At 45.7% G+C, this 72,089-nt stretch overlaps 1 protein-coding gene and 5 pseudogenes across 1 annotated transcript; 3 read left to right on the forward strand and 3 right to left on the reverse strand.

The window, feature by feature from the left end:
• The first annotated feature begins 17,231 nt into the window (after positions 1–17,231).
• LOC125540425 lies at positions 17,232–23,786 on the forward strand (annotated as a pseudogene).
• Positions 23,623–26,648, reverse strand: LOC125540426 (annotated as a pseudogene).
• A 1,504-nt stretch (positions 26,649–28,152) lies between these two features.
• LOC125534592 lies at positions 28,153–28,692 on the forward strand (annotated as a pseudogene).
• Positions 28,693–31,721: 3,029 nt separating this feature from the next.
• LOC125534593 lies at positions 31,722–33,271 on the reverse strand (annotated as a pseudogene).
• A 3,887-nt stretch (positions 33,272–37,158) lies between these two features.
• Positions 37,159–42,026, forward strand: LOC125540427. The gene is made up of 2 exons (XM_048704044.1): positions 37,159–37,398; positions 38,696–42,026. Exon 2 carries the CDS (start codon positions 38,710–38,712, stop codon positions 41,629–41,631), a length of 2,922 nt encoding a protein of 973 aa, XP_048560001.1. The 5' UTR covers positions 37,159–37,398; positions 38,696–38,709; the 3' UTR covers positions 41,632–42,026.
• Positions 42,027–42,864: 838 nt separating this feature from the next.
• Positions 42,865–44,823, reverse strand: LOC125540430 (annotated as a pseudogene).
• Between the last annotated feature and the right edge of the window lie 27,266 nt (positions 44,824–72,089).

Consider the following 72,089-nt stretch of genomic DNA (forward strand, 5'->3'; position numbering starts at 1 on the left):
CCTCGGTCATATTGTAGCGGTGCTTAGGCGAAGCCCTGCGACGGTTGAACATCAAGATCGTCACCACGCCTTCGTGCTGACGGAACTCCTCCCCGATGCTTTGCTGGATCGGAGCCCGGGGAGCGTCATCGAGCTGAACGTGTGCAGAACTCGGAGGTGCCGTCCGTTCGATGCTTGGATCGGTCGGATCGGGAAGACGTACGACTACTTCCTCTACGTTGTGTCAACGCTTCCGCTTCGGTTTACGAGGGTACGTAGACAACACTCTCCCCTCTCGTTGCTATGCATCACCATGATCTTGCGTGTGCGTAGGATTTTTTTTGAAATTACTACGTTCCCCAACAGTTTAATTAATAATAAAAGGCTCTAATAATTATTAGGGGACTTTTATATTTAGTTTAATATAAAATGGGTTTTAAAAGGCCAAGTGGTTGAACGCTATTTAGTTTAATATAAAATGGGTTTTAAAAGCCACTAGTATTGGGAAAAGATCTACAAGCATTACCATGTACACAAGAAATATGTGGAACCAAACCCAATCCATAGCACCCGCAATAAGGCCTCTCTTCAACATAGATGGTCCATCATCCAAGACAGTGTGAACAAGTTTTGCGACCATTATTTTTCCATGGTTGGCCAGAACCGGAGTGGTGTTGGAATCAAGAGTCATGTAAGTTGACTTGATTCATTTTGTCATCACTTGAATTGCCAGTTTTGATTATTGCATTCCCATGAGTGATTCTTGTTTCCTAGATGGGGTTGACGGTTACTTTGTACGAACAAACCAGGGGGAAGGCATTCACTATGTGCCATTTGTTGGTTGAATCTCTACTCCTAATGAATGAGTTCGTACGTCGTTCGTGTGTGTGTGTGTGTTAGTTGGCGAAGTGTGCAGGGATGTGATCGCGTCAAGCGCTGGACCCGGCCGCGTCCGAGCGCGTGCGTGTGCGTGAGCTGTGGAGTGCGGGACGTGGCGATTGCGTGAGTGGGGTGTGTCGGGAGCGTATCATGGGGCATCAGTGTGCACACGTATAACACCCCCCCCCCCATGTGTTGTAGCCAGTGGGTCGAGTTCGTGCGCGAGGAAGAAACCACCGTTGTTGCAGCGGGCGTTCGTGCGACGGAAAACTTCTTGTGTCCATCGCGTGCTCTCTCCCTTCTCCTTTCTCCATTCGGTTTGAGCCATAGAGAGGTGTCAGAGAGAGCTGCCGGCGTGCTAGGGTTGGAAAACTCCCAACAGTTGGCATTAGAGCCACGGTTGAGGGGGTGATCGCCGGTGATTTGGTGATGGGGAACGTAGAAGAAATTCAAAATTTTCCTACGTGTCACCAAGATCTATCTATGGAGAGACCAGCAACGAGGGGAAGGAGAGTGCATCTACATACCCTTGTAGATCGCTAAGCGGAAGCGTTCAAGTGAACGGGGTTGATGGAGTCGTACTCGTCGTGATCCAAATCACCGATGATCCTAGTGCCGAACGGACAGCACCTCCGCGTTCAACACACGTACAACCCGGTGACGTCTCCCATGCCTTGATCCAGCAAGGAGAGAGGGAGAGGTTGAGGAAGACTCCGTCCAGCAGCAGCACAACAGCGTGGTGGTGATGGAGGAGCGTGGCAATCCTGCAGGGCTTCGCCAAGCACCACGGGAGAGGAGAAGGACTTGGGAGAGGGGGAGGGCTGCACCAAAGGCAAAGGTGTGTCTCAAGAGGCCCTCCTACCCCCACTATATATAGGGAGCCCAAGGGGGGGGGGGCGCCGGCCCTAGGAGATCCAATCTCCTAGGGGGCGGCGGCCAAGGGGGGTTTCCCTCCCCCCCCCCCCCCCAAGGTACCTAGGGGGTGCCTTCCCCTTGTGGTACTCTTCCCTTTTGAAACCCTAGGCGCATGGGCCTCTTGGGGCTGGTGCCCTTGGCCCATGTAGGCCAAGGCGCACCCCCTACAGCCCATGTGGCCCCCGGGGGCAGGTGGCCCTACCCGGTGGACCCCTGGGACCCTTCCGGTGGGCCCGGTACAATACCGATGACCCCGAAACTTGTCCTGATGGCCGAAACAGGATTTCCTATATATAAATCTTTACCTTCGGACCATTCCGGAACTCCTCGTGACATCCGGGATCTCATCCGAGACTCCGAACAACATTCGGTAACCACATACAAACTTCCTTTATAACCCTAGCGTCATCGAACCTTAAGTGTGTAGACCCTACGGGTTCGGGAGACATGCAGACATGACCGAGACGTTCTCCGGTCAATAACCAACAGCGGGATCTGGATACCCATGTTGGCTCCCACATGTTCCACGATGATCTCATCGGATGAACCACGATGTCTAGGACTTAATCAATCCCGTATACAATTCCCTTTGTCTATCGATATGATACTTGCCCAAGATTCGATCGTCGGTATCCCGATACCTTGTTCAATCTCGTTACCGGCAAGTCTCTTTACTCGTTCCGTAACACATCATCCCGTGATCAACTCCTTGGTCACATTGCGCATATGATGATGTCCTACCGAGTGGGCCCAGAGATACCTCTCCGTTTACACGGAGTGACAAATCCCAGTCTCGATTCGTGCCAACCCAACAGATACTTTTGGAGATACCTGTAGTGTACCTTTATAGCCACCCAGTTACGTTGTGACGTTTGGCACACCCAAAGCACTCCTACGGTATCCGGGAGTTGCACAATCTCATGGTCTAAGGAAATGATACTTGACATTAGAAAAGCTTTAGCATACGAACTACACGATCTTTGTGCTAGGCTTAGGATTGGGTCTTGTCCATCACATCATTCTCCTAATGATGTGATCCCATTATCAACGACATCCAATGTCCATGGTCAGGAAACCGTAACCATCTATTGATCAACGAGCTAGTCAACTAGAGGCTTACTAGGGACATGGTGTTGTCTATGTATCCACACATGTATCTGAGTTTCCTATCAATACAATTATAGCATGGATAATAAACGATTATCATGAACAGGGAAATATAAATAATAACCAATTTATTATTGCCTCTAGGGCATATTTCCAACAGTCTCCCACTTGCACTAGAGTCAATAATCTAGTTCACATCGCCATGTGATTAACACTCACAGGTCATATTGCCATGTGACCAACATCCAAAGAGTTTACTAGAGTCAATAATCTAGTTCACATCACTATGTGATTAACACTCAATGAGTTATGGGTTTGATCATGTTGCTTGTGAGAGAGGTTTTAGTCAACGGGTCTGAACCTTTCAGATCCGTGTGCGCTTTACAAATCTCTATGTCATCTCCTAGATGCAGCTACCATGCTCTATTTGGAGCTCTTCCAAATAACTGTTCTACTATACGAATCCATTTTACTACTCAGAATAATCTGGATTAGTGTCAAAGTTTGCATCGGCATAACCCTTTACGACGAACTCTTTTACCACCTCCATAATCGAGAAAATTCCTTAGTCCACTAGTTACTAAGGATAACTTTGACCGCTGTCCTGTGATCCATTCTTGGATCACTCTTGTACCCCTTGACTGACTCATGGCAAGGCACACTTCAGGTGCGGTACACAGCATAGCATACTGTAGAGCCTATGTCTTAAGCATAGGGGACGACCTTCATCCTTTCTCTCTATTCTGCTGTGGTCGAGCTTTAAGTCTTAACTTCATACCTAATAACTCAGGCAAGAACTCCTTCTTTGACTGATCCATCTTGAACACCTTCAAGATCATGTCAAGGTATGTGCTCATTTGAAAGTACTATTAAGCGTTTTGATCTATCCTTATAGATCTTCATGCTCAATGTTCAAGTAGCTAAATCCAGGCTTTACATTGAAAAACACTTTTCAACTAACTCTGCATGCTTTCCAGAAATTCTACGTCATTTCTGATTAACAATATGTCAACAACATATACTCATCAGAAATTCTATAGTGTCCCACTCACTTCTTTGGAAATACAAGTTTCTCATAAACTTTGTATACACCCAAATCTTTGATCATCTCATCAAAGCATACATTCCAACTCCGAGATGCTTACTCCAGTCCTTAGAAGGATTGCTGGAGCTTTGCATACTTATTAGCATATTTCAGGATTGACAAAACCTTCCGGTTGTATCACATACAACCTTTCCTCAAGAAAATCGTTGAGGAAACAATGTTTTGACATCCTATCTGCAAGATTTCATAAATAATGCAGTAATCGCTAATATAATTCCAACAGACTCTCAGCATCGCTACGAGTGAGAAAGTCTCACCGTAGTCAACTCCTTGAACTTGTCGGGAAACACCTTAACGACAAGTCGAGCTTTCTCAATGGTGACACTTACCATCATTGTCTGTCTTCCTTTTAAATCCATCTGTACTTAACAGCCTTACGACCATCAAGTAGTTCTTCCAAAGTCTACACTTTGTTTTCATACATGGATCCTCTCTCGGATTTTATGGCCTCGAGCCATTTATTGGAATCCGGGCCCACCATCGCTTCTCCATAGCTCGTAGGTTCATTGTTGTCTAGCAACATGACTTCCAAGACAGGATTACGTACCACTCTGAAGTAGTACGCATCCTAGTCATCTTACGAGGTTTGGGAGTGACTTGATCCGAAGTCTCATGATCAATATCATAAGCTTCCACTTCAATTGGTGTAGGTGCCACAGGAACAACTCTTTGTGCCCTGCTATACACTAGTTGAAGTAACGGTTCAATAACCTCATCAAGTCTCCACCATCCTCCCACTCAATTCCTTCGAGAGAAACTTCTCCTCGAGAAAGGACCCGATTCTAGAAACAATCCCTATTGCTTTCGGATCTGAGACAGGAGGTATACCCAACTGTTTTTGGGTGTCCTATGAAGATGCATTTATCCGCTTTGGGTTCGAGCTTATCAGCCTGAAACTTTTCCACATAAGCGTCGCAGCCCCAAACCTTTTAAGAAATGACAGCTTAGGTTTCTCTAAACCATAGTTCATATGGTGTCATCTCATCGGAATTACGTGGTGCCCCTTTTAAAGTGAATGTGGTTGTCTCTAATGCCTAACCCATAAACTATCGTGGTAATTCGATAAGAGACATCATGGTATGCATCATATCCAATAGGGTGCAGTTATGATGTTCGGACACACCATCACACTATGGTGTTCCAGGCTGTATCAGTTGTGAAACAATTTCCACAATGTCTTAATTCTGTGCCAAACTTGTAATTAAGATATTCATCTCTATGATCATATCATAGATCTTTTATCCTCTTGTCACGACGATCTTTCAACTTCACCCTGAAATTACTTGAACCTTTCAATAATTCAGACTCGTGATTCATCAAGTAAATATACTCAACATCTACTCAAATCATCTGTGAAGTAAGAACATAACGATATCCACTACACGCCTTAGCACTCATTGGACTGCACACATCAAAATGTATTACTTCCAACAAGTTGCTTTCTAGTTCCATTTTACTGAAACCGAGGCTTTCAGTCATCTTGCCCATGTGGTATGATTTGCATGTCTCAAGTGATTCAAAATCAAGTGAGTCCAAATGGTCCATTTGCATGGAGTTTCTTCATGCATATACACCAATAGACATGGTTCGCATGTCTCAAACTTTTCAAAAACGAGTGAGCCCAAAGATCCATCAACATGGAGCTTCTTCATGCGTTTTATACCGATATGACTTACGTGGCAGTGCCACAAGTAGGTGGTACTATCATTACTATCTTATATCTTTTGGCATGAACATGTGTATCACTATGATCGAGATTCAGTAAACCATTCATTTTAGGCGTAAGACCATTGAAGGTATTATTCAAATAAACAGAGTAACCATTATTCTCCTTAAATGAATAACCGTATTGCGATAGACATAATCCAATCATGTCTATGCTCAACGCAAACACCAAATAACAATTATTTAGGTTTAACACCAATCTCGATGGTAGAGGGAGCGTGCGATGCTTGATCATATCAACATTGGAAACACTCCCAACACATATCGTCAGCTCACCTTTAGCTAGTCTCCGTTTAATCCGTAGCTTTTATTTCGAGTTACTAACACTTAGCAACCGAACCGGTATCTAATACCCTGGTGCTACTAGGAGTACTAGTAAAGTACACATCAACACAATGTATATCCAATATACTTCTATCGACCTTGCCAGCCTTCTTATCTACCAAGTATCTAGGGTAATTCTGCTCCAGTGGCTGTTCCCTTTATTACAGAAGCACTTAGTCTCGGGTTTGGGTTCAACCTTGGGTTTCTTCACCAGAGCAGCAGCTGAATTGCCGTTTCATGAAGTATCCCTTCTTGCCCTTGCCCTTCTTGAAACTAGTGGTTTCACCAACCATCAACAATTGATGCTCCTTCTTGATTTCTACTTTCGCGGTGTCAAACATCGCGAATATCTCAAGGATCATCACATATATCCCTGATATGTTATAGTTCATTATGAAGCTCTAATAGCTTGGTGGCAATGACTTTGAAGAAACATCACTGTCTCATCTGGAAGATCAACTCCCACTCGATTCAAATGATTGATGTACTCAGACAATCTGAGCACAGGCTCAACAATTGAGCTTTTCTCCCTTAGTTTGCAGGCTAAGAAAATCGTCGGAGGTCTTATACCTCTTGACGTGGGCACGAGCCTGAAATTTCCAATTTCAGCCCTCGAAACATCTCATATGTTTCGTGACGTTTCAAAACGTCTTTGGTGCCTCAACTCTAAACCGTTTAACTGAACTATCACGTAGTTATCAAAATGTGTATGTCAGATGTTCGCAACATCCACAGACGACGTTCGAGGTTCAGCACACTGAGCGGTGCATTAAGGACATAAGCCTTCTATGAAGCAATGAGGACAATCCTCAGTTTACGGACCTAGTCCGCATAATTGCTACTATCAACTTTCAACTAAATTTTCTCTAGGAACATATCTAAACAGTAGAACTAAAGCGCGAGCTACGACATAATTTGCAAAATCCTTTTTGACTATGTTCAGGATAAACAAGTTCATCTTATGAACTCCCACTCAGATAGACATCCCTCTAGTCATCTAAGTGATTACATGATCCGAGTCAACTAGGCCGTGTCCGATCATCACGTGAGACGGACTAGTCAACATCGGTGAACATCTTCATGTTGATCGTATCTACCATACGACTCATGCTCGACCTTTCGGTCTTCTGTGTTCCGAGGCCATGTTTGTACACATGCTAGGCTCGTCAAGTCAACCTAAGTGTTTCGCGTGTGTAAATCTGTCTTACACCCGTTGTAAGTGAACGTTAGAATCTATCACACCCGATCATCATGTGGTGCTTCGAAACAACGAACTGTCGCAACGGTGCACAGTTAGGGGGAACACTTTCTTGAAATTTTAATGAGGGATCATCTTATTTACTACCGTCGTTCTAAGCAAATAAGATGTATAAACATGATAAACATCACATGCAATCAAATAGTGACATGATATGGCCAATATCATATTGCTCCTTTTGATCTCCATCTTCAGGGCTCCATGATCATCATCGTCACCGGCATGACACCATGATCTCCATCATCATGATCTCTATCATCGTGTCTTCATAAAGTTGTCTCGTCAACTATTACTTCTACTAATACAACTAACGGTTAGCAATAAAGTAAAGTAATTACATGACGTTTATGTTGACACGCGGGTCATAAATAAATTAAGACAACTCCTATGGCTCCTGCCGGTTGTCATACTCATCGACATGCAAGTCGTGATTCCTATTACAAGAACATGATCAATCTCATACATCACATATATCATTCATCACATCCTTTGGCCATATCACATCACATAGCATACCCTGCAAAAACAAGTTAGACGTCCTCTAATTGTTGTTTGCATGTTTTACGTGGCTGCTATGGGTTTCTAGCAAGAACGTTTCTTACCTACGCAAAAACCACAACGTGATATGCCAATTGCTATTTACCCTTCATAAGGACCCTTTTTATCGAATCCGATCCGACTAAAGTGGGAGAGACAGACACCCGCCAGCCACCTTATGCAACTAGTGCATGTCAGTCGGTGGAACCGGTCTCACGTAAGCGTACGTGTAAGGTTGGTCCGGGCCGCTTCATCCCACAATGCCGCCGAATCAAGATTGGACTAGTAACGGCAAGATAATTGACAATATCGACGCCCACAACTACTTTGTGTTCTACTCGTGCATAGTAACTACGCATAGACCTAGCTCATGATGCCACTGATGGGGAACGTAGCAGAAATTCAAAATTCTCCTACGTGTCACCAAGATCTATCTATGGAGAGACCAGCAACGAGGGGAAGGAGAGTGCATCTACATACCCTTGTAGATCGCTAAGCGGAAGCGTTCAAGTGAACGGGGTTGATGGAGTCGTACTCGTCGTGATCCAAATCACCGATGATCCTAGTGCCGAACGGACAGCACCTCCACGTTCAACACACGTACAGCCCGGTGACGTCTCCCATGCCTTGATCCAGCAAGGAGAGAGGGAGAGGTTGAGGAAGACTCCATCCAGCAGCAGCACAACGGCGTGGTGGTGATGGAGGAGCGTGGCAATCCTGCAGGGCTTCGCCAAGCACCACGGGAGAGGAGAAAGACTTGGGAGAGGGGGAGGGCTGCACCAAAGGCAAAGGTGTGTCTCAAGAGGCCCTCCTACCCCCACTATATATAGGGAGCCCAAGGGGGGGGCGCCGGCCCTAGGAGATCCAATCTCCTAGGGGGGCGGCGGCCAAGGGAGGTTTCCCTCCCCCCCAAGGCACCTAGGGGGTGCCTTCCCCTTGTGGGACTCTTCCCTTTTGAAACCCTAGGCGCATGGGCCTCTTGGGGCTGGTGCCCTTGGCCCATGTAGGCCAAGGCGCACCCCCTACAGCCCATGTGGCCCCCAGGGGCAGGTGGCCCTACCCGGTGGACCCCCGGGACCCTTCCGGTGGTCCCGGTACAATACCGATGACCCCGAAACTTGTCCTGATGGCCGAAACAGGATTTCCTATATATAAATCTTTACCTCCGGACCATTCCGGAACTCCTCGTGACGTCCGGGATCTCATCCGGGACTCCGAACAACATTCGGTAACCACATACAAACTTCCTTTATAACCCTAGTGTCATCGAACCTTAAGTGTGTAGACCCTACGGGTTCGGGAGACATGCAGACATGACCGAGACGTTCTCCGGTCAATAACCAACAGCAGGATCTGGATACCCATGTTGGCTCCCACATGTTCCACGATGATCTCATCGGATGAACCATGATGTCTAGGACTTAATCAATCCCGTATACAATTCCCTTTGTCTATCGATACGATATTTGCCCGAGATTCGATCGTCGGTATCCCGATGCCTTGTTCAATCTCGTTACCGGCAAGTCTTTTTACTCGTTCCGTAACACATCATCCCGTGATCAACTCCTTGGTCACATTGCGCATATGATGATGTCCTACCGAGTGGGCCCAGAGATACCTCTCCGTTTACACGGAGTGACAAATCCCAGTCTCGATTCGTGCCAACCCAACAGATACTTTCGGAGATACCTGTAGTGTAACTTTATAGCCACCCAGTTACGTTGTGACGTTTGGCACACCCAAAGCACTCCTACGGTATCCGGGAGTTGCACAATCTCATGGTCTAAGGAAATGATACTTGACATTAGAAAAGCTTTAGCATACGAACTACACGATCTTTGTGCTAGGCGTAGGATTGGGTCTTGTCCATCACATCATTCTCCTAATGATGTGATCCCGTTATCAACGACATCCAATGTCCATGGTCAGGAAACCGTAACCATCTATTGATCAACGAGCTAGTCAACTAGAGGCTTACTAGGGACATGGTGTTGTCTATGTATCCACACATGTATCTGAGTTTCCTATCAATACAATTATAGCATGGATAATAAACGATTATCATGAACATGGAAATATAAATAATAACCAATTTATTATTGCCTCTAGGGCATATTTCCAACATTTGGCTCATCCCGTACGGAGCTGGTGGTGGAGGCGCGATGTCACTGCTCGTCCCGCAGCTGATGTTGTTGAACTACACCTCCTGAAAGATCAAGGTGGAGGCAATCCTTGGTGCTCAGGGGTTGTGGGGCGTGGTGGCTCAGGCAAACGGTGTGGCGATCAGTGCCAAGAAGAGCAAGACGGGATGTGCGGAGATGAGATGAGGAAGAAAAGATAAAGATTTGCGGTGGGAAACAACGCGACATGATTTATGTGATGAGGGCACAATCCCTCCTCCTTGACGTGTCACATCGCAGTGCCCGTTGTAGACGACGGAGGCACCGGTCTTCCTCCTCTCTGTATCACAACAACTTGCCTGATGTAGATGACGAGGGCGTCGTCCCTCTTCACCACGTCACACCTTCGTGCTCGATGTAGACGACAATGCCGTCAGCGGTCAGTCCTTCTGCAATGACCAGCCGAATTTGGCCGACCACGATGCCAGATCGGCGGGCGTGTGGGCTTGGTGCCGAATAGGTAGTGCGAGAGGTTGTCGACAGAGAAGGAGGTCAGCGATGCCTTGGCGGGAGAGGAGGATGCGGGTGATATCGTCGAGAGAAGGGATGCTATGGGGACAAGAGGGGACGTGCTTGGCCAGTGGCGGGGAGAGCAGGGGCAGACAGATGGCGTTGAGGGGTTGGAGGATGGGGCGACACGTTCGATGGAAGGGAGGTGGCGGGGACAGTAGCGAACGGGTGGCTGTGAGGGAGAGAGTTCTGCACGAAGCCACATATTCTGATGTTGGCAAACTATTTGATAGCAAGCATGGGGTAGACAACACCGTCTCATTGTGCAACTTGGTAAGTAAGGTATCTTGTCCATTATTATCATGGTGATTTATGATTTATAATAGCTAACACTCGTAGAATATTCAAGATACAAGCATTTATTTTTGTTATCACTATATTCAAGATAATACTAATTTAGGAAATTGATGGGGTGTGTTTGGCTATTTTGGTTTTGATTTAATGCTCTCGTGGAATGATAAAAAATTGGTTTGCACGATGAGTATTCTGTATCACACATTTTTAGTCCTTCCACGTGAATTATTCGTAATAACTACATATATTGCTTGTGCAGAATGGTTATGAGTTGAGAAAGAAGTTTTCATTATACTTTCTCAATGATTATGCAAACGAAACTAAAGACAACATTTATGATATAGTGTGAGAATATCTTAAGCGCATCAAGTATATCTTAATTCGTAATAGATTATTTAATTAGATCACCGCTCTCTATGTATACATCGCCAAATTACCTTTTTTATCGACTTACATTGCAAGTGAAGTAGACTTTAATTATTAACCGATTGTTACTTGCTATCTTTTACATATATGTGAAATTTACCATGCATTATGTTTATGTATAACTCCAGCAAAATATTTCAAAAGCCCATAGCAACGCACGGGCATTCTACTAGTTTGAATAGAAAACCAAAGTGACAACAACTCATCGATGACCTCGAGAACAACAATAAGAAGTTGAAGAGAAATGATGGCTCAAGGTCCCAACAATCTATTGGATAGGATGACGAAGATGAAGGGAAGGAGGGACAAGTCACGGTGCCAAATATGAACAACCAAGTGAATGGAAACAAGTGGGAGAAGGGCAGGGTCGCGCGTGACGTCGCAGCGAGCAAAATGTCCGTGATATGACGGGCATTTTTTCACTAAGGAGAAGAAGGACGTGAGGTACAAGCTCTTCTTGGATACACAAAAAGAGAGGATGGATTAGGAGCGGGAGAGGATGAACAACAAGTTGCAACATCGGAAGCAGATGATTGACTTGGAGAAGCAGGAGACGTATGCCAAATGGGAGCTCAAGAAGGGAAAGACTTTTGAATCAATTGATCTCTGGAAAGAGAGGAGCTCGAGAAAGAGAGATTGCAGCTGGCTCGGGACACGGAAGATCCGAGGATCTTGTTGGCTGATGCTTCCATCTTGGGTCCGGAAAATAATAAGTGGCTTGAGCCAAAGAAGGTGATTAACACGTGCAAGTGCCGGAATGATTCATCCTTGTATCTCCTATCTATGAATTGTCGTATTTTCTTTTGGCATGTGAACTGTTGAATTGTGCTTCGTTTTTGCTATGTTGCATTGGCGATGAATCTGTGCTATATGATGGGCGTGGTTGTCCGGGAGGCATTCACTATGTGAGGGGTGTGGTTGTCCGGGAGGACAAGTGAGGAGCCATCCAGCGTTGTCCGGGGACGTGCCCGCGGGCGTTTGGGGGTCAGATTTACCACGTCAGGCTCTAGATGCTCTCATCTGAGACGGCGATCTTTCGAGTTGTCATCGGCATCATTTAACTCCTGTTTGTGTTTCAGAGGTGGCATCGAGAGCAATACGGCATGGATTTCTCCAGGACCAATGTGTAATTTTAATTTCTGTATTGCATCGACATTTTCATTAAAAAATATTTAATTTCATAGTGCAGTTGATTTTTGGGGGCAAGAGAGATGTGTGTCCGATGCACCGAGAGAAAAGGAATAAGTGAAGGTTGATTCAATGTGAATTCAACTTGAATTTATCGTATTGTGGGGCGAGGCCGGTTTGATTTGAATTTGATTGGACCGTGTGAAGCGAATGAATTGTGAACCGACAAACCTAGACTAGATTGACCAGGTTAATTCGGTGAAAGATATGGACGAAGACAAATCATGAACTAGAGAAGATAGAAAAATTGCACACCATAGCTAAAATATACGAAGAACACACTTGTATTTTAAAACTAAGCTAGCTGCCGGTTCGCTCTCGTATAAACTACTCCGTCTAAATTACATTAGCTCGACTCAACTAGATCGACTAATAGCTTCACTTTTCTAGAAAAATAATAGTAATAAATTACACTAGCTCTCTCGTCTTGACTCTGCGTAAAAATGCAGACAAAACCATACCGAACTAAATTGAACTAGATAACTAGTTCATAAACCCGCCGGGCAACCTGATATAAAACTGATCAATGGACTTAGAAGAGCAACATCATGGCCATCAACCCAGCGGCTGTCAGGGCCGCGGCCGGCAGGCCAGAGGCGGCCCCGCTGCTGCTCACGCCGGGCCTTGTCGTTGCTGGTGTTCCCGTGTCCGCCGGCTGGCCCGGCGTCGTCGCGCCGGTCGGAGGCTGGCTCTTCGCGCCGTCGTCAGTAGCCTGAGGAGGCGCCTGCGGCGGAGCGTACGACGGGCTCGATGCCGGTGCGATCCTGGACGATGGCCCTGCGGGGGCGGCCCAAGCCGACGGGGCTGGAGCGGGCCACGCGCCACCTCGATACGCTGACGGCGCCGGTGCGGACTTGGACGACGGACCTGCGGCGCCAGCGGACGGCGACGACGACGACGACGGACTCTTCGCGACGTGGTGAGCCGGGGACGCGGCGGGCGGCTTAGAAGGCGAGGGCATGGCTGGGGCCGGGGCGGGGGCTGCATGGTGGCGACGCCCGGTGAGAAGCGGCACTACGTCGGCCATCGACGCCGCCGGCGCCGCGGCGAGCACGGCGGCCACCAAGAAGAAGACGAAGAGCCTTCTGCACGAAGCCATGGTCGTCGATCGAGATGGTCGCCTACAAAGAAAGACGTACGTACGTGAGGACTGCAGATTGGGTTTTTCGCTGCTGCGCTGCTGTGAGATCGATGGCGGCGCCGGGGCGCCGAATAAATAGCGAGCCGGCATGGAAAGGCGACATCAGTTCCTGATCTGCCGCCGCGCATATATATGGAATGTGCTCGACCGACCGACGTACTGGTTCCTTCTTCCCCGCGTCCTGTGTGGACCGTGAATTCGTGATCGATCGATCGCGCGCGGCCGGCTACCACCATATGCATGGATGGAATCGGAAACAAATCGATGCATAGCTGGCCATGCCAGGCCACGCGCGTTCTACGAAGGTTCCCGGCCGACCGGACTATGGCGGTGCAGTCAATGCGTTCCATGATCCATCGTCTCCTTATGTCTCACTGCTCAAACCCTGGATCTGTGTACGTTGTGGGTTGTTTAGTGCATGGGGTGTTTGATACATGCATTAAATGTTTCTTTTTTGGAGTTCGGATTTTGTCCATGGCAAATCGAACTTTTTTTATGGCAACTTTAGTTGACGCGAGGATATTTAGTTTAGTTGGTAAGCATGGTAATTTTGTCCTCGGTTTGTTTTTCTGCCAGAAAATTGCAATCCTCGCGTCAACTGAAATCGTCATAAAAAACATTCGATTTGTCATGGGCTAAATCCGAATGTTCGAGATTTATCATTTTTTTCTTTTTTTAAAGTAAGAAGAGCTATGCTGCGGACGAACACGCATAAACATAGTATTTGTCACGAAAAATGCTAGAGTATTATCATAGTAAGAAGAGCTATGCCTTTCTTATTTAACAAGCCGACCGATGGTAAAGTAATGTTGGTTGTGACCTCTATTGTTTGACCAAGCACTCAAGAAGGCAAGTCTATGTGCAAGATGCCTCTATTGTCTCAAGGTAGCTTCTAAAGTAAAAGTAGATTGAGCTTGAGAAGTCCAAGAGGTGAAAGTGAAGGCATGCAAATATTCACATGACGATTGTGGTGCCCTTTGACACCTTTGTGTATGAGCATGTAGAGCCTAAGACCACATGTTTCAGTGAGGAAACTGGATCCCAAGAGTTAAACTCATGATTTTGCACATTTAACTTCATGTAAATAACAAAAGTCTAAGATCTTCATTATTTGCACATATAGGGATGCACTATCTAATGAACTGATGGTGGAATATTTTTCATTCATACACCATAGTTACATGTTCTTATGCTATAGTAAAAAATGGCTTCATTTGCACTACTTTTTTTTGTATGAGCAAAACTAATGGTAAAAAATGGACTGATTTACCTAAGAGTCCCTAGGGTTCCACGACCGCAAGCAACAAATATGTTGGAGTTACAATATGTTCCATCACATTGGGGCACCTTGAATTCATTTTAATTACCATCAACATTCTATACATGAGAGCACGTACACATTGATGTTATATATCTATGTCCATATTCTGGTCCACCCAATCGCAATGATAAGTGTATATGATCCACGAGTTCATCGTATTTGAAACAATAACATATAAAAATTATAGTAATATTGCAGTTTACTAATAAATATCAGCAATAAAAAGGTGTTTGCATGCTTTTCTACTTCCTAACAAATATCATATGCAATAATGTAGGTAAAGTCAAGTTGCATATTGGTGCTTTGGGAAATGGTATAAACTAATCTAAGGCATTACCTATTTGTTATAATAAAAATCACAATAAGTCGTGTTATAATAAAAATCACAATAAGTCGCGTTATAATAAAAATCACAATAAGTCGCATTCGAATCTCTGCCATTTTGTTGACACTCTCTTGATACATGAAACCTGATATATTGGTGTTTTCTTCCCTGTACAAACCTGATTTGCTTTAAAATTTACTTGGGCCCTCTTTGGCTGGGCTCAAGCAGCTTGTCTGTGTTGCTTCCATGGTCCTAAAAGCTCAAGCCCAATCAAACACCAAATATTGTTGATGGGCTTGGCAGAAGTTATCTCTCCAATTGCACTGGAATGGAAAAGCACTTCTGGACAGCCCTGAGCCCACCACCGCAGCTTCTCATCCACTCGTCACAAAATTTATCCCTCAAAAAAAAAAACTCGTCACAGAATTTCCCCTCGAGGGCTTGTGCATTATTGTCCCCTAAAGAATGTTGTCTTCTTTCCATTGCCTTGCACCAACGATAGTACTTTTTAGGAAAATACTATCTTGTTTGTTTGGGTTATCCCAATGACACCGGATATCTAGCTCCACACAAGGGAACAAAGTACTATCGACAAAGCCATAAACCAAGTGGAAAAATGGAATTCTTTAACCATGCTCATTTTCACTTGGGAATGCCATTGAGCGCTCCTTTGGTATGTTCAAGATGAAATGGCATCTTCTAAAATATGTCACAAGTTACCCGGTTGTGAACCAAACCCAGATAATAGTTGCATGTATGGCGCGCCATAATTGGATAAGAGAGAGTACTCTCCGTTACAAGTAGTTTACTTGTGTGAGTTTACTTGTGTGATTAGGATGACAACCATGTGTCGGGTAACATTCAATCTGAGCAATCTACATCACTTCATGGCCTTTATGTGGGAAATGAGCATGCCAACATGAATGACATTTGTGAAAAATATTGCAAATGCTTTGATGGGACAAGACGACAAAGAGGAGGATGACGAAGATGATGACTAGTGTGCGCAAAGACTTGGCTTGTATTTTGGTCCTAACTTAATTGTAATATGGGGAACCACTTATAGTTTGTGATCCTTTTATTACTAATCTATCATGAGGTATTAAAGTGGATGTGTGCATGTGTGCATATGTTAATGGATTTTATTAGTGATAATTACGTAGCAATAAAAGAAAATATATTTGGGCTAAATAGGTGCTAAGCATGTTTTTTGAGCTACTATGCAGCATAACTTGATAAAATCGGTGTTTAAATAACATGTTCGGTATCCGTGGGCATTATAGACTTTCACTGCCAGCTATAGCCTCACTAGCCGCGCGCCCTAAAAAAGTTACCAAACATGTTTGTTTGGCTTCTCGGCTTCTACTAGCTCCAGCCTGCTTCTCGGCTTCTATCAACTCCAACCGCTTCTTAGTCAGTCGCAGCCCCAACAAACAGGTCCTTAGGCAATGGAACAAACACCTTTTTAGAGTTCATCGGAATAAATTAACGGTCTGTACATCAAGCCTGAGAGCCTCACAAGGAAGAGATAATTTTCATTGGTGATTGAATCGTCACACATGTATAGGGAAGATTATTAACCATTGCATAAAACTTTTGTCAATATCATTTTTCAGTAAAAAGAATTGAGTTCACTGAATCAGTGCCAAAGGCACACATGTGCTTGAGAGTCAAATGCTATGCGATTCCCACATTGTAACAGCACACTGCCGCCACACGCGCGGAGTCTCACACTCTTGCTCCGTTCCCCTTCCTCACGCGCGGACCACACGTGAGGAAGACACACGCGTTCGTTCCAAAGCCCGGGTCGGGTCGGGTCGGGTCGTGCGGCCGCAGAACAAGAAGACAAGGCGCGGCAGCAAAAATCCCCCGTGCATTCTCTGCCCGAAGCCCCTGGGACGCCCGCAAACTGCCGTTCGCCCCTCCCCTGCCTCGGCCAGGGGCCTCCCCGCAATTTCCTCCACCTGCTCCCTCCCTCCCTCCCTCCCTCGGCTCGGTTGCTGCAGCGACAGGCTTTTCCTCCCTCCTTTTCCGCTGCTCTGCGCCAATGCTCCGCTCTTCATCACCACACGCCGCGCGCACCCACCCACCACCACCATCACCTCCGGGAGGGGGCTGCTCTGCTCGCTCGCCCCTATCCATCCACCTCCCCCTCACCCTCCCCCCCCGCTGCCGCCTTCCTCCCCCCCCCTCCCTCCTCGCGCGCGCACGGCAGCCTCCGCCGCCGTCCGTCCCCGGCCGGAGGCACAGAAAGAAAGGTAGCACCACCGCTTCTCCCTCTCTCTCTCTCCCTCCGATGACCGTTCTTCCCCGGCAGATCAGCCTGCACGCGTTCTTCTTCAGCTCTCTTCTTTCCGCGGCCGATCCTCCTGCCAGCGGCGCAGTGCTACCAGGCAGGCAGGCAGGAATGGGGTTTTCGGCCCCCTCGTTTTGCCCGATCCTTCCTATTTCGGGTGGGGGTTTCGGTCCACAACACAAAAGGGGGAGATTTTGGGCTGCGGCGATTTCCGCTGCTCCACGGCGCTCCGATTCCTAGATTCTGCTGGGGCTTTTAGCACGGACCAAAATCAACACCATCTGACTGTTTGAAACAAACTACTATAAAGTGCACATATATTCTGTATTTGATATATGACGGTGCCACGGAAATGCTGGGATGTGGATTCCATCTCGCCATGGGTTGCTGCCGTTGGTGTTGAAAAACTGCAGATTTCGTGCCTTGGGGTGCATAATTTTGGCACTAGTAAGTAGTAGGATGCAGCTTTCGATCTGCACTGATAGATAGCAGGGGGGTGTCACTCACAGACACAGTGCTGCAGATATATGCAACTCTCTACAACCACTTGAACCCCCAAGGGGAGGGGAGCAGACTAGCTGCCGTGCTGAATTAATTAAGGCTGTTTCATTTATGCGTGTTCCTTCTAGTTTTGTGGATGGCTACCAAAGTGCGCGCGCACAACACATCGTCTGCCTCGATTCGGCTTAACAGTCTAGGAAGAGAAAACATGCATCTTCTGTGGCTTACACTAGCTAGATCTCAAGGTCTCTACTGCCATTTGGGGAAGTGATTTATGTGTGTTCATTTCAGTTTTGTTTGTGACTGCCAAATTGTGCTGCTTCATATGGGCCAACTGATTACTCACTACTGTAGTGCAAGCAGCACATTGTGCGGCTCGATGAGGGTTAAGAGCGTGGGCAGCATGCACATTGTGCGGCTTACGCTTGAGTCTAGAAAACTAGCAAGTACAATGCAGCTCCATAAGGGAAGGGAACTAGTTTCAGCACCAAATCAAACAAGACCAGCATGGGAGGAAGTGGGTGCTCCACACTTTCTGAGGTTTCCGGTAGAGTCGCGGTTGTGGTAAACAGGAGTGCCACTTGTTCTTGTTTTCATGTGTTCCTTTTGGTTTCATGACTATCGAATTCCGCAACTTGGTGTAGGATCATGCGATTTACTTGTCACTGTAGGAAGCAGATTGTGTGACTCGATGCGGATTAATAGTGTATAGGAAACATATCGTGCAGCTTACACTAGATTGCAAGGTTTATACGGGAGCACATTTGATTTATTTTTTTACAACGCGTCGATGCTGTAGTGTGTGCTGATCATTCGATTCTTCTTCTATATGTAGGCAGCGAATTGTGTGGCTCGATGTGGACTAAGTGTGTAGACAACACGGCTTGTGGCTTGCGCTAGATTTCGAGGTCTCTACTGAGGGTGAATTTCTCTTTTTTTTACAAGGTACCGATGATATATGTGTGCTGGTCATTTGATTTTTTTTTGAATGAATGGTCATTTGATATTTGTGCTATGTGTTTGCTGATCATTCAATATTTGCGTTAATAACAAACTGATGTCCTGTATTGCTTTTGCTAAATAATCTTCTCCTCTGTGAACCAGTTGTTGGTGCAAGAATGGGGCGCAAAAGTGACCTGGCTGACCAGCTGCAGGAGGATGGCAGTGATGGAATGAATGCTGTTGCTGCCGAATATGAAGAATGCAGTGAAGAAGAAGAACCATTTGAACGTGAATTCGCCCTATAGTGAGTCGTATTACAATTCACTGGCCGTCGTTTTACAACGTCGTGACTGGGAAAACCCTGGCGTTACCCAACTTAATCGCCTTGCAGCACATCCCCCTTTCGCCAGAAGAGGAGGCTAATGCAGAGGAACCTTGCGGTGGCATCACCCCACTTGAAGATGAGGATGCCAGTTACGATGAACCTTTTGTTGATGAACTCTGTTATGAGGAAGAAGACAGTGGCGAGCAGGACCCATATTATGCGGAGCCTTTCACGGATCAGCTCTGTGAAGTGGAGCCATGTGATGTTGAGGTGGCTCATGAGGAAAAGTTTGTGAAGAAGAAGTCCAGTCCTGTTCAGGCTATCAAGAAGGAACAAAATGAGGAAGAGGTCCTAAAACAGGCACTGGGAAAGGGCAGCAGCCATGAGCACAAGGTGGTACCAGTGACTGATGAAATTGAACTGAAGCCGTTCAAGAAACGATTGTCTGTCAGGTTTGCTACTGATGTGTCTTGTTACACATACAGTACTGAAAGTTTTGGTGCTGCCAGGTTGGAGAAAAGGAAAGCTCAGTTTGATGACCAGGACAGCCACTTGTGTAAGAGGCAAGAACACACAGTTTCTTTACCTCAGGAAGGTGTCAAGCTGAAAGAAGTGGATGACACTAACCTGTATGTGGGTAACCTGCCAGCTTCTGTGACTTCTAACAAGTTCAAAGAGCTATTTCTACCTTTCGGACGAATCGTTCAATCAAGAGTGGCGGATGATCGTTTCACTGGTGTAAGCCGGGGATATGGCTTTGTGAAGTATGCTGAACCTCGTAGTGCCACAGCAGCTATTGAACGCATGAATGGGCGCCTGGTTGATGGGAAAACATTAGAGGTTAGAGTAGCTGCAGTTCCAGCTCCACCATCAGTATCCAATCCATCCATGCAGTCCGTGTCAGAAACTTGCAGTCTGCCCTCAAAGGAAATCGACCCAAGCTACTTGTATGTCTGTAACCTCCCCTCAGCCATGGACACGCTGAAGCTACTCGAGTATTTTCTGCCTTTCGGGAAAGTAACTGATATAAGGATGCCCAGGGATCACACCACAGGTTTAAGCAAAGGATATGGCTTTGTGAAGTACTCTGATTCTCATCATGCAGCTCAGGCCATCATCCATTTGAATGGATTTCTGGTTGAGGGTAAAAAGATAGACGTCCGAGTGTATGACACCTCTCCACCCAGACCCAACAAGGAAATCGACATGGCGAATCTATATGTCTGCAACATTCCTGTATCCATTGACACAAATAAGCTGGTTGAGCTTTTCTCGCCATTTGGTAAGATCACCCATGCTAGAGTGGCAGCAGACCAAGGATATGGCTTTGTCAAGTTTGCCGATTCTCAATGTGCTGCTGAGGCTATTGCACTAATGAATGGATCACTGGTTGAAGGGGAGACATTAATTGTCAGAGTTGCAGGCCTTTCATCATCAGCATCCAGCTCAGCTGTACAAGGCTCGCCAATTGCCTCTCCAGAAATCAACAAATTTAGACTGTACGTCACTAACCTTCCGCGGACCGTGAACGCTGATAAGCTGGTTGAACTTTTCGTGCCCTTTGGTCGGATCAGCAAAGTCATGATCAATCTGGAGTATAGCCTAGTGTTCTATGCAGATGTAGCGTCAGCGATCAAGGCTGTCGAACGCATGGATGGGTACCTAATTGGTGGAAAGAGGCTAGTGGTCAGGCGATCAGACTCCTCTTGTCCAACCGATGGGGCAGATCATGGTTCATCACAGTCAGCTGCCAAGCCCATGAGAGAAATTGATATGGCCAACTTGTGTGTTGCCGGCATCCCACCGACGATGACTGGCGATCAGCTGGTCGAGCTTTTCCGGCCGTACGGACAAATTGTGCAATCTAGGATGTTTCGTGGGTATGGCATGGTTAGGTACCAAAACTCTTCGTCTGCCGCTGCTGCAATTGATCATATGGATGGTTATCTCATTGGAGGAAGTACCCTGGCTGTCAGAGTATCAGGCCTTCCTAATCCTGTTGATTTCAACGCTGCAGCAAACGCTCCTCTAACGCTACAACAGAGGCCCGCCAATGCCAATGCTGCTGCAACAAATCCCATGGATCTCAACGCTGCCACAAATGCTCCCCCAACACTACAACTGCAACAACCGTGGCCTGCCAATGGGCAGCAGAAACAAATCGACATGACCAACTTATATGTCTGCCATCTCCCGCCCTACGTCACCACTGAAAAGCTGATCGAACTCTTTATGCCATGCGGCCAAATCACTCAAGCCAAGGCAGTTGTTGACCTATGCACTGGTGTGTGCAAGGGATACGGATTTGTCAAATTTGCTGATACTTATGCTTCTGCCGTGGCTCTCAGTTACATGAACGGTTACCTACTGGAGGGCCACATCTTGGAGGTTAGGATAGCTGGTGTCCATCAAAGCGCTATGGGCAGCTACATGGCGCATCTCTACTCCCAGTTCACAGTCCCTGATCCCTCAAAGACGGCAATTGGAGTACCAACGTCGCATTGGCCATACCATTTTGCTGCCGAATCAGCATACACTGAGAACAGGGGCCAGGGAACCGACGCTGCTTCTCAAACATCTCAGCCACCTGAATCTCTATCAGCCAGTTCATCATTTGCTCCTGACATGGAATGGTCTCCTGTGTCCTCAACCCATCTCGCCGACACTAGTTCTCAGCAGCAACAGTTGTCAAGCCATGTCACCGACACTAGTTCTCAGCAGCAGCAACAATCTTCAGCAGGCTGGGCTGGTCCGCCTGGCTTCGAGCCCCCTCATGCGCATGCGGCGGTCTCTCCCCCTCAGCCGCCGCCGTCAGCAGTACCTTGGGCTGGCCCACCCGGCTTCGAGCCCCATTCCATCCCCAAGAAAGATGCCGCCACCGCGACAAAACCTTCCCAACATTGCTCCAAGGTCCATCTGGCAGAGTCAGGAGGCAACCAGAAAAGGTGTTCCATCGTCTAGCACCATCTGCTTTCAGGACACACTTGTGGCCCTCAACACCAATGATGTTCTTTTGTGCCTCAGTGTATCTCTTATATTACTTCTGGAACAAAATGAAAGATCCATGTGCTAATTAACATCATTTGGTTTAGCTAAGTATTTAACTAGTAGTAGACTTGGTTGGTTAGGGCGAGCTGGCTGCTAAAATGAAGACAATTAATTGCCAGCGTAATCGTATTGTTAATTAACCTGCATGGTTATTTGTGATGCCAGCTGATGGCCTCCACTTTAGTTAAGACGATTAATGGTTCCATTTCCATGCTGGCTTGCTGGTGTGATGCATTCTGAACTTTTAAATATGCTAGTATTTGTTCAGTCGAGTACAAGTTCTGTTCTGTTTTCAGAAGAAAGGAGAGTATCAGATTCCAGTTAAAAATCTACATAAGATTTTGGTTTTGTGTTGGGGATCTGTGTGCTCTCAGGCCGCAGATCTTTGAACAGAAATCGTGTCTTTTATTCTTCATTTAATTAGAATAGTGATCATGTTTTACAGTCTGTAGTACCGCAACTCTAATTTTTCAAATTGAGTTTCCACTAGTTTTTCTTTCATGTGTTGGTGTTTGCATTGCCGATTCAGCTATCTCTGGAGTTCATATCTTGAACAATGTCTTGTGAATTGTTCTCCAGGTGGTCTTATTTTGATGGCAGAGCTGGTTGAAGTAGAGCTCCGTTTTCATGCAGCTAAGATTCTCCTTTTCTCTTCTTTTTTATTCATTTAATTTTTTCAAGATTTTTTATTAGTTTTTAATGATGTTAATGCTATTCTTAATTTAGCACTCCCTCCGTCCGTAAATACTTGTCCTAGAAATAGATAAAATGGATGTATCTATAACTAAAATAAGTCTAGATACAACCATTTCCAGGACAAGTATTTCCGGACGGAGGGAGTATTTCTATGAGTAATTTCTTGCCATGAATTTGTATCATGGGTAATAAATTTTTTCTACATTTCAAAAAGTTGGCATGCATTGACATAGGACAGGAGGCTTAGCTAACACTGGATAGTTAGATTCAATATGAGGCCTTGCATGTGTCAGCAAATTTGTGAAGACGCTTTTTTAAAGAAACAAACCATCTACTTAGATGTTTGTAACTGTTAAGGTATAAAACTGACCCATACTTCTGTGATCAATAATGTACTAGCGAAAATCGCCATTTTCCGAAAGCACAAGAGAATTCTCTATTGTACAAGGTGAAAGCCCATATTAATTTTTAAAGAAGCCAATTGCTCATTCTTTATTTTTCCCAGCACATGAAAGTTGAACGATTGTTTGTCAAAAGCTGGCTAGTTTATTTTGTGGAAGACTGGAACTTTGATAGCTAATATAACCGGGGAAGCGTGAATTTGCTAATAATTCAGAAGCTCACATTCCATTCGAAAAGATTTTCTCAGCAGTTGTGCTCCAGGTATAATTGTTCAAGCACAGGAAAGCTGGGGGAACTAGACTGAACACCCACCAGAATCCATCAACCAGCCTACATTTACTAAGCAGTTCAGATCCAACAACCATCACACGCATGGACCAAGGAACTTCGGCGTCTCCAAAACACTGTCTCAACAACAAATCAACTTTGCGAATGAGTTCTTGGTTAGCATGGATATGGGCTGCTCGATGCTGATCTTCGCATTGCAGGCAGTCTGTGCCAACGCCTGCACCAACTCATCGACCCTTGGATGATCTTTCTGGCAGTAGATTTTGATCCTCTCGATGCAAGGGTAGCTGCCTGAGCCCGATGGCAACGCTCTCCTTATTGGCAGCAAGAGTTTGCATGTGGTGCATTCGTCCTGCAGAATATCAACATCAAGGTAGTCGTAGTGTCAGTAAGAGTTGTAGCAGACCAATTGGTACGTGGACATATATGCTTCTGAGTAAGTACCATTTCGAGCTTCAAAGTGAGCTCCTTCAGCTTGTCCGAGCACTGGAGAATCCGGTGCAGTGGGTACAAGTCAGCAGTCATGCACCAATCGCCCAGCACCAACCTTGTCAGGTTGCTGAACATCGGGCATGTTTGCAAAGTTCCCTCAAATGTGCGCTTGAAATTCATCCATCAGACATGAAAGCAAACATTCTTAGACTAGCAACATTGGCATTTTTCATCATATGGGTAAGAAACAGAAAAGAACCCATTCTTACCTCATGCAATGGCGCATGCAGCTCCAACGTTGTGGCATGTGAAAGGCCATCAAGTAGATGTAGATGATGATCCAATACTGTGTACTTATGATGAAAATATTTGGGTATTAGACTAATCGAAGCTGTTACCAGACAAGACAGATCCCTGGTTACTATACCACCAATTTCTGTGTCAAGGATAGAGAGATGGGTAAGGTTCCTAGCACAAATCAGGAGACCGGAGGTAAGCTGGCAGTCACTGATATGCAGAACCTTGAGTGACCTCGATGAGATCTCCTCACGGTCACAGAAACCACACCACTCCAGCTCTAGATGTTCAAGCACAGGGCAGTCGTAGTTCAGCGGCCTAAATAACCCATGTTTCAACATGACAGATTGGAGCCTGATTGTTTTGAGGTGCCGAGAAGGAAAGATTACTGTCCTATCCAAACTGAGAGATCCAGAAATATGAAGCAGACGAACTTTGTGCATAATGGCATGACGAATCCACACGGAACATTTGGTATCATTAACCCATTGGGCAGAGATTCGGGCTTCATCCAAGGAAGTGGTACAGTCATGCAAGAGCAGCAAGCAGTCCCCGAAATTCTCCAGCTTCCGTTTATCCACGAAATCTTGGCTGTCGATGCGGATGAATGGTGTAGAGCACCAAAGATTGCGCCATCATGGTGAGAGAAGACTTGTGCGCACGACCTCCGGCATCGGCAGGAAGGACATCACATGGTGGAGCAGATCATCGGATAGGCTGCTGAGCCTGTCGACACCATTCCTGCTGCCTCGCGCACTCTTGGAACCACGGGGAATCGAAGTTGGTGCCGACATTTCATCAAACAGAACAGCTGCATGAATCCACAAAGGGCTAAATAATCAAAATCACTGGTATACACATTTTGAGAAATCCTACATACACACGAAGGCATGAAACGATTTCAATCATGAAGCAGCTGTGTTAGCGGTCACACAATGCAACATTATGTAAACGCATATAGTTCAGGGAGCGAGAAACTGTGGAAAGTTTAAGCTGCAAATACCACCACCCTTCTAGTTCTAGAGAGGTGTGTTTACGACATTGCTTCAGAGCAAAGTGGTAAGCAAAAAAAGAATCTGAACCGGGTAGCACCTTTCTGTTAACACACTAATAGGAGCAATTATGTTCTCCAAGATATCGAAATAATCCAACAATCACTGCTTCGAAAAGTATTTTGTGTTCTTATAAGCATTCCAGTTTAAATTACAACACTTGACATAAGTTTAACAGTAGCAGCAAAGATGGTGCTAGATGCAGAGCATGGTAAATTGGTGATCAGTCACAGACAGAATTTTGTGCCCATTACAAAACTTACAAAGCTACTCTTAATGAAGAGAGTTCGGGCCATTACTTGGTTACAAAAAGGGAAACGTGGTGACCATTAAGTTGTTTCTCAAATACTTCCTCTGTAAACTAATATAAGAGCATTTAGATCACTAAAATAGTAATCTAAACGTTCTTATATTAGTTTACGGAGGGAGTATCTGTAAAGTAAGTTGACAGTTGATGTACTCACTTTAGTATATTTTCCTTGAGTACTTTCTAATTTATATAACCAGGAAGTATCATTGCATGATTGACATCAATTGTGTGTAGGTTCAATTGTATGGTTGACATGAACATGAATTGACATCAATAGCAATATAAGCAGGAGCACTGTATGCATCAATTATGCATCTTTATCTTCCCAGATTTGGTAAGCAGAATTGCAGGGAGATCAGCTGTACCTTGCTAACTTGCTAAGGCAGGTCGGCAGTGCTGGTCTGGCGCCGCGGAGGAGGCAGCGATGATGCGGACTGCGGACGCCCAGCGGGTTGGAGGCGAGCCGGCGAGGGAGAGGACCGTGCGGCCGGCCGGCGCCGTGATGGGAGCGAGCTAGCTACAGCCGACAAGGGACAGTACAGCGGAGCTGCGGGGCAAGCCGGCGAGGGGAAGGAGAGGGCCAGAGGGGAGCGGGCCGGCGGCCGACCGGCGACGTCTGGGAGGGGAGCGGCCGACGGTCGAGGGAGAGGAGCGGCGCTGTCAGCCGCCGTGTGCCCGTGTGGCGGCGTCCCTCTCTGTCGATAGGAGAGAGAGGAAGTCATGGGAGCGGGCTGCTGCCTTGCTGGGCTCAGGCCGATGGGCTGCCGTTTTGGGCCCCATATAAATTGTCAGAATTCTAGGTGGCCCACGGCCCACCCGTGCTTCCCACTAGCAACCAAGGGGATGGTCTATTTTATTTTATTTTATTTTTTGAGACTAGGCCGGGCCCTACTGCTCATTGCGTCAAAATGTCGACAGAACGCACAGGCAATACCCCGCATCGCTAGCAATGGGCCGGCCCATTAAACCAGAGCTAGACATCCGGTTTTGGGAAGCCTCTAGAAGGTTCCCTGAACCGTTTTTTCTTGTTTTTACCGTTTTTCCTGTTACTTCTTGGGTTTTTTCGTTTTTTCTTTTCTCTGTTTTTCTGTTTCGTTTTCTTGTTCTTTTTCTGGTTTCCGTTTTTTTTTCCTTTTTTTTGTTTCTTTCGAAAATTGTTCAGAAAGTCCAAAATTTGTTCGTGTTTCTAAAAAAGTTCCAAATTTCAAAAAAATGTTCGTGTTTAAAAAAATTGTTCAAAATTCGAAAAATGTTTGCTTTTTCCAAAAATTGTTCCGGCATTAAAAAATTATTCTGAATGTTTTTGTTCAAAAATTTTCACATTTTTTAGAAAACGTTTCTGTTTTAAAAATTGTTCATGTTTTCATTTTTTCAGAAGTTTCAAAAAATGTTCCAGTTTTAAAAATTGTTCATGTTTTCATTTTTCAAAAGTTTAAAAAAATGTTCCAGTTTTAAAAATTGTTCACAAGGTTTTAAAAAATCGTGTTTGGAAATTTTGTTCAGGAATTTGAAAATATGTTCACCTTTCCAAATTTTGTTCTGAAATTTGTAAAAATGTTCTGGTTGCAAAAAAACTGTTCAAGATTTTCAAAAAATGTTCTTGTTTTTCGAAAATTTTATAGCTTTTTAAAAGTTGTTCACAAATTTGGTAAGTTTTTGCTTTTCACACAACATTCCGTTTTTAAAAAAAAATATTGCTTCCGAAATTCTTAAACTAATTCGGATCTGCGTAGCTTGTTTGTTCTTTAAGTTTGATGCTAGCCGTTTTATCAGGTACGACAGCTAGCCTAGTTGGCAAGAAGTCATGCTGTGTAACCAAGCATCGCGTGTTCGAATCCCTGTCAACGCGTATTATTTTTTTAGCTACAGGGCACGTTCGATTTCTGTTGCTGTCGCTGTCTTCATGGGCCGGCCCAGTCGAAGTCACCCCTGTGCGAAACGGCGACGATTTGACGCAAAGAGCGTCACATAGGAGGTCTCAACGAGCACGACCCCGGCCGACTCCCCGAGTCTAACTCTAACCTAGACATCGCCTCACCGTCCCAATAAATTCTCCCGGTTCCTCACCCTAGCCCAACACGCAAAGAAACTCTTTGGCCTAATTCTTCTTTTGATGATCGATTCAACCTCTGATCAAAAAGATAGACATTGGTTCTATTTCATCTCTTCAACAAATTTAGTAATAAGCATAACGGCCCTATTGTTTCGATGGAGAGAAGAACCTATAATTAGCTTTTCGGAAAATTTCCAAACGAACAATTTCAACGAAATCTTTCAATTTCTCCCGTCTCTCGTTCGCTATTCCGCCGCCGCGTCTTGTTGCTAGCTAGGGTTTCGTTTCGCCTCCCAATCATCTGATCGATGGCGGCCGAGGAAGGCGAGAAGAAGATGATCACGCTCAAGAGCTCGGACAGTGAGGAATTTCAGGTCGAGGAGGCGGCCGCCATGTAGTCGCAGACCATCTGCCACATGATCGAGGACGATTGCGCCGACAACGGCATCCCGCTCCCCAACGTCGACTCCAAGATCCTCTCCAAGGTCATCGAGTATTGCAAGAAACATGTCCAGGCCAGCCCCAAAACGGCCGACTCCGGCGCCGCCACCGATGCCAGCTCCTCCACCTCTACTGCAGCCCCCGCCCCCGCCGAGGACCTCAAGAGCTTTGACGCCGAGTTTGTCAAGGTCGACCAGAACACCCTCTTCGACCTCATCCTGGCTGCAAACTACCTCAACATCAAGGGATTGCTCGACCTTACTTGCCAGACTGTTGCAGACATGATCAAGGGCAAGACTCCGGAGGAGATCCGCAAGACTTTCAACATCAAGAATGACTTCACACCCGAGGAGGAGGCGGAGATCCGCAAGGAGAACCAGTGGGCTTTTGAGTAGAAAATAGAATGCTTAGTCTTCGTGTTTTCTTTTTTGAGACTTCGTATCGTCGTATGTCGCTGCCTTTTCTATGTCCTCCTAGTGCTAGTGGTCGTAATTATTCTGGAGTCTAAACGTCGTTTATTCCTGCAAGAAAAAACCTATCTTTTGGCCATTGGTCATTACCTATGAAACTGAATTATTAATTGTCAAGTGGACGTTTTGCTTCGTTACGTCATCCTTAATTTGCTGTGATTTATGTGTGTGATTTGAGATATTTTTGGCTATCTTAAAATAGCCATATTGTTTCCTACAAGCAAACATGCCCGTGCGTTGCAACAGGAAGAAATATCCCCCACATGTCCTTACCCACTGAGCATGGTTAAAGACCTCATCCTCATTCCCCTAACCTAATAAACATGACTAATACCACGTCCTCAGGTCCATATTCTTCATTTCAATATGACATCAGACACATGTTTCCGCTTGTCCTCTTTGTTGTCCTTGTCGCCGGCGGTCACAGTACCAGTTGTCACTAAACAATGTTGGCTAGGTCGTTGAGCCTCCCTCGTGTCCGACGAGATGACGAGCGTTGAACAAAGATTTTTTATCATCCGAGTAACATATTAGGAAAAAGTAGTGCACATAATATATGCCCGTGCTATCATATAAATTGAGTAGTTTGTGTCAGATAGACCATGAAGTCGTAATTGGACTCCTCATACATTATATGGGTGTCACTGGGCCGAGCTATGCTGGTCGTACGTGAGGAGGCGACGAAGAAAAGGATTCCTTCCATACCCCTAGTTTAATAAATTAAACTAAAACAATGCATTCATGGGTGTATTTCAAATATTCACCCCATTTTATTAGTAGGTATAGATTTAAAAAAAAAGTTAGTTATAGTACCTCCCATTTTTCAAGAATATTTATGTTTTGAACAATTCTTTGCCTTTTCAAATTCAAAGTTCATTTTTTTGTTTTTAAAAATGTTCGCAAATTTTAAAAAATCAGTATAGCACCTCCTAGTTTTCAAAAATTGTTCATGTTTAAAAAAATATTCAGGTTAAAAAATGTTATTTTTCTAAGTGCTCAAATTTAAATTTTTTCTTCACAATTTTGCAAAATATTTGCGTCCTAAATTATATTCAGTTTTTGCAAAAAAAATGTTTTTCTTTTGCTCTCAGTATCTGGCATGGTTGCTAGTTTGATTTAATACGCTAACTGTCACATAAACATAAGAGCTTATCTAGTCTAGTGGATACCTTTATGAGCCCTCTAGCTTGGGTGTCTGGGTTAGATTCCTTGAGGCACAATATTCTTTTTCCGTGGACTTTTTTCGCTGGTGCGGGAGCTGTACTAATGGGCCGGCCCATCATGGCTATGAGCGTCTGAATTTTTTTTCGCAACAGAAAACGCGTGACGGACGAAAATTTATGTGGGTCCGACCGTATGACCAAAAAAAGTGAAGAAACAATCCTTCCTTTAATATTAGATAAAGATAAAGATTACGGGATGGTCTATGGTTTGCCGAGCAAATTTGGGAATTCAAAAAATCATCCTACAGTCTGATTATGGACACAGTTACGCATACTATGCTACAGGCGAAATGTTTCGATAAAATTCGGTTTGCGCACTGTTCAAAGGAGGCCGACACGGGGTGAATGAGGTAGCTAGGTCTGTCTCTTTAAATTCTGATGAAGTTTGTGTTTGGGTCGCAACTTGCCTTTGCTTTTGAACCATGTAACTCTGTTTGATAATGAATAGAATGCGCTAGAAGACTTTTCCTGAAAAAAACACTAATTAAACCTTATGCAGCGTACCAAAACAACGAAAATGGGGCCGAGCGGGAAATATCTTAGATTACGCAGCTACCAAATACACCCTCATACATTTTGCGCCAAATGTGCGCATACAAAATCCGCTATTTGTGAATGCATGCCACTGGTACTGTCTGTTTACAACAACAACGGCGATAAATTACTTCCAAAGGGGAGTAACGACAAAATTGTACTGAGTTCAAGGGGAGATCTATTGAGGAATTATTCTGAAACGGGGAGCTGGTTGAAGCAGAGCCCTGTTTTCTTGCAGCGAGCTATTCAGTCTCTTTTTTCCCTTTCTTAACCTTTAGGTTTTTTTTCCAATAATTTTCTCAGTGTTTAATGATGTTTGCACTATTCTTAATTAATTTACTACTCCCTCCATCCCAGAAAGGATGTCGCAAAATCATGATTTCTTATGAGATGGCCATGAATTTGGCGAGTATTTCTTATGAGTAATTTGTGGCCGTGAATTTGTAATCATGGATGGCAAAAATCTTTGTACCCTTTCAAAAAGTTGACATGCATTGGCACAGGACAGGAGGTTTACCTAGCACTGGATAGTTAGATTCAAAATGAGGCCTTGCATGTGTCAGTGAATCTGTGAAGACACATACTCCCTCCGTTCCTAAATATAAGTCTTTTTAGACATTTCAAATGGATTACAACATACGGATGTATGTAGACATATTTTAGAGTGTAGATTCACTCATTTTGCTCCGTATGTAGTCACTTGTTAGAATCTCTAAAAAGACTTATATTTGGGAACGGAGGGGGTATTTTTTAAAGAAACAAACTGTTATTTAACGAAAACACGAGAAGAACTTGCATTTTCAGCAAATCTGTGAAGACACTTGTTTCTACACTTTTTTTAAAGAAGGCCTTGCATGTGTAGATGTTTGTAACTGTCAACGTAAAAAACTTACCCATACATCTGTGACCAGTAATGTATTAGCGAAAAGTGCCATTTTCCGAAAGCACAAGAGAATTCTTTAATGTACAAGGTGAAAGCCCATATTAGTTTTTTCAGAAGCCAACTGCTCATTCTTTTTTTCCCAGCACATGAAAGTTGAAAGATTTTTAGTCAAAAGCGGGCTAGTTTATTTTGTGGAAGGCTAAAGTTGATAGCTAATATAAACAGGGAACCGCAAATTTGCCAATAATTCGGAAGCTCACATTCCATTCGAAAAGATTTTCTCAGCCGTTGTGCAGGCAAGGCAATGCTCCAGGTATAATTGTTCAAGCACATGAAAGCTGGGGAAACTAGACTAAATACCCACCAGAATCCATCACCCAGCCTACATTGACGAAGCAGTTCAGATCCAACAACCATCACATGCATGGACCAGGGAACTTCGGCGTCTCCAAAACACTGTCTCAACAACAAATCAACTTTGCCAACGAGTTCTTGGTGAGCATGGATCTGGGCCGCTCGATGCTGATCTTCGCATTGCAGGCAGTCGGTGCCAACGCCTGCACCAACTCATCGACCCTCGGATGATCTTTCTGGCAGTAGATTTTGATCCTCTCGATGCAAGGGTAACTGCCTGAGCCCGACGGCGATGCTCTCCTTATTGGCAGCAAGAGTTTGCACGTGTGGTGCATTCATCCTGCAGATTATCAGCATCAAGGCAGTAGTGTCAGTAAGAGTTGTAGAAGACCAATTGGTACTTGGACATATATGCTTCTGAGTAAAGTACCATTTCGAGCTTCAAAGCGAGCTCCTTCAGCTTGTCTGAGCACTGGAGAATCCGGTGCAGTGGGTACAAGTCAGCAGTCATGCACCAATCGCCCAGCACCAAGCTTGTCAGGTTGCTGAACATTGGGCATGTTTGCATAGCTCCCTGAAATGCGCGCTTCAAATTCATCCATCAGACATGAAAGTAATATTCTTAGACTAGCAACATTGAGCATGTTTCATCATATGGGTAAGAAACAGAAAAGAACCCATTCTTACCTCATGTAATGGCGCATGCAGCTCTAACGTTGTGGCATGTGAAAGGCCATCAAGTAGATGTAGATGATGATCCAGTACTGTGTACGTATGATAAAAATATTTGGGTATTAGACTAATCGAAGCTGTTACCAGACAAGACACAGATCCCTAGTTACTATACCACCAATTTCTGGGTCAAGGATAAAGAGATGGGTAAGGTTCCTAGCACAAATCAGGAGACCGGAGGTAAGGTGGCACTGACTGATATGAAGAACCTTGAGTGACCTTGATGAGATCTCCTCATGGTCACAGACACTGCACAACTCCAGCTCTAAATGTTCAAGCACAGGGCAGTCGTAGTTCAGCAGCCTAAATAACCCATGTTTCAACATGACAGATTGGAGCCTGGTTGTTTTGAGGTGCCGAGAAGGAAAGATTGCTGTCCTATCCAAACTGAGAGATCCAGAAATATGAAGGACACGAACTTTGTGCATATGGCATGACGAATCCACACGGAACATTTGGTATCGTTAACGCAGTGGACAGAGATTCGGGCTTCATCCAAGGCAGTGGTACAGTCATGCAAGAGCAGCAAGCAGTCCACAAAATTCTCCAACTTGTGTGTATCCATGAAGTCTTGGCTGTCGATGCGGATGAATGGTGTAGAGCACCAAAGGTTGTGCCATCTTGGTGAGAGAAGACTTGTGCGCACGACCTCCGGCATCGGCAGGAAGGACATCACATGGTGGAGCAGATCATCGGACAGGCTGCTGAGCCTGTCGACACCATTCCTGCCGCCTCACGCACTCATGGAACCACGGGGAATGGATGTTGGTGCCGACATTTCATCAAACTGGACGGCTGCATGAATCCACAAAGGGCAAGGGCAATGCTAAATAATCAAGATCACTGGTATACACATTGCAGAAACCCAAGATACACACGAAAACATGAAACGATTTCAATCATGAAGCAGCTGCGTTGGCGTTGGCGGTCACACAATGCAACATTATGTAAACGCATATAGTTCAGGGAGCGTGAAACTGTGGAAAGTTTAAGCTGCAAATACCACCACCCTTCTAGTTCTAGAGAGGTGTGTTTACGACATTGCTTCAGAGAAACTGGTAAGCAAAAAAAAAGTTGAACCGGGTAGCACCTTTCTATTAACACACTAATATAGGAGCAATCATGTTCTCTAAGATATCGAAAGAACCCAATAATCACTGCTTCGAAAAGTATTCTGTATTCTTCTAAGCATTCCAATTTAAATTACAACACTTGACAGTAGCAGCAAAGATGGTGCATTGGTGCTAGATGCAGAGCATGGTAAATTGGTAATCAGACACAAACAGAATTTTGTGCCCATTACAAAACTACTCTTAATGAAGAGAGTTCCGGCCATTATTTGGAAGTTCTTCTCAAATATCTACTCCCTCCGTCCCATAATAGTCAAAAACGCTCTTATATTATGGGACGGAGGGGGTATAAAATAAGTTAACAGTTCATGTGCTCACTTTAGTATATAAGCAGGAAGCATCATTGCATGTTTGGCATCATTTTATAGTTGACATGAACATGAATTTACATCAATGGCAACATAAGCAGGAGCACTGCATGCATCAATTATGCATCTTTATCTTCCCAGATTTGGTAAGCAGAATTGCAGGAAGGGGATATCAATTGTACTCCCTCCGTCCGGGTTTGTTAGGCCTAAAGACAACTTCTTTTAGACCAAGACACATAGTAAATTGCTCACATTAATTCTTTCATTCCACTCCCAATGCACTCTCTCACATGCATGCAGCCAATGAAAAAATATGCATAAAGTGAATTAATTTCCCAGCCATGGCACCAACAACAATGGCTTTCAATACAACCAATGAAATGGTTGCATGCATGCACCTTTCCAAAGCAAGGCCTTATAAAAAAGGACATGCTTGTGATGCTAAGAGGCCTAATAAACCCGGACGGAGGGAGTACCTTGCTAACTTGCTAAGGCAGGTTGGCAGTGCCGGTCTGGCGCCGCCGAGCAGGCGGCAATGGTGTGGACTGCGGGCGCCCTGCAGGTTGGAGGCGACCGGCGAAGGGAGGGTACCGTGCGGCCGACGACGACGGCCGAGGGAGGGGAGCGGCGCTAGCTGCGGCTGTGTGCCTGTCTCGCTCCCCTCTCTGTCCGTCTGATGGGAGAGGAAGTGATGGGAGGAGTGGGCCGCTGCCTCGCTGGATTGCCGTTTTGGGCCTCAAAATCTGCAAATATGACATCATAAAATTATAAATTCTCAGAATTCTGGATGGGCTATGGCCCACCCGTGCTTCGCAAGGGGATTGTCTTCTATCTCAAAAGAAAAAAACAAACCTAAAAAAAATCTCAAAAGAAAAAAAAACGCAAGGGATGTTCTATGGTTTGCCGAGCAATTGGGAATTCAAAAAAAAAAATCATCCTACGGTCTGATTATAGATACAGTTACGCATACTATGCTAGAGGGCGAAATGTTTCGATGAAATTCCAACGAAGCTTGTTTTTGGGTAGATGACCCCCCTAGTTTCCTCTTGCCTTTGCTTTTGAACAATGTAGCTCTGTTTTTTTTTGCGGGGGCAATGTAACTCTGTTTGATAATCAATAGAATGAGATAGAAGACTTTTCCTGAAAAAATAATAATTAAACCTTATGCCCTGTACCAAACAATGAATAATGGGCCGAGTAGGAGATATCTTAGATCATGCAACTACCAAATACACCCTCATACATTTGTGCCAAATGTGTGCATACAAAATCCACTATTTGTGAATGCATGCCGCTGGTATAGTTCTGTTTACAACAACAATGTCGATAAATTACCCCCAAATGGGTGGATGAAACAAATGTATGAGTTCAAAGGGAGATCTACTGAGAAGTTATTCTGAAATGGGGAGCGTTTGAGGGGTGTGGGGTGAATTAATGAATCTAAATGGGATGGTACTCTGGCAATCACCCCGAGAGGAGGATTATTTGCATTGCTGCACCGTGTCATTGGGGCTGGTAACTGCACATCTAAACGGCCAATCAGCACCAAAGCCAGATAAATAAAATCATGGGTTGAACTCGGCTAAGAGACCGAACAAGACATCAACTTTAACCTCGCTAAGAAGTAACAGAAATTATGTTTCACATCTAATTCACAATGGGAGTTGTGCTATAATTCCGAAGGAGTATTGATGCCATGATACATATTCAATTCAATGCTCCACTCAAGAAATATGACCTAAAAATGCTAGTCCAGATGAGTAAAGAGTAGAATGCCATGCAAGTAATACGATGATGAAAAGCCGAAATACAGTTGTTTCACCATTCCAATATATGCATGCCTATTTGTTTTATATCTAAGAGTAATAAACTATACAGTTGGACAAAGATGTTCTCTGCCCCCTGTTCACTAGAGGACTATCCAAGAAATCCCCTATTCAGCATATCAAACAAACTTTCTTGGTTTCATTAGCATAAAGATATTAACTTTTAAGTTTCATTCCCTGCGGTTCTTTATCTCTTGAAAAATGTTCAAGTGTATAGCTGGCCGCAAAATCAAAATTCAAGGCATGATTTTGTTGTCATTCTGAGAATCAAATCAAACATCGACCGTAATATTCCGCCGTGTTGCGGAGAGCTGTGAAGATTCATCCCATCTAGGAGTCCTACATAACCATTAGGAACAACATTAGACAACACAATAAAACCATATCGACATGCTTTCTAACAGCAAGGCGGCTTCAGGTAGCCTTGTTGTGAAGGCAGGAGGTACAAGTAAGTAGAGCCCCATTCCACTCTCTGATGTCAACAAAAAGGCCTGGATGGATAACTCATCCATTAAAGAGGCTGAAGCGATCCTCCTCCGTGGCCGGCTTAGCCCACCCCAGCTCGTTCTCTTCATCCTCAACACCATAATCGTCGGCACCATCATCTGAAATTAGATATGGTTCCAATGTCGAACCCAAATCCTTGGTACCATTCGCATGCTTCGCTAAGGGTCCATCGGATCATTTTGTCTGGCTCAAACATCCTACATAATACGTTATAGATGTTTGAGCCATGGTGGAACATGGTGGAACCTTAAGATTAGTTTTTTGTGATTTGTTTGAAGATGTTTGGGTTAGATTTCGTTTAGAAGGAAGATATACTAGTTGTGTTGAAGTACTTTCTATTGTGTAGTATTGGATTTAGAGATAGAAAAAAAATATCGTGTTGAATCCTAAGATTATTTGTTCCTAATTAGTCTCGACTGGGGAACGCATGTTCATCTCTGGCGACTGGGGAAGACGACACCGAGGGGGGCTGCGGTTGGGCTAGGTCCCACCCACGGCCCCGCGTGAACTACTTAATTCAGGGCAGCAACGGCATGACACTTGGCGTTTCAAGCGTGCCACGTAGGGTGAGAAACGCGGGCGTGGCTTGACCGTGGGCCACGGAAGAAACACGCAAGGGTTTGTCGTTTCCATATGGATAAGAAACGCCACGGGCCCTGACGTTGCAAAAAAAAAAAAGATCATCTTGCAAAATAATCTGGTGAAGAGGTTATTTTGTGCTCAAGTTTTCTAACAAGGCCCCTGCTCCGCAGAACAAGACAAGGCACGGCAGCAAAAATCCCCCCTCCCTTCTCCCTCAGAAGCCCCTGGGATAGCCGCAAATTACCTTTCCCTCTCACATTTCCCTTCACCTTCTCTCCCTCCCTCGGCTGCACCTGCAAAAAGACAGGCTTTTCCTCTCCTTTTCCGCTGCTCTGCGCTGCTCTGCTCTTCATCACACGCCGCACGGCTCACGACGCACCCACCACCATCACGCCTCCGACTCCTCCGGGACTGCTCTGCTCGCTCGCCCGCCCCTATCCACCCACCACCCCACCTTCCCCTCCCCACGCCTCCTCTCCCCTCCCCTCGCGCGCGCACGGCAGGCTCCGTCTCCGTCCGTCGCCGTCCGTCCCCGGAGGCAGAGCAAGAAAGGTAGCACCACTGCTTCTCCCTCCCTCTCCCCTCCGATGGCCGCTTCTTCCCCGGTAGATCATCCCGCGCGCACCGTTACTGGGTGTTCTTTCCGCGGCCGATTCCCCATGCAGGCAGGAATGGGGTTTTTGGCCCCCTGGTTTTGGCCGATTCTTCTTATTTTGGGTGCGGGTTTCTTGCCACAAAAGGGGCAGAATTTCGGGCTGCTGCGATTTCCGCTGCTCCAGGGCGCACCGATTCGGAGATTCCGCTGGGGTTTTTAGCACGGACCAAAATCAACATCAACTGAATGAGGAAATTTCCCTCAAAAAGGAAAACTGAATGAAGAAATGAAGTGCAGATGTAGTAGGTAGGACGGTTGCCACGGAAGTGCTGGAATGGATTGTTCCGTCCGGCCGTGGATTGTTCTTGCTGTTGCCAAAAAAACTGCAGATTTGGTGCCTTGTGTTGGATAATTGGCAGCAAGCAGGATGCAGCCCTTGATCTGCACTGGCAGCAGGGACAGGGAGGTTGTCACTCACGCTGACTGCTGCAGATGTATGGCACCCCTCTAAGACCACTTAAAACCCCATGGGGAGTGAGGGGACTAGCTGCAATGCCAAATCGAATAACGCTGTTTGATTTATGTGTGTGCCTTTTAGTTTTGTGGATGGATACCAAAGTGCGCGCAACACATTGTGTGGCTCGATTTGGCTTAAGAGTGTAGAAAACATGCGTGTTGTGTGGCGTACACTAGATCTTGAGGTCTCTACTGGCATTTGATTTGGGTGTTCCTTTTAGTTTTGTGACTGCCAAATTGTGCAATTTGATATCGGCCAAGCGATTACTTACTACTGTAGTGTATGCAACACATTGCATCGCTCGGATGCGGGTTAAGGGCGTAGACACCATGCATGTTGTGCAGCTTACACTTGAGTGTAGAAAACTAGCAAGTACAATGCAGCTCCACAAACAAGGGAAGGGAACTAGTTTCAGCACCAAATTAAACAAGACCAGCATGGGAGGAAGTGGGTGATCCGCACTTTCTGAGGTCTCTCGTGCAGTCGTGGTTGCGGGAGTGTCACTTCTCTATGTGTGTTCCATTCAGTTCTGTGGCTATCAAATCGCGCATCTTGGTATTGGCCAAGCGATTCATTTGCATCTCTCTCTCTCTCTCTCTCTCTCTTTACAAGGCACCGGTGCTATATGTGTGCTGGTCATTTGATATTTGTGCTATATGTTTGCTGATCATTCGAATTAATAACGAACTGATATCGTGTATTGCTTTTTCTAAATAATCTTCTCCTCTGTGAACCAGTTGTCGGTGCAAGAATGGGGCGCAAAAGTGACCTGGCTGACCAGCTGCAGGAGGATGGCATGAGTGCTGTTGCTGCTGAATATGAAGAAGGCAGTGAAGAGGAAGAAGAACCATTTGAACGTGAATTCTACAATGATGATGATGATGACGACAGCAATGGGGGTGAGCCAGAAACACAAGCTGTGGATCCTTGCGAAGATCCTTTGGCAGAAGAAGAGGAGGCTAATGAAGAGAAGCCTTGCGATGGCGCCGCCCCACTTGAAGATGAGGAGTCCAGTTACGATGAACCTTTTGTTGATGAACTCTGTTATGGAGAAGAAGACAGTGGTGAGCAGGACTCGTATTATGCGGAGCCTTTCACGGATCAGCTCTGTGAAGTGGAGCCATGTGATGTTGAGGTGGCTCATGAGGAAAAGTTTGTGAAGAAAAAGTACAGTCCTGTTCAGGCTATCAAGAAGGAACAAAATGAGGAAGAGGTCCTAAAACGGACACTGAGAAAGGGCAGCAGCCATGAGCACAAGGCGGTACCAGTGACTGATGAAATTGAATTGAAGCCGTTCAAGAAACGATTGTCTGTCAGGTTTGCTACTGATGTATCTTGTTACACATACAGTACTGAAAGTTTTGGTGCTGCCAGGTTGGAGAAAAGGAAAGCTCAGTTTGATGACCAGGACAGCCACTTGTGTAAGAGGCAAGAACACACAGTTTCTTTGCCTCAGGACAGTGTCACGCTGAAAGAAGTGGATGACACTAACCTGTATGTGGGTAACCTGCCAACTTCTGTGACTTCTCACAAGCTCATCGAGCTATTTCTACCTTTTGGACGAATTGTTCGATCAAAAGTGGCGGATGATCGTTTCACTGGTGTAAGCCAGGGATATGGCTTTGTGAAGTATGCTGAACCTCGTAGTGCCACAACAGCTATTGAACGCATGAATGGGCGCCTGGTTGATGGGAAAACATTAGAGGTTAGAGTAGCTGCAGTTCCACCATCAGTATCCTATCCATCCATGCAGGCTGTGTCAGCAACTTGCAGTCTGCCATCAAAGGAAGTTGACCCGTGTAGGCTGTACGTATGCAACCTCCCCTTATCCATGGATACGCTGAAGCTACTCGAGCATTTTCTGCCTTTCGGGAAAGTAACTGATATAAAGGTACCCAGAGATCAAGCCACAGGTTTAAGCAAAGGATATGGCTTTGTGAAGTACTCTGATTCTCATCATGCGGCTCAGGCCATCACCCATTTGAATGGGTTTCTGGTTGAGGGTAAAAAGATAGATGTTCGAGTGGCTGAGGTCTCTTCAACCAGAACCATCAAGGAAATCGACATGGCGAATCTATATGTCTGCAACATTCCTGCATCCATTGACACAGATAAGCTGGTTGCACTTTTCTCGCCATTTGGTAAGATTACCCATGCGAGAGTGGCTGCGGACCAAGGCTATGGCTTTGTCAAATTTGCCAATTCTCAATGTGCTGCCGAGGCTATTGCACTAATGAATGGATCACTGGTTGAAGGGGAAACTCTAATTGTCAGAGTCGCAGGCCTTTCACCACTTGCATCCAGCTCAGTTGTACAAGGCTCACCAATTCCCTCGCCAGAAATGAAGAAATCTAGACTGTACGTCACTAACCTTCCGCGGTCGATGAACGCTGATAAGCTGGTTGAGCTTTTCGTGCCCTTTGGTAAGATCAGCAAGGTTGTGATCAATCTGGAGTATAGCCTAGTGTATTATGCAGATGCAGCATCAGTGACCACGGCTGTTGAACACATGGATGGGTACCTGATTGGTGGAAAGAGTCTAGTAGTCAGGCGATCAGACTCTTGTCCAACCGCTGCAGCAGCGCATGCTCCTTTATCATCACAGTCAGCTGGCGGCACGCCCACAAGAGAAATTGACATGGCCAACTTGTATGTTGGCGGCTTCCCACCAACGGTAACTGGCGATCAGTTGGTCGAGCTTTTCCGGCCATTTGGACGAATTGTGCAATCCAGGATGTTTCATGGGTATGGCATGGTGAGGTACAGTGATCCTTTGTCTGCTGCTGCTGCAATTGATGAAATGGATGGTTACCAAATCGGAGCAAGTACCCTGGCTGTGAGAGTAGCAGGCCTTCCTAATCTAATGCCTCGGGTGGATTGTCTAACAGCACCACAGGTGCCTCCTGGCAATGAGCAGAAAGAGGTTGACTTGACCAACCTATATGTAGGCCATCTCCCGCTCTATATCACCACCGAAAGGCTGACCGAGATCTTTCTGCCATGCGGCCAAATCACTCAAGCAAAGGTAGTCGTTGACCGGCACACCGGAGTGAGCAAGGGATTCGGATTCGTCAAATTCGCTGATACTTATGCTGCTGCTGCGGCTCTCAGTTACATGAACGGTTACCCGCTGGAGGGGCACATCTTGGCGGTCAGAATAGCCAATGTCCATCCAAATGATATGAGCAGCTACATGGGGCGTCTCTACTCCCAGTTCAAAGTCCCTGATCCCTCTACCATGGCGGTTGGAGTGCCAACATCGTCGTATTGGCCGCCGTGCTATTCTGCTGAATCAGCTTACGCAGAGGATTATCGGGGGCAGGGAACTGATGCTGCTTCTTCTCAAACGTCTCAGCTGCCTGAATCTGTGTCAGCCAGTTCATCATTTGCTGCTGAAAGGGATTGGTCTCCTGTGTCAAGCCATGTCGCCGACAGCTCTCAGCAGCAGCCTTCAGCAGGCTGGGCCGGTCCGCCTGGCTTCGAGCCCCTCCATGCGCATGCGGCAGTCTCTCCTCCTCCGCCAGTGGTACCTTGGGCTGGCCCGCCAGGCTTTGAGCCCCATTCCATCCCCAAGAAGGAAGATGGCGCCACCGCGACTAAACCTTCCCAGCCTTGCTCCAAGGTCCATCTGGCAGAGTCAGGAGGCAGCCAGAAAAGGCGTTCCATCGTCTAGCACCATCTGCTTCCTTCAGGGCACACTTGTGGTCCATGGAGCCCTCAATCGGCCCCAGATGATGTTCTTTTGTGCTCAGTGGATCTCTTGCATTGCTTCTGGCAGAAAGAAAAACCCATGTGCTAATTAGCATCATTTGGTTTAGCCATGTACTTAACTAGTACTGTAGTAGTAGACTTTGGTAGTTAGGGCGAGCTCGAGCTGCTGGTAAAATGAAGAAAATTAATTGTCAGTGTAATCGTATTGTTAATTAACCTGCATGCATATAGCAGCCTTGCATGGTTATTTGTGATGCCAACTGATGACCACCATTTCACCAGTTTCAGTTCCATTCCCATGCTATCAATGCTTGCTGGTGTGATGCATTCTGAACTTTTAACTATGCTATCAATGTATTATTTGTTCAGTCAAGTTTCAGTTCAGTTCTTTTCTGTTTTGGTTTCAGTTAAATTTACTCATGAGATGATAAACTCACGCGCCTGCTGGATTTCGCTGGTTTTTTGTTGAGTCGACATCTTTGAACATAAATCATGCCATTATTATTTATTTTAAAAAGTATAATTATTCATTTGTGCTTCTAATTTTTCAACCGAGTTTCAAATAGTTTTTCTTCCAGGTGTTGGTGTTTGCCTTGCCCAATCAGCACTGCCATTCTAGCTCCTAAGTTTCACTGGCATGCAGCCTGCATTTTGTTTTTCCTTTAGTTTATCTCTTGAAAAATATAAGCGCAAAACTGATTGAAGTAGTTGAAGTAGAGCTCTGTTTCCTTGCAGTGAGCTATCCAGTTGCCTGTTTTTTCTTAACCTTTAATGATGTTTGCATTTTATTTCTCATGAGTATTTTGTGCCCATAAATTTGTGGCTTCTAAAAAGATGGATGCATGCATTGGCACACCATGTGATAAGCGCAAAATGGAAACAAGGCAAAAAAGAAGCGATTGATTGGCACACCATGTGTCAGCAAATGAGGTATTGCATGTGTAAGCAAATCTGTGAAGATACTTCTCTGTGAGAAACAACCATCAAGATGCCTGTTACTGTTAAGGTAGTACTCCCTCTGTAAAGAAATATAAGAGCATTTAGATCTCTAAACACTCTTATATTTCTTTACGGAGGGAGTACTTATTTGTTTTCATTATGCAGTACAGTAGGGTTTTTTGTTCTCCACTTGTGTCTACACTGAAGGTATCACATCACTGATCACAGATGTATATATAGGTAACTTATATTTCTTTACGGATGGAGTAATCCTGAAGTAGATTCACTCGTTTGCTCAAGTAAAACCAGAGTACTGACTGACTGACTCTCTACTTATACTTCATAAAAAGAGAGGCAAAATAAGTCAGTAGCATCATGCTACCAGAATAGTACAAGTCAGCTAGCACCAGTAACTAACTAATCAGATTATTTTGCAAAAAAGAAAAAACAAGGCAGATTAATCTACAGAGAAATAATACTTGAAGTCAGTCTTGCGCAAACAAAGAAATTTCCTGGTGGATACAGAGCACAAGTTCCAGCGCCGTCCCATCCTGATATCAATGCTTGATATATGTGCTTTTGGGGAGAGATATTTGAAGAGAAACCATGTTATAAATTATTATTCGTGGTGTTTGCAGAGATATTTGAACGAGGTCTTGCTTTAGCATGGATCAGGGCCACTCGATGCTGATCTTCGCATTGCCGGCAATGGGCAGCAACGCCTGCACCAACTCATCGACCCTCGGATGTTCTTCTCGGCAGTAGATTTTGATCCTCTCGATGCAAGGGTAGCTGCCTGAGGCCGACGGCGGCGCTCTCCTTGTTGGCGGCAAGGCTTTGCATGTGCTGCATTCCTCCTGCAGAATATCAACACGAAGGTGGTAGTGTTAGTAAGAGTTCTAGCAGACCAATTGGTACTTGGACATATATACTTCTCAGTAAGTACCATTTCGAGCTTCAAAGTTAGCTCCTTCAGCTTGTCTGAGAGCTGGAGAATGCGGTGCAATGGGTAGAAGTCAGCAGTCATGACCCAATCGCCCAGCACCAGGCTTGTCAGGTTGCTAAACGTTGGGCATGTTAGCATACCTCCCTCAAATGCGCGCTTCAAATTCATCCATCAGACACCAAAGGAACATGTTACAGTGTTGCAAAGAAAATATAATACTAACATATACAAGGGGAAACTGTCAGTTTAAAAAAAGAAGACCGTCCCTTAACTTTGAACCCAGAAGCAGACTAACTAGGCAAGCAAATACATTCTCTCTCGAAATAGGCTTTCACCCCGTTTTATAAATAAAGAAAGCAAACACCACGTCCGTACAACAAGTTCAAGTGCAGCAAAGCAGATAAATACATTCACCTACACTTGTATGGGTAAGAAAAGAAAAAAAGACATTCTTACCTCATGTAATGGCGCATGCAGCTCCAACGTTGTGGCATGCGGAAGGCCATCAAGTAGATGATGATCCATTACTGTGCCCATATGATGAAAAGATTTAGACCTTAGATTAATCAAAGCTGTCACCAGAGAAGACAGATCCCTAGTTACTATAGCACCAGCATATGGGTGAAGGATAGAGAGATGGGTAAGGTTCCTAGCACAAATCAGGAGACTGGAGATAATGAGGCACTGACTGATATGAAGAACCTTGAGTGACCTTGATGAGATCTCCTCATGGTCACAGACACTGCACAACTCCAGCTCTAAATGTTCAAGAACAGGGCAGTCGTAGTTCAACGGCCTAAATAACCCATGTTTCAACGTGACAGATTGCAGCCTGATTATTTTGAGGTGCCGAGAAGGAAACATTGCTGTGCTATCCAAACGGAGATCCAGAAATATGAAGGAGACGAACTTTGTGCATAATGGCATGACGAATCCATGCGGAACACGTGGTACTATCAGCACGGTAGGCATGGATTCGGGCTTCATCCAAGGAAATAGCACCGTCACGCAAGAGCAGCAAGCGGTCCCCGAACTTCTCCAGCTTGCATTGATCCACAAAGTCTTCGCCGTCGATGCGGATGAATGGTGTAGAGCACCAAAGAAAGCGCCATCTTGGTGAGAGAAGACTTGTGCGCACGACCTCTGGCATCGGCAAGAAGGACATCACATGGTGAGCAGATCGTCTGACAGGCTGCTGAGCCTGTCGACACCATTCCCGTTGCCTCCCGCACTTTTTGAACCACAGGGAATGGATGTTGGTGCCGGCATTTCATCAAGCAGGACGGCTGCATGAATCCACAAAGGGCAAGGGCAAAGCTAAATAATCAAAATCACAGGTATACACATTTCAAAAAATCCTTGATACACACGAAGACATGAAACGATTTCAATCATGAAGCAACCATGTTGGCAATCACACAATGAAACCTTATATGTAAAAGCATACAGATTAGGAAAGGGAAATACATATGCAGCCTTGAGCGAAAAATTGTGGAAAGTTTAAGCTGTAAATACCACCATCCTTGACATAAATAGCTCAACCAAGTCTCACAACATTTCAGTTCAGGAAATATGTTCCAAATGTGTACATTTCGAAGCAATTGCATCAATTATTCAGTTGTATATAAGCAGGAAGCAGAATTGCATGATTTGCATCAAAGGAGATATGACATGAACATGAATTGACATCAATTGTATGGCTGGCATGAACATGAATTGGCATCAATGGCAGTATAAGCAGGAGCAGTGTATGCATCAATGATTCATCTTCATCATACCAGATCTGCAGGAAGGTCAAATGTACCTTGCTTAACTTGCTACGGCAGGTCGGCAGTGCCGGTCTGGCGCCGCGGAGGAGCCAGTGATGGTGCGGAATGCGGACGCCCTGCAGGTTGGAGGCGAGCCGGCGAGTGGAGAGGACCGTGCGGCCAGCCGGCCGGCTGCGTGATGGGAGTGGGCTAGGTGGCGTCCGCGTCCCTCTCTGCGGTTAGGAGAGGAAGTGATTTTTTTTTCTTTAGGCGAAGGAGAGGAAGTAATGGGAGCGGGCTGCTGCCTCACTGGGCTGAGGCCGATGGGTTGCTATTTTGGGCCTCGAAATCTGTCAAATATGATGACATGATAAAAAAAAATCCTCAGAATTCTCGGTGGGCCACGGTCGGGACTCCCAGTAAACAATATATCAATTATATCCACTCTAACCAGAGTCCATTGAACCCTAAAAAAACAGAGTCGATTGTCAACTCATTTGTTCGTTTGGCTCAAAAAAACAACTCATTTGTTCGTGACTGGACACATTGCCGAGCTGGAACAGATTCGCGTCCCAACAGTGCCACAAGCAAGACCAGCTTGTCCGATGAGTGTAGTTGTGCCAAGATGGGGATCACCTCCTGAAGGGTGCACTAAATTCAATGTCGATGCAGGGATCTCCCACGATCATGATGTTGGTGTAGCTACTGCAATATGTCGCGACCGTGATGGCACCTATCTTGGATCACCAATGTTGGTTATTCGGGGCCTTCCAGACTTGGGGACAATTGAAGAAATAGCGTGCCGAGAAGCACTGGCATTGGTGGACGATCTGGGAATCCGTCACCCTTTGGTGGCTTCAGACTGCAAACTGGTTGTTGATTACATTCAGAAGGGTGGGGAGGAAGCTGTGAAGAAAGTATTAAAGAGATTAGAGATGAGGAAAAGACTCTTATTTCTTGTAACTTATTTCATGAATCTAGAGGTTTGAATGTTGATGCTCATAGGTTAGCTAGATTTGGTGTCTATCGCACTCCAGGGAGACACGTTTGGCTGGGCAACCCCCACGATCCTTTATTGATCAATATAAACACTTTGATTGATTAATAAAGCCTGATTGTTTTCGCTTAAAAAACATTTTAAAAGGAACTGGCCAATTAACTTTGGAAAACTCACTAGTGCAGAATCGGGCAATAGCACCGGTTCGTAAGGCCCTTTAGTGCCGGTTTCGTAACCGGCGCTAAAGTGTAGGCACTAAAGCCCCCCCCCCCTTTAGTACCGGTTCAGCACGAACCGGTGCTAAAGGGCAACCACGTGGCACGAGCCAGCTTCGGGGGCAGGGAGCCCTTTAGTACCGGTTGGTGTCACCAACCGGTATTAAAAGGTTGGGGGGGTTGGGTTTATGATTTCTTTTTTATTTAATTTTGTGTTTTCCATTTAATTCTTTTTCGTTTGTTGGTATTTTACGATACTACATATTGTACACATTATGCATATATATAAATAGAATTCCCCGGCGCCTGCTTCAGGGCCTTTACGAGAATGGAATTTGATTAGATAATAATTAATCAAGTATGATAATTAAAGAGATGGTAGCTAGCTAGTACTACTTAATTACTTACCTGGGGTCGATACCATTTCAGATTTTGGTTCCATGGGCCTGGAGTGGCCCTGATGAACTTTGCCCAAGCGCTGCCCGCCGACAAAGAAAATGAATAAATGGGTTATTAAATAGTTGTTATCAGGAAATGACGAACTAATTAAATAGGCTGAGATATAGTTAATAATGATTGAAATTACCTGTTGACTATCCCCTTCACGATGGTGTAGTCACTTGCTTTCTTAAGTAGTGAGTCTAGTACTTCAACTGTTCCTTTATCAACTTTAATGATTAACAAGATCCAGTGAAATCTGCATGCACACACGTTTGCATGTCTTAATTAAGCGGGCATATGTAAGCAAAAACATGTAGCTAGCTAGTAGGCAAAAACAGAATTTGTAGTACAAGACAGTGTGACTCACTCGAAGTTGTAAGGAAGTAGTATATCTTCATTGTATTTGAGGCGCTTGAAGAACTCTAGCATGCTTTCCTCTACACTTTTTTTCGTAATATGGATCTAATTTCCATGTGTATTCATTAATGGTATTTGGGTCAACGAACTCAATGCCATATCGTCCATCTTTTTTCATTTTATAAATCTTCATCCTGCATAATACTACAGAAAAGAATATAGTGAGGATAATTACAGGTAATGATTGATCAAAATGATCACTACAGCTAGCTTGAGAGTTAAATTACAGAAAGAAATCACTTACAGATAATAGCAACCGACGATAGATTTGTCGAGTGCGTCTTGATTGTATAGCTGAAACAGTTCTGAATACTCAACGGCCAGAGCTTTCTCATGGTAGTAATGCTCCTCCTTGACATTCACCATGAGGGACTCTCGATTGGAAATCTTGGTAATGTCCATGTACCATCGATGCAATTCATACATTCTCGTTGGGAGGTTCTTGACCTCGTCTAGCTCGACCAAAGGTTGGCCCCGTACATATTTCCGTTTTATTTCCTCCTCCCTAGTCGGAGACATGGGCTCGATATCGAGGAGTTGTCCAACAGTGATCCCGATTGCTTCAGCCTGCGCAATATGCTCCTCAGTTATTACCACATCGCCCACCCCGGGAACGTTAACGGTTTGCCCACAATAATATTGGGCGCGCCTACTCTCATGTGTTGTTGGCACAACAAGCGGGGGGATTGATTGCGCCGCCTGTTCTCCCAGCTGGGGAACGGTTTTACCGCTCCTTTTGCCAGCTGATTTGCTCGAGCTCGAGCTCGCCTCTTTCTGTAGACGTGCTCGATTTAACTTCTTGATGTGGCGCTCATAGTCTGTGTCAACAGGCTTGGGAGCTGGTGCTCTGGCCATACGAATGAAGTGGTCAATCTTTTCCACATGCACTTTCTCCCTTGGCGGCGATGGCGGTTTCGGTGCAAAATGGGCTTCCACCTCGGTCTTCGATATGGCTATGTTTTCCTCCTCGGACTTGTCGTAAGGCCTCTGCGGAAGAGGCGCGAGGCTTGGACCATATTGAAATCGCTTGCCTCCGCCTGTACCTCCAGTACTACCTCGACTTGTACCGCTACGCACCATAGATGAGGCGGCTCTCTTCCGTGATTGCTGAGGCGGCGAAGACGGCTGATGTGGCTGAGTTGGAGGAGGAGGAGTGGCCTGAAGCTGTGCCGGACTTGGAGGAGGAGTGGCCTGACGCTTTGCCGGACTTGGAGGAGGAGGAGTGGCCTGAAGCTGTGCCGGACTTGGAGGAGGAGTGGCCTGACGCGTTGGTGGACTTGGAGGAGCGGGAGTCTGCTGACTCGGTGGCGGATTTCGACGAGGAGTCGGATGATGCGGTGTCGGTGGCCTTCGAAAGATGATGCAATCCTTTCTCCATAGGATGATACGATGGTTGGCCTCTCCCAGTGTGTGCTCATTGTCACCTCCAGGAATGTCAAGCTCTAGCCCCGAATATTGGTCCACCACCTCATCAACCAAGACACGAGCATAGCCCGCTGGAATCGGGTTGCAATGGAAGGTTGCCTCGGGGGGATTTGTAAAAGCAAGGGCGTCCACCACCTTCATGGATATGTTCTTCATTTTGAAGTGTAGCTCGCAGTTAGTGTTCTCCATGATGTCATCCACTGGGTAGCTATCCAGCAATGCGTCGCCCGGGGCGGAACCCACGCTGCTTCTCGGCATGGATGGGACGGTGCTATCCAATGGTGGATCATCCGCTAGTTACTGAGACCCCCTTTGCTGGCTAAGTGAGTCGATCTGCTCCTACTGCCGCTGGAATTTGACTGCCAAGTCCGCGTGCGCTGATTCTAGGCCTTGAAGGCGTTCATAGTCTAGCTTCCTCTGGTCCTCCTCCATCTTCCTCTTCTTCTCCTCCGCAATCTTCTTTCTTGCACGGGTTCTGTAGTCGGCGTTCCAGTCCGAAAATCCCTCATACCACGGCATAGCGCCCATGCCTCGTGTTCTTCCCGGGTGTTCAGGATTTCCCAGGGCACGCGTAAGCTCATCGTTCTCTCTGTTGGGATCGAACACCCCCGATCGAGCCTCTTCTATTGCAACAAGTAGCTTATCTTCGGCTCCGTCCAGACATGCATTCTTCGATACTTTGCCTGTCTTCGGGTCCAACTCTCCCCCATGCGCATAGAACCAAGTCCTGCACCTGGGGGGCCAGCTCAATGTTTCTGGAGTGACACCTGCATCCAGCATCTCTTTCTCAGACTTATCCCACTTAGGCATTCCCACCGCATAGCCACCTGGCCCCAGCTTATGGAACTTATCCTTTTTTGCGGCATTGGCCTTGTTTATTCTCGACCGTTCCTTAGATAATTCCGAATCCTTGAATTTCACGAAATCGTCCCAATGAGCACTTTGCTTCTCTAGTGTTCCCTCGAATACTGGAGTCTTCCTTCCTCCCTTGACGTACTTGGCCCATTCACGAATCTTGTGGTTCTTAAATGCAACCGCCATCTTCCTAAGAGCAGCGTACTTGACTTTCTCCACATCTGCATCTGTGAAATGATCTGGTAGGGTGAAATGTTCCATGAGCGTTTCCCAAAGCAGAAGTTTTTGTCTGTCGTCGACAAAAGTAACTCCTGGACGTGGCTTTGTTGGCTCTCTCCATTCTTGATGTAACGCCCTCGATGCGGCTATAGCTCCCACGTGTCGAGGCACGACTTAGAGACATAACCGCATTGAAAGCAATGTCGCAAGTCAGGCAATCATTACAACATCCCATGTAATACATAATAAAAGGGGAGATAACATAGTTGGCTTACACTCGCCATGTCACATCAGAGTACATAAATAACATCCATCAAACAAACACTCATGGCCCGACTACGGCACCAAAATGGAAAAGAACCCAACATGCGACAAGGCCCTGAATCGAACCCCAACTAGGCACCACTACTGATCATCGGGAAAGGAAACATAATAACGCTGAGAGTCCTCGTCGAACTCCCACTTGAGCTCGTACTCGTCACCTGGAGCGGAATCACCTGGACCTGCATCTGGAATTATAGTATTTGTGAGCCACAAGGACTCAGCAATCTCGCACCCACGCGATCAAGACTATTTAAGCTTATAGGACAGGATAAGGCAAGTATATGTGGAGCTGCAGCAAGCGACTAGCAAATATGGTGGCTAACTTATTCGCAAAGGAGAGCGAGAAGAGGAGGCAAAGCGCGAGCGAGAAACTAGAAGGGACAACTTGCGCAAGAATTACTCCAACACCGTGTCCACTTCCCGGACCCCGCCGAAAAGAGGCCATCACGGTAACACACTCAGTTGATTCATTTTAATTAATTAAGGTTTACATTGTCTACAACCGGATATTAACAAATTCCCATCTGCCCATAACCGCGGGCACGGCTTTCGAAAGTTCAATCCCTGCAGGGGAGTCCCAACTTAGCCCATGACAAGCTCTCACGGTCAACGAAGGAATAGACCTCCACCCGAGACACACCGATCAGACTCGGTAACCCGGTACAACAAGACAATTCGACAGGTTAAAACAAGTCCAGCAACACCGCCCGAATGTGCCGACAAATCCCGATAGGAGCTGCACATATCTCTTTCTCAGGGCACACTCAGATGAGACTAGCTACGAGTAAAACCAACCCTCAAGTTTCCCCGAGGTGGCCCCGCAGGCAGCTCAGTTCGGACCAACACTCAGAGGGAGCACTGGCCCGTGGGGGGCTAAAATACGATGACCCTTGGGTCTGCAGAACCCAAGGGAAAGAAAAGGGTAGGTGGAAAATGGTAAAACCAAGGTTGGGCATTGCTGGAAAAGCTTTAATCGAGGCGAAATATCAAGGGGTTCCCATTATAACCCAACCGCGTAAGGAACGCAAAATCCGGGAACATAACACCGATATGACGGAAACTAGGGCGGCAAGAGTGGAACAAAACACTAGGCGAGAGGCCGAGCCTTCCACCCTTTACCAAGTATATAGATGCATTAAGATAACATAGCAATATAATGATATCCCAACAAGTAAATAAATGTTCCAACAAGGAACGGCTCCAATCTTCACCTGCAACTAACAACGCTATAAGAGGGCTGAGCAAAGCGGTAACATAGCCAATCAAAGGTTTGCTAGGACAATGGTGGGTTAGAGGTTCAATCATGGCAATTTGGGAGGCTGACAAGCAAAAGGTAGGCATCATAGCATTGGCAAAGCAAGAGCGAGCAAACTAGCATAGCAAAGATAGTAGTGATTTCGAGGGTATGATCATCTTGCCTGCACAGTTGTCCAAGTTGACTGGATCCTCACAAGCAAACTCAACGGGATCCTCGGTAGCGAACTCGTCTCCCGGCTCTACCCAACAAGACAAACAAGCAACAAGGATACAATCAACCACGTGCAAGACCAAGCAATATGATGAAATGATGACATGCTATGCGGGATGCGATGCGGGATGCAAAATGCAAGATATGACAGGAAATGCATGAACCTGGCCTCAACTTAGAATTCCAAGGGTGCCACTGGATAGAGGGGATGAAATCGCTTGAAAATGATATAAAGATCATTGGAATCGGAGTTACGGTTTGGAAATGGCAAGCGTTTTAAGATATGACACCGGTCTGCGATTTACAGCAAGTAGGCATCTAAATGCAACGAAATGAACATGCTACAGCCACCAAACATGAGAACAAAGTACATGGCAGTGATTTACACAAGATGGTTAACAAAACACTAGCACTGAGCCATAGACAAATTCATCCATTAAGAGGTTCAAACAAGCATGGCAAAAATGAATATGCAAAACAGATTCCAGACTTAGTGAAATTAACACTAGCCTGAAATTTCAGATCACGATGCTCTCTTTGGAGCAGCAAAACTACATGATAAATGACCTGAACATGACAAGTAAGAACATGGAATGGAGCTACTCAACAAGCTTAACGAAAGACCCAAAGTGACCTGGGGCCAAAAGGGTTCACAAAATATATTAACGGGCACACGAACATAGCATAAAACACAATCACGAAGGCATGAAAACTGAGACATGCTGAAATATAACTCACGAAGGCATGTAAACGAGCTCGATGCACTCACCACGGTGCAAGTCATGGCAAGGCAGGCAAACACCCATTAAGAAGGCACAAAATACAAGCTATACATGGCAAGAACAATGGCATAGCATGCACTGATCAACTATAACAACACCGGCAAAATCGCAAACGAGTTGACGATCTGCCCAGATTCACCACGAAGCAAAAGTAGAGCTCGATTGACTCAAGCTATGGTGCTCCAAAATTGCAAACAAAGACATGGATGGATAGAGCATAACATGAATAACAAAAGTCCCTTACTGGTCATCCTCAAAAGAGGCACGGATCACTAGGAAACAAGCTGGACATATGGCATCATGAACTAGAATATCCCAGACTTAGTGAAAACAACTAAGTCCCTGAAAACAGATTTACCGGGTGCCTCACTTCGCAAGCTTGCACAAGACAACACACACATCCTAAAAATGCATGGGTGGCACCTCTGGAAAGAAGACAAAATGCTTAAAAATTCATGCCAAAGGGGCACAGGCATATCATGCACGGATTAAACATGGCAAAAATGACAAAAGTGCATGATGAACTAACGGATCTGCAATTTAACTCACGAAGCCTCCTTCTAACAGCATTTTGGGCATCAAGATGACCTCAAATGCAAATTATGCAATGGAATGAAATAATGTACATGTCGAGGCGAAGATTTTGATATATCATACGCCCAAAACGGAGCTACGGTTGCGGAGATACGAGCAGTCAAAGATAGCACGAAAAAATAAGGGGGAGAGGGAAAGTCAACCGGATCTAGGGTTTCCAGATCTGGCGGTTACTGTAGCAGCACTGTAGCACCCACGCGAGTTCGCCGGAGCCGGTGGAGGCGGCCGGAGCAGCGGGGAGAGGCCGGGGCGGCGCCGGGAAGGTCGGGGGAGGCCGGTGGCGGCGCCCGGCGGCGGCGGTGGCGGCCCGCGCGCCGGCGAGGAGGTGCGGGCGGCGGCCGGCCTCGGGCTCGCCGGAGATGACCCGCGGCGGCGACGGCGGCTCCGGTCGCTGGAGCCCGAAGAGGCGGCGGCGCGCGTGGAGGAAGGAGGCGGCGGGGCGCGCGTGGAGGAGCCGGGTCGCGGGGGCCGGATCCGGGCCTCCCGGCCCGCGGCGGCGGCGGTGGTTGGGCGAGGGCGCGGCGGCGGACGCGTCCGGCTGGGGCGGACGTGTCCGTCGGTGTGGGGAGATGTTCTGGGGTTTTTTTTTTCGAGGAGGACGGGGAGGAAGACGAGATCCGAAATGGGGGGGGTGTTTAAATAGGCATAGAGGGAGCTAGGAGAGTCCAAATGAGGTGCGATTTTCGCCCACGCGATCATGATCGAACGATCTAGGACATGGAGCAGAGTTTGGTGGGTTTTGGACCAAATTGGAGGGGTGTTGGGCTGCAACACACACGAGGCCTTTTCGGTCCCTCGGTTAACCGTAGGAGTATCAAACTAAGTCCAAATGACCCGAAACTTGACAGGCGGTCTACCGGTAGTAAACCAAGGCCGCATGGCAAGTCTCGGTCCAGTCTGGAAATGTTTGAACCCCACACACAAAAGAAAGCTAGAAATGGCCACCGGAGGAGAACGAAGCGCCGGAATGCAAAACGGACAACGGGGAAAATGCTCGAATGTATGAGATGAATATGTATGCAAATGCAATGCATGAGATGACATGATAAGAGATGCACGAAAAAGAAAACAACACACGGAGACAAAGACCCGAACCCGAGAAATAAATATAACTTAACACCGGAAACGGCAAGAGTTGGATACAAATATGGAAAGTTACATCCGGGGTGTTACAACACTCCACCACTACGAAAAGATCTCGTCCCGAGATCTAGGACTGAAAGAACTCCGGGTACTCAGTACGGAGGTGATCCTCGCATTCCCAGGTAGCTTCACGGTCGGAATGGTGAGACCACTTGACTTTGAGAAATTTGATTGACTTGTTGCGAGTCTTGCGTTCAGTCTCTTCAAGAATAGCAACTGGGTGCTCACGATAGGAGAGATCTTCTTGGAGCTCAATGTCCTCGAAGTTGACGGTGCGTTCAGGTGTCTTGAAGCACTTTCGGAGTTGGGAGACATGGAACACATCATGAACATTGGCAAAGTTTGAAGGAAGCTCGAGCTGATAGGCGAGGTCGCCTCTCTTGCTAGCAATCTTGAAAGGTCCCACGTATCTAGGGGCAAGCTTCCCTTTGATACCGAAGCGACGAGTACCTTTCATAGGAGAGACGCGGAGATAAACATGATCTCCGATCTCGAAAGCCAAATCACGGTGCTTACTATCATAGTAGCTCTTCTGGCGGGATTGGGCTGCTTTGAGGTTATCACGAATGACTTTGCACATTTCTTCTGCCTCTATGATCAGGTCATTACCCAGCAGCTGACGTTCACCGGTTTCAGACCAGTTGAGAGGGGTACGACACTTCCTGCCATATAGAATTTCAAAAGGGGCCTTGCCCGAACTTGCTTGAAAACTGTTGTTATAGGAGAATTCAGCATAAGGAAGACAATCCTCCCACTTCATGCCGAAGGAGATCACACAAGCCCTGAGCATATCTTTAAGAATCTGGTTGACACGCTCGACTTGACCGCTTGTTTGAGGATGGAAAGCTGTGCTGAAGCGAATGTTGGTACCCATGGCCTTCTGAAAAGAATCCCAAAACTTGGAGGTAAAGATGCTGCCACGGTCTGAAGAGATCACTTGAGGAATACCGTGCAGAGAGACAATGCGAGAGGTATAGAGTTCCGCCAATTGAGCTGCAGTGATCGACTCTTTGATAGGCAGAAAGTGAGCCACTTTGGTGAGCTTGTCGATGACGACGAATATAGCATCATTGCCACGCTTGGACTTTGGAAACCCAGTCACGAAGTCCATTTCGATGTGGTCAAACTTCCATTCTGGAATGGCAAGAGGTTGGAGGAGACCTGCTGGCCTTTGGTGTTCTGCCTTCACTTTTCTGCAGACATCACACTCGTTCATGAATTGAGCGATCTCGCGCTTCATTCGAGTCCACCAATAAGCTTGCTTGAGATCCTGATACATCTTCGTACTACCAGGGTGGATGGAGAGGAGAGAGTTGTGAGCCTCGTTCATGATCACTTTACGAAGTTCACCTTTGGGCACAACAATTCGATCCTCGAAGAAGAGAGTGTCCTTGTCATCAAGTCGGTAACACTTGTACTTGGACTGACTCTTGGCAATCCCAATCTTCACCTTTTTCACCGTAGCATCAAGAAGCTGGGCTTGGCGAATCTGGTCTTCTAAGGTAGGAGAGACTTGAAGGTTGGCGAGGAAACCTTGAGGAACAACTTGCAGATTAAGCTTGCGGAAAGCTTCACAAAGCTCGGGTTGATAGGGCTTGAGAATCAGACTGTTGCAGTAGGCCTTTCTGCTCAAAGCATCAGCAATGACATTGGCCTTTCCTGGAGTATACTCAATACTCGGATTATACTCTTGAATCATTTCGACCCATCGAGTTTGCCTTAGGTTGAGATTAGGCTGAGTGAAGATGTACTTGAGACTCTTGTGATCAGTGAAAATGTCCACTTTTCTTCCCAATAGAAGATGTCTCCAAGTCAACAAAGCGTGCACAACTGCCGCCAACTCGAGATCATGAGTGGGGTAGTTCTTCTCATTAGGCTTCAACTGGCGAGAGGTATAAGCAACAACTTTCTTCTCTTGCATCAGTACAGCACCGAGACCTTGGAGAGAGGCATCACAAAAGACCTCGTACGGCTTGGTTTCATCAGGCGGAGTCAGAACTGGAGCAGTGATCAACTTCTCTTTCAAAGTGTTGAAAGTAATATCACACTCTGGAGACCAAACGTACTTGACATGCTTCTGAAGAAGATTTGAGAGAGGCTTCGCGATCTTAGAAAAGTTTTCAACGAATCTTCGACAATAGCTTGCGAGACCGAGCAAACTGCGGAGTTGCTTCACGTTCTGAGGAGGTTCCCAATTCACAATTGCGGATACCTTCTCGGGATTCACGGAAATGCCCTTGGCAGAGATGATATGACCAAGATAAAAAACCTCATCGAGCCAAAATTCACACTTGGAGAACTTGGCATAGAACTGATGTTCCCTGAGCTTATCGAGAACCAAACGCAAGTGCTTGGCATGATCTTCCTTGTTCTTCGAGAAAACCAGAATGTCATCGAGATAGACCAAAACGAAGTCATTGGTGTAGGCGTTGAAGATGAAGTTCATCATGCGAGAGAATGTCGGAGGAGCGTTGGCGAGGCCAAAAGACATGACAGTGTATTCATATGAACCAAAGCTTTTTCTGAATGCTGTCTTGGGAATATCTTCTTCACGAATGCGAATCTGGTGATAACCCATATGGAGATCAAGCTTGGAGAATACTTGAGCACCCTTGAGTTGTTCGAACAGCTCATTGATGTTGGGAAGTGGGTATTTGTTCTTGATGGTCTTCTTGTTCACTGGACGGTAATCAACACAAAGTCGACTCGATCCATCCTTCTTCTCCACAAAAAGAACACCACAACCCCACGGAGAAGTACTAGGCCGGATGAGACCCAATCTTTCTTGCTCATCGAGTTGTTTCTTCAACTCCTTCAACTCTTCAGGGCCGAGCTTGTAGGGACGTTTGCACACAGGTTCCGTACCGGGCTCAAGTTCAATAACAAATTCAACCGGCCGGTTTGGACGCATCCCTGGGAGTTCTTCTGGAAAAACGTCTTGATATTTGCAAACGACAGGAATTTGCGAGATGGCATCCAATTCACCCTTCTCATTGAGAGAAAACAGATGGATAGTATTATCCCGAGCGGCAAAGATAATTACGTCCTCAGACGAATGAGTCAATTGAATCTGCCTGGCTGCACAATCAAGCTGAGCCTTGTGCTTAGAAAGCCAATCCATTCCGAGAATAAGATCAATATCAGAGTTACCAAGAACCATTGGAGAAGCAAGAAACTTGAAATCACCCATCAAGATAGAAATATCCGGCACCTCCATACTAGAACTCAGTCGCTTAGCTAGAGAGACGACTTGCATAGCTCTAGGTAATGCCTTAGTGCTAAAATTGTTCTCCGATGCAAATGGAAATGACATGAAGGAATGCGATGCACCAGAGTCAAAAAGAACTTTTGCAGGAATATCATTAACAGGAAGGTTACCCATGATCACATCTGACGAGTCCTCTACCTGAGCTGCATTCATCAAATTGACCTTGGCGTGCTTGGGATTATGCTTGACCACAGCTGTACTTGCCAATCTGACAGGAGGAGGAGGAGGAAGACGCCTCTGGTTGAAACACTTGTTGGCATAGTGACCCTTCTGTTGGCACTTGTTGCACGTGACCTCTGAAAGCGGACGGTGATACGGAGCACTCGATCTTGGAGCTTGAGACGAAGTCTTGTTCTGAAAGCCTGGGTTGGGTGGGTGGGAAGAACCACTGCCACCTTTGCTCTTCTGCTGATACGGCTGACGGAACGGAGGAGGAGGAAGCCAAAACTTCTGCTGCTTGGCCACTTGAGTAGAGGAAGACGGAGTAACATCTCTGACTCGCTTCCTGGAAGCATCACACCTCAACTGAGCAGCCTCTTGCTTCAGTGCCATGTTGTAGAACTCATCGTATCTCAAAGGCTCGAAGAGAACAAGAGCGAGCTGAATATCTTCTCTGAGACCACCCCTGAACTGATATATCATGCTCTTCTCATCAGGCACGTCCTGCTTGGCAAAGCGGGCAAGTTTCTGGAACAATTTGTTGTAGTCATAGACAGACAAAGAGCCTTGCTTCAGATTGCGGAATTCCTCACGCTTGCTTTCAACCACGCTCTGCGGAATGTGATGAGCTCGGAAATCTCGACGGAAATCATCCCAAGTGATAACACGTCCACCTCTGGAATCCTTGTACTGCTGGAACCACTCTGCAGCCTGATCTTTGAGTTGGAAGGAAGCGAACTTGACAAAGTCCTCAGGCCTGACGTTACTGCACTCGAAATGCTTACACAGATCCACAAGCCAATCGTCAGCATCGGTTGCCTCAACACAATTGCTGAAAGTCTTTGGCCCATTAGCAAGGAACTGGTTGAGTGTAGCAAAGTGACTCTGATTGCTGCCTTGATTCCCTTGACTGCCTTGATTGCGCTCTTGGATAATTTGCATGATCAGCTGAGTGTTTGCATTGGTTGCGGCCATCACAGCTTGCCATGCCTCTGGAGGAGGTGGAGGCGGTGGCGGATCTTGATTCTAGTTCTGACTGGTGCTCTTAGCGGGAGCCATCCTGAAGAGGTTGACCACCGTTAGCACATAGACAGATAAATATTGAAGCTGAAACCAACGGAATGAAAATTGCAACATATAGTCTTCACATCCGAACAAAATGAACGAATGTATTTCTCTTGAAGTGGTCACATATTCCTAAATTGCGAAGCCACGAAGAATCAGGTAGAAGGGGTACAACAACGAGGGATGGAATCAACATATGACGTCGAAGCAAAACGAATGCCACAACTCGAAATAAAACCAAGGGTTGGCTTGCGGAATAAGCCGGAACAAATACATGATAGAAATTTCGTCCGAAGTTTTCGTGGTGGGACCTACACGGGCTCGATCATGCAGCACCATCATGTACAAGGCAGTGCACATGACATATGAAGCGTCCCCGAGTCAGCATAGCCAAGGACTCTTTAAGACACAACGAGACCACTGTAAAATCGACCGTGAATAGGCGAACCACTAGACGTCGAACCCCAATTTCATATCATACATCTGTCGGAAAGATATCCTAAGGCTACTTGAATTCCCACCTATGAAATTCCCGAAATTTTCCCGGTTATGCAATCAGGTGTTGGGGATACAGGGGAGCATAATATCTCACTCAAGCTAGCAATCCTACATCCAGCTGTATCCATCCTTCAACACATAACCAAGAAACCTTCGGAAACCATCTATCTCAACCTTCGAAAAGCATCCGTTATACAAGTTATGGCGATACTCCCGAACTCCCGCCCCAGTACTGGGTGGCGTCGAGGTTATCTCACCAACGAACTGCATAAAAGAGATTTTCGATGTTGCGCACAAATCTCAAGTATACCAGAATTGCAACGATAAAATTGTGATGACAACACCTCGGAGCTCAACTCCCCGGGACACTGCCACAACCCCTAAAGACAGGAGGCACCAAGAACAATGTTCTCGTCACAAAACCATCGGAACAAAACCAAGATACTCGCGTGATCCTAAAATTTTTTTTAGTGAAATTTGAGAAGAGAAGAGTCAAAACTCTACGTCAGGATGCCTTACCAGAGCGATGAGGAGACTGGGAAGTAAAAAGAATTCCTAAACTCTCCGATATATAATTCCTAAATGACTGAAAACATTTTCTAGACACAACTCGGCTGCTAAAAACGATCAAACAAAGGGGCTCCTAAGGTCGGGGAAGGCTCTGATTACCAACTTGTAACGCCCTCGATGCGGCTATAGCTCCCACGTGTCGAGGCATGACTTAGAGACATAACCGCATTGAAAGCAATGTCGCAAGTCAGGCAATCATTACAACATCCCATGTAATACATAATAAAAGGGGGAGATAACATAGTTGGCTTACACTCGCCACGTCACATCAGAGTACATAAATAACATCCATCAAACAAACACTCATGGCCCGACTACGGCGCCAAAATGGAAAAGAACCCAACATGCGACAAGGCCCTGAATCGAACCCCAACTAGGCACCACTACTGATCATCGGGAAAGGAAACATAATAACGCTGAGAGTCCTCGTCGAACTCCCACTTGAGCTCGTACTCGTCACCTGGAGCGGAATCACCTGGACCTGCATCTGGAATTATAGTATTTGTGAGCCACAAGGACTCAGCAATCTCGCACCCACGCGATCAAGACTATTTAAGCTTATAGGACAGGATAAGGCAAGTATATGTGGAGCTGCAGCAAGCGACTAGCAAATATGGTGGCTAACTTATTCGCAAAGGAGAGCGAGAAGAGGAGGCAAAGCGCGAGCGAGAAACTAGAAGGGACAACCTGCGGAAGAATTACTCCAACACCGTGTCCACTTCCCGGACTCCGCCGAAAAGAGGCCATCACGGTAACACACTCAGTTGATTCATTTTAATTAATTAAGGTTTACGTTGTCTACAACCGGATATTAACAAATTCCCATCTGCCCATAACCGCGGGCACGGCTTTCGAAAGTTCAATCCCTGCAGGGGAGTCCCAACTTAGCCCATGACAAGCTCTCACGGTCAACGAAGGAATAGACCTCCACCCGAGACACACCGATCAGACTCGGTAACCCGGTACAACAAGACAATTCGACAGGTTAAAACAAGTCCAGCAACACCGCCCGAATGTGCCGACAAATCCCGATAGGAGCTGCACATATCTCATATCTCTTTCTCAGGGCACACTCAGATGAGACTAGCTACGAGTAAAACCAACCCTCAAGTTTCCCCGAGGTGGCCCCGCAGGCAGCTCAGTTCGGACCAACACTCAGAGGGAGCACTGGCCCGTGGGGGCTAAAATACGATGACCCTTGGGTCTGCAGAACCCAAGGGAAAGAAAAGGGTAGGTGGCAAATGGTAAAACCAAGGTTGGGCATTGCTGGAAAAGCTTTAATCGAGGCGAAATATCAAGGGGTTCCCATTATAACCCAACCGCGTAAGGACGCAAATCCGGGAACATAACACCGATATGACGGAAACTAGGGCGGCAAGAGTGAACAAACACTAGGCGAGAGGCCGAGCCTTCCACCTTTACCAGTATATAGATGCATAAGATATTAAGATAACATAGCAATATAATGATATCCCAACAAGTAAATAAATGTTCCAACAAGGAACGGCTCCAATCTTCACCTGCAACTAACAACGCTATAAGAGGGCTGAGCAAAGCGGTAACATAGCCAATCAAAGGTTTGCTAGGACAATGGTGGGTTAGAGGTTCAATCATGGCAATTTGGGAGGCTGACAAGCAAAAGGTAGGCATCTTAGCATTGGCAAAGCAAGAGCGAGCAAACTAGCATAGCAAAGATAGTAGTGATTTCGAGGGTATGATCATCTTGCCTGCACAGTTGTCCAAGTTGACTGGATCCTCACAAGCAAACTCAACGGGCTCCTCGGTAGCGAACTCGTCTCCCGGCTCTACCCAACAAGACAAACAAGAAACAAGGATACAATCAACCACGTGCAAGACCAAGCAATATGATGAAATGATGACATGCTATGTGGGATGCGATGCGGGATGCAAAATGCAAGATATGACAGGAAATGCATGAACCTGGCCTCAACTTGGAATTCCAAGGGTTCCACTGGATAGAGGGGATGAAATCGCTTGAAAACGATATAAAGATCATTGGAATCGGAGTTACGGTTTGGAAATGGCAAGCGTTTTAAGATATGACACCGGTCTGCGATTTACAGCAAGTAGGCATCTAAATGCAACGAAATGAACATGCTACAGCCACCAAACATGAGAACAAAGTACATGGCAGTGATTTACACAAGATGGTTAACAAAACACTAGCACTGAGCCATAGGCAAATTCATCCATTAAGAGGTTCAAACAAGCATGGCAAAAATGAATATGCAAAACAGATTCCAGACTTAGTGAAATTAACACTAGCCTGAAATTTCAGATCACGATGCTCTCTTTGGAGCATAAAAACAACATGATAAATGACCTGAACATGACAAGTAAGAACATGGCATGGAGCTACTCAACAAGCTTAACAAAAGACCCAAAGTGACCTGGGGCCAAAAGGGTTCACAAAATATATTAACGGGCACACGAACATAGCATAAAACACAATCACGAAGGCATGAAAACTGAGACATGCTGAAATATAACTCACGAAGGCATGTAAACGAGCTCGATGCACTCACCACGGTGCAAGTCATGGCAAGGCAGGCATACACCCATTAAGAAGGCACAAAATACAAGCTATACATGGCAAGAACAATGGCATAGCATGCACGGATCAACTATAACAACACCGGCAAAATCGCAAACGAGTTGACGATCTGCCCAGATTCACCACGAAGCAAAAGTAGAGCTCGATTGACTCAAGCTATGGTGCTCCAAAATTGCAAACAAAGACATGGGTGGATAGAGCATAACATGAATAGCAAAAGTCCCTTACTGATCATCCTCAAAAGAGGCACGGATCACTAGGAAACAAGCTGGACATATGGCATCATGAACTAGAATATCCCAGACTTAGTGAAAACAACTAAGTCCCTGAAAACAGATTTACCAGGTGCCTCACTTCGCAAGCTTGCACAAGACAACACACACATCCTAAAAATGCATGGGTGGCACCTCTGGAAAGAAGACAAAACGGACAACGGGGAAAATGCTCGAATGCATGAGATGAATATGTATGCAAATGCAATGCACGAGATGACATGATAAGAGATGCACGAAAAAGAAAACAACACACGGAGACAAAGACCCGAACCCGAGAAATAAATATAACTTAACACCGGAAACGGCAAGAGTTGGATACAAATATGGAAAGTTACATCCGGGGTGTTACACTTGAAGGGAGATCGGGAGTTGGTCCTTCACAAGAACTCCGCACTGACGAATGAACTTGTCCGCAATCTTCTTAGGCGCTAATGGTTCGCCATTAGGTTTGATGGCCTCGATATTGTACTTTACGCCCTCCTTCAACTTTTTGTTCGGGCCTCGTTTCCTGTTGCCTGAAGATTTGCTCGATCCGGATGGCTGAAACAAGAAAGATCGATTCGTTAATATATCTTCAAGTCATTTAAAACATGTGATGATCACTAGATGCCTGCTTATATAAATATATATACCTCGCCGGTCTTTGTTGTTTCAAGATCAACATTTTCTTCGTCATGTTCATAGTTCATGACTTCATCAATTCGTTCGTCGCGATCGAATATCATATCACCCTCCCCGGTGTTGTTTAGATATTCGGAGCCGTCATAATCTTCTTCATTTTGATCATCATCTGGCCCGCGAGGATTGCGTATGATATTGAACAGGGCCTCTTCTCCCTCTCTGCCGGTATTGTCCGCCATAGGTTTTGTTTAACTAATCCAAAAGAAATATATTCAAATTACAATGCATGGATGCAATCAATTAATAAGGAAAAACTGAATCAATCATAGTACATAATAAGCATCATCGAATATAATCTCGAATACATCGTCTCGAATAATAGATATAATTTCGAATACATCGTCTTGAATAATAGATATAATCTCGAATACATCGTCTCAAATAATAGATATAATATCGAATACATCACTAGCTAGCTAGCTAGCTAGCAAGCTAATAAAGATCGAATACTACAGAGTAATCTAGGCCACTCGCGATTCCTGAGGTGCGGGCGGTGGACACCCAAAGAGAAGGAACCATCACTGGATCATAGCTCGAGTGATCTCCCAAAAGAACCTGCCAGGTATTGGAGAACCTGACGTCCATAGCAGCCATATAGCGATGGACGTGCTCGTCCTCCTCTCTAACACGGCGACGTACCACCTCCGGCGGGGCCGGCTCCCTGCGCACCGAAAGTGGCCCACGCGAACGCCGCCAAAGGAGATGAGGGTTGACGACGGAACCCGGGGCCGGGTTCCTCACCAAGCGTCGCGCCCCTGAAGGTAGCACCTCTTAGTGCCAGCCCGGCGGAGCCCAGTCCCGGACATGGGTCCTCTGAAGCAGGACGTCGTCGCGAACGGGTCGACGGCGAGGATGCGGGCCGGGCATCGTCGACAACAAATACTATATGCCGCAAAAGTAAAGTAACATTTTTTAAATGATGGATTGTGATTTCATATATGCAAATTCTAAATTTTATAACTAAAACTAACATTTCTAATATTTCTATAACTAAAACTAACATTTCTAATATTTCTATAACTAAAAAACATTTCTATATAACTAACATTTCTAATATTTCTATATAACTAACATTTCTATATAACTAACATTTCTATAACTAAAACTAACATTTCTAATAATTCTATAACTAAAAAACAGAAAGATTGCTAACAATTCTATAACAATGTGTGTGTGTGTGGTTGGCGGCCGGGGCAGCAGCTCACCGGCGAGGCGCGACGACGGTGGGCGGCGACGGGGACGGGGACGGAGACGGGGCGGCGACGACGGGGATAGGGCGGCGACGATGGGGACGGGGACGGGCCGGGCGGGGACGACGTACGGGAGGACGGGGCGGGGTGCGGCGACGGGGCGCGGCGACGGGGACGACGGGGACGGGGACGGCGACGGCGACGGCCGGCGACGAGGGCGGCGACGAGGGGCGGCGGCGACGGGGCAGAGGAGAAAGAAGCAGGGAGAGATGAGAAACTGACAATTTTTTTTGAAGTGTTTTCTTATATAGAACCCACCTTTAGTACCGGTTGGAGCCACCAACCGATACTAAAGGTCTGTTTTGGCCAGGCGAAGCGGCGGGAACCGCACCCCCTTTAGTACCGGTCATGGCACCAACCGGTACTAAAGGCCCCCCCCTTTAGTACCGGATGGAGCCACGACCCGGTACTAAAGGGTGTGCGCTGCCAGGCGAGGGGCGCAAAAGTTTAGTCCCACCTCACTAGCCGAGGGGCACTCGCACCTGCTTATAAGCCCTGCCGTCGCTGCTGTCTCGAGCTCCTCCCTTAAGCAGGCCTTCTAGGCCTACCTCTTTTGCGATGCCCTGTTGGGCCTACTAGGCTAGCGGGCCTGCATCCTGGCCCAACTAGAATTTGGGTTTCTAGTCGTATGCAGGCCGCTGTGGCCCAGTAGGTGGGCTTTTTTTTTCTTATTTTTTTGCTTTATTTATTTTTGTTTTATTTATTTTAGAGTTGTTTTTTTGCTGTATTTAGAGTTTGTTTGTGAATATTTTTGCTTTAGGTACAAAAAATTACAAACTTTCTGTTAGTACCGGTAGTTTACAAATTTGAATAGTTTAAATTTTGAATTATTTGAAATTTGTGTGAATCACTAGTTTTTGAATAACTTAACTTTGAAAATAGATTTTTCAGTGATTCTTTTTTCTTATATTTAATATTAGTGTGTTTTATCATTATATTCAATTTGGTAATGTTTAGGTTATTTAAAAAATGAAATGCCTTTGTAACAGATGAGTTTTCGTCCGAAACCCTGATACTTCGAAAGAGATTGTCCATTTTGTACACGAAGTGCATCCAGTTTTTGCGGTAACCCTCTCTACTTTTTTGCACATGCTATATGGGTGAAATTATGATACCAATGCCAACTTTCAACCTTTTCTGAGTTCATTTGAAATGCTTTTCAACTTTCAACCTCCTGAGTGTGAAACACAGAAAAAAAGTGATGATAGTGAAGCCGATCGCATTTCAGATCTTTGGGTGTGAAACTTTTTCTTCGCGTGTGTCCCTTTGCGCCGTAGCCATGGAAAATCTTCATCATTTAACTGGATGCTCGGATCAATATTCACTGTGAATGGAGCAATTTCATCAAACTTTTCATAATCTCCTGACATGTCTGTCTTGTCATCCACTCCCACGATGTTTATCTTTCCAGAAAGAACTATGTGCCGCTTTGGCTCATCGTATGATGCATTCGCTTCCTTATCTTTTATTTTTCTCGGCTTGGTAGACATGTCCTTCACATAGAAAACATGTGCCACATCATTGGCTAGGACGAATGGTTCGTCTGCATACACAAGATTGTTGAGATCCACTGTTGTCATTCCGTACTGCGGGTCTTCCGTTACCCCACCTCGTGTCATATTGACCCATTTGCACCGAAACAAAAGGACCTTCAAACCACGTCGATAGTCAAGTTCCCATATGTCCTGTATATAACCATAATATGTTTCCTTTCCCGTCTTGGTTTCTGCATCAAAGCGGACACCACTGTTTTGGTTGGTGCTCTTCTTATCTTGGGCGATCGTGTAAAATGTATTACCATTTATCTCGTACCCTTTGAAAGTCATTATATTCGAAGATGGTAACTGGGACAGCAAGTACAGGTCATCTTCAATAGAGGCGTCATGCACGGTACGTGTCTGCAACCAGCTGGCGAAACTCCTGGTTTGTTCACGTGTAATCCAGTCATCAGACCGCTCCGGGTGTTTGGAGCGTAGCAAATTCTTGTGTTCATCCATATATGGAGGCACCAAGGCGGAATTCTGTAGAACTGTGTAGTGTGCTTCAGTGAGAGAATATCCGTCCATACATATTATTTGTTCCCCTCCTAGAGTGCCTTTTCCATCCAGTCTGCCCTTATGCCGCGATTTAGGAACACCAATCGGCTTAAGGTCAGAAATAAAGTCAATATAAAACTCAATGACCTCCTCATTTTCATGGACCTTGGAGATGCTTCCTTCTGGCCTAGCACGGTTATGAACATATTTCTTTAAGACTTCCATGAACCTCTCAAAGGGGAACATATTGTGTAGAAATACAGGACCCAAAACGTTAATCTCTTCACATAGGTGAACTAGGACGTGCGTCATGATGTTGAAGAAGGATGGTGGGAACACCAACTCGAAACTGACAAGACATTGCACCAAATCATTCTCTAACCTTGGTATGATTTCTGGATCGATTACCTTCTGAGAGATTGCATTGAGAAATGCACATAGCTTCACAATGGCTAATCGAACGTTTTCCGCTAGAAGCCCCCTCAATGCAACCGGAAGCAGTTGCGTCATAATCACGTGGCAGTCATGAGACTTTAGGTTCTGAAACTTTTTCTCTGTCATGTTTATTATTCCCTTTATATTCGACGAGAAGCCAGACGGTACCTTAATACTGAGCAGGCATTCAAAGAAGATTTCCTTCTCTTCTTTGGTAAGAGCGTAGCTTGCATGACCCTGATGTATGCCGTCTTTTCCGTGCATACATTGCTGGTCCTCCCGTGCCTCAGGTGTATCTTTTGTCTTCCCATACACGCCCAAGAAGCCAAGCAGGGTCACACAAATATTTTTCGTCACGTGCATCACGTCGATTGTGGAGCGGAACTCTAGGTCTTTCCAATAGGCCAGGTCCCAAAATATAGATTTCTTCTTCCACATGGGTGCGCGTCCGTCAGCGTCATTCGGAACAGGTTGTCCACCAGGACCCTTTCCAAAGACCACCTTCAAATCCTTGACCATATCATGTACATCAGCACCAGTACGGTGGCGAGGCTTCGTCCGGTGATCCGCCTCACCTTTGAAATGCTTGCCTTTCTTTCTTACGGGATGCCTGCTCGGAAAAAATTGACGATGTCCTAGGTACACATTCTTCTTACAATTAGCCAAATATATATTGTCGGTATCGTCCAAACAGTGCGTGCATGCGCGGTATCCCTTGTTTGTCTGTCCTGAAAGGTTACTGAGAGCAGGCCAATCATTGATGGTCACGGACAGCAACGCCTTTAGGTCAAATTCCTCCCCCATGTGCTCATCCCACGCACGTACACCTGTTCCACTCCACAGTTGTAAGAGTTCTTCAACTAATGGCCTTAGGTACACATCAATGTCGTTCCCGGGTTGCTTAGGGCCTTGGATGAGCACTGGCATCATAATGAACTTTCACTTCATGCACAACCAAGGAGGAAGGTTATACAAACATAGAGTCACAGGCCAGGTGCTATGGTTGCTGCTCTGCTCCCCAAAAGGATTAATGCCATCTGCGCTTAGATCAAACCATACGTTCCTTGCATCATCTGCAAACTCCTTCCTGTACTTTCTTTCGATTTTTCTCCACTGCGACCCGTCAGCGGGTACTCTCAACTTTCCGTCTTTCTTACAGTCTTCTCTGTGCCATCGCATTGCCTTGACATGCTCTTTGTTTTGGAACAAACGTTTCAACCGTGGTATTATAGGAGCATACTACATCACCTTGGCAGGAATCTTCTTCCTGGGGCGCTTGCCCTTGACATCACCAGGGTCATCGCGGCTGATCTTATAGCGCAATGCACCGCATACTGGGCAAACGTTCAAATCCTCGTACTCACTGCAGTAGAGGATGCAATCATTAGGGCATACATGTATCTTCTGCACCTCTAACCCTAGAGGGCAGACAGCCTTCTTTGCTTCGTACGTACTCTCGGGCAATTCGTTGTCCTTTGGAAGCATATTCTTTATCATTACCAGCAACTTTCCAAATCCCTTGTCAGATACACCATTCTCTGCCTTCCATTGTAGCAATTCCAGTATGGTGCCCAACTTTTTCTTGTCACCTACGCAATTCGGGTACAACATTTTTTTGTGATCCTCTAACATGCGCTGCAATTTCTTCTTCTCCAAATCACTTGCGCAGTTTCTCTTTGCATCGGCAATGGCCCGACCTAGATCATCAACGGGCTCATCCGATGCCTCTTCTTCAGCTTCTTCCCGCATTGCCGGCTCAGCTTCTTCCCGCATTACCGGCTCAGCTTCTTCCCTCATTGTTGTATTATCGTATTCAGGGAACCCATGGCCAGAATAGCTGTCGTCGTCCTCTTCTTCTTCATTGTCTTCCATCATAACCCCTCTTTCTCCATGCTTGGTCCAAACATTATAGTGGGGCATGAAACCAGACTCAAACAGGTGGACGTGAATGGTTCTTGACGTAGAGTAATTGTGGCCATTCTTACAGCCAGCACATGGACAAGGCATAAAACCATCCGCCCGCTTGTTTGCCTCAGCCGCAAGCAGAAAAGTACGCACGCCATTAATGAACTCGGGAGAGCATCGGTCATCGTACATCCATTGCCGGCTCATCTTCAATACACAGCAACGAAAACACCAAATTAATACAATACATAAAGTTCATACATAAAGATCATACAACACTTAAATGCAACAAACAAATAGCTCTCTAGCTAAAGAATTTAAATGCAACAACAAATGCGATCAAGATCGCAACTAAGGTAACACTTGATCCAACAGCATAATGATACCAAGCCTCACTATGAATGACATATTTTCTAATCTTTCTAATCTTCAAGCGCATTTTCTCCATCTTAATCTTGTGATCATCGACGACATCGGCAACATGCAACTCCAATTCCATCTTCTCCTCCTCAATTCTTTTCAATTTTTCCTTCAAATCCTCATTTTTCTCTTTCAACTAAATTTAACCTCTCGACAATAGGGTCGGTTGGAATTTCCGGTTCAACTACCTTCTACATACAAATATCTATGTCAACTTGATGGGCATAATTTGTCATAAACACGAAATGCAATGTATAGTTTTAAAAGAGAATATACCACATCCGAATCATAACCCGGACGAGGGCCGACGGGGACGGATATCAAAACCATGGCACTATGTATAACAAACAACGTATGGGTAAGATAATTATACGAGTAACTATATATCCAGATCACACAAATATTAATTTTTTATATAAAACTTCATGAACAAGAGGCTCACCACAAGGTGGTGCCGGCGACGGGACGTTGCGAGCGATCAACGGTGGTTACGACGGAGATTTAGAAGGTACTAAGTAAACCACACATACATATGCAAACTAAGTGTTATTTTTGACCTCAAATTGCATATAAATCAAATACTAGCACATATATATAATTCCTCCCAAATTACTAAACTCAAAAATCAATCACTATATAAAGCATTGCACGAGCTAATCTAGCAATGAGAGATGAAAGGACAAAGTTGCTAACCTTTGTGATCATTTGAATGGATGGGGGCCTTCAAATCTTGACAAATTTTGGGCGAAATGTGTGATGAGCTTGAGAGGAAGAGGGAAAAGAACAAAGAGGAGAGAGGAAAGGGGAAGAACAGAGCGAGCTCGGATGGATGAAGGGTCTATGTAGGACGACCTTTAGTACCGGTTCGTGATACGACCCGGTACTAAAGGTGCTGGAGGGGCCCCGGACTGACAACATCCTGCCACCACTCACTTTAGTACCGGTTCGTGGCACGAACCGGTGCTAAAGGTTCGCCACGAACCGGTACTAATGAGAGCGGCCGGCTAGCCGTTGGAACCGGCATTAATGCACACATTAGTGCCGGCTCAAATTCAAACCGGCACTAATGTGCTTCACGTTTGACCCTTTTTCTACTAGTGACTACATTCTAAGTTGAGCAGAAAATTGTTGTCATTTGACATCTAAAGTTTCACCACCCTTACTATTACCCGAAATACTGCTTTGGTGAGCTTTCCCCAAGGTGACACCGAAGGTCTACCTCCTTCCGTGCGTCCCGCACCTCCTTCATGAGGATGATCCACCGGATTCATTGCGGCACCATGAACAATGAGGCATTGCCTAAGCACCGGCACCCCCACCATGCTTACGGCTCTCTCCTCGAGGGAGGCCGCCGATCCCATCTTTTTTCCAACTCCACCCCATTGTCCGTTGCTTCCCCATTCTATCCTTTTTTTTGTGTGTGTGCACTCTTTTGAGGAGTGTTGGTCGGATCTGTACTTGACGTGCTGGGTTCACCGTCACCCTCAAATCTTTCAACTATCTTAGCAACATTTTAAGATGTTACATTTTTCACAGGGACAAGAGCAAGGTTTATTTATTTCTACAGCATTCCCATATACTAGATCATACAGACCTCTCTTTCCAAGTAGATTTCCCGTCCTAGAAGCCTGAGAAGAATTTTGTTATTGTTTCCCTGGTTGTTCTCAATGTCCATGCCCCGCCTACTTGAACAGGGCGTTATGGCGCCAGCTCGCCATTTGATTCGCGTTCAGTCCCAATGGATCCTCGCCCAGCAATTCCTCCACTCGTTCTTTCCCATGACCCGATCCAGACGCTTCATGATGGCTCGTGACGAAACCCAAGGTTTTAGCGAGGGAGAAAGAGACCCCTAGCAAACCAAGGTCACTGAGCAGATGCAGCGCGCGCATCCGGCCGAGCAGTCAAGGTCTAGAGGGATCATCGGAGACTGAAGATTGAAAATCACGGCAGGTTGACCGCCGGAGGAAGTCTAAACCCCAGTCACGAGACTAGGGGATAAATATAATCACGAATCAAAGAGGTCGCCTAAGAATGTTTGGTTAGGATTAGTACTACTGTAATCAGCGTTGCCGGTTGATTATTACTCCCTCCGTAAAAAATATAAGAGCATTTAGATTAAAAATATTTCTTTACAGAGGGAGTAGTTTAGAAAAGAAAAAGTAGTGTCTGTACCCACGCAAGAAAATATAGCAAAAAATTTCAAAAAATTCAGAAACTTTATGGGAATAATCATGAACAAATGTTATGAGGGCTTGCAAAGTTTGGTGGTCAAATAACATTCGAATCTCTCTACAAAAAAGACAAAATTACAAAATCTACTCAAATAGTGCACTTACATTTTGACTAATTTTCAATGAATTTGTCTTTTTTGTAGAGAGCTCTTCGAATGTTATTTGACCACCAAATTTTCCAAGTCTCTCTAACATTTGTTGATGATCATTTCCATGAAGTTTTAGATTTTTTTAAAAATGTTTTAGATCTTTAAAAAACTGTCCGATGCCTTTCTCCTAGTAGCTTACGGGTGCAAGTAGAATAGGAAAGCTCAACTTAAGTCGGTTTGGAGTTTCCTTATGGGTCGGTTTTTGTAACTCCTATCTGCGCGCGGCATTCTACGGTTTCCTTTTTGAGAATCTTCAGATATAAATAAAGACAAGAAAATCAAGGCACACAATAAACGTAGGCTATTGGAGCGTAACCACGCTGGACACGCAGCCTGCCGACGGCCCAGATCTAACCGGAACCGGATCCTCTAACATCAAGGAGAGAAGTC

The sequence above is a fragment of the Triticum urartu genome, chromosome 2, assembly GCF_003073215.2.
Source record: "Triticum urartu cultivar G1812 chromosome 2, Tu2.1, whole genome shotgun sequence".
In the NCBI taxonomy this organism is placed as follows: Eukaryota; Viridiplantae; Streptophyta; class Magnoliopsida; order Poales; family Poaceae; genus Triticum; species Triticum urartu.

Coding starts and splice junctions, on each gene's coding strand:
- LOC125540427 (XM_048704044.1), top strand. CDS start 38,710: ATGGGGCGCAAAAGTGACCTGGCTGACCAGCTGCAGGAGGATGGCATG.